At 42.9% G+C, this 72,089-nt stretch overlaps 1 protein-coding gene across 3 annotated transcripts; it reads right to left on the reverse strand.

Annotated features, from left to right (window-relative positions):
* Positions 1-22,933: 22,933 nt before the first annotated feature.
* On the reverse strand, positions 22,934-54,392 carry LOC128887249 (protein TIS11). 3 transcript variants are annotated; one of them, XM_054142938.1, is made up of 3 exons: positions 53,433-54,392; positions 39,019-39,084; positions 22,934-31,889 (listed from the first exon to the last, which is right to left on the reverse strand). In XM_054142938.1, the coding sequence occupies exons 1-3, from the start codon at positions 53,487-53,489 to the stop codon at positions 30,738-30,740; spliced, it is 1,275 nt and encodes a 424-aa protein (XP_053998913.1). In that variant the 5' UTR covers positions 53,490-54,392; the 3' UTR covers positions 22,934-30,737. The 3 variants fall into 3 exon arrangements, with proteins under 3 accessions (XP_053998913.1, XP_053998915.1, XP_053998914.1); XM_054142940.1 differs by lacking the exon at positions 53,433-54,392 and adding an exon at positions 48,934-49,390; XM_054142939.1 differs by lacking the exon at positions 39,019-39,084 and having other exon boundaries at positions 53,433-54,383.
* Positions 54,393-72,089: the final 17,697 nt, after the last annotated feature.

The raw sequence follows: 72,089 nt of genomic DNA on the forward strand, positions 1-72,089 counted from the left end.
AAAAACAGACGGAGTAAGTTTAAGCGATGGGTTCTTAAATTTAAAATAGAAACTTTTTAGATTCCGCGTGATGTTTTCATTCTGAAGAACAAAACTTGTAAAAGTGAAGCACTCTTCAAATATTCGGACACGCGCACCTCGAGGCAAGAGGATGTATTCGATTCGATGGTAAACACGTATTTTCGAAAGAAGAAATTTTTGATTATAGCCGCGATAGGATTATTATTTTGTACCTTGCACGAAATACGATCTCGCCGGGGGTCGTGTGCTTACTGGAATTAGCGCCATGAAATTCTCCGCATCGCGTAGGTAATCCAGCACGCATACGGTGTGCTGCTGTTGTTTGCCCACGCATGTTACGTCTTTTTCTGCCGTGACGTCAGGCTGCACCATAATTCTCGCCCTGCCTGCACAAAGGGCTCTTTAGTAATTACTACGAGTCATACTTATAAAATGAAACACGAGCCAGACTCGACGGCTATCGCGTGTGAAGCACTATATCGAAAAGTGTCGTCTGCTGTCTTGTATCAAATCCCAATCGAATCATCGAACCTTCTCGAACCTTTTCTCCATTTCCTACAAATCTAACCGTGCGGACACGTCCTGCTAGCACGATGGCCTATAATTTAAAATAAACAGACGCGTTCCTCGAGACCTACGTTGCTTTCTGACGGACGATACGCTCGTGCTGTAAAAAAAAAAAAAAAAAAAAAAACAAAAAAAAAAAAAACGCCGTTAAATAAATTAATTTAAGTAAGTTTAATTTCTTTCGCCGACTCTTTCGCTGGAGCTGTTGAATCGAGAAGTATTCGTGGAATTCCTTTTCCATCCGCGGCCAGCCACGGTCTCTGCTTTTAGTGGCACATTACCAGTAACGACGACCCGTTTTATGCTGCAATCAAGTAAACACGAGTAGCCATCCTGTCGTCGACATAAACGTCGCTTGACTTTCGCGAACAACAAACGTGTCTTCTGCTGCACGAGCGAGATTACATTGAAAGTCGCTTCGTAAGCGGTAAGTGGCCACTTTCAATTGTAACGGCAGAAATCTCGTGCAACTTTCCATTTCGATCCGGCATATTGTTTGGAAGGAGCTTCTTGCGCGCCTCCCCGCTCGTCCTCGCATAACAACACCGTGCCTCAGTGGTTCCCAAATTACCGACGGTTCGAAAGGGGTCACGATTATCGTAATGGTACCATTAGCGCTTTTTTAAAGCGAAAGGCACCGTTTTCAACGTGCCGATATAAAAAAATGCAGAGATTCTAATAACATCATTCAACGCACAGGCTTATCCGAAATGTCGCAATTAACAGAAGAGGCATCGGCGCGAATCAGTGCGAAACCGAGACAGTAGTCGATTTTCCAACAAACGCAACGATAATGTTCACCATTTAGAAGAAGTGGTAGCCGTTGCTTGTAATTGCTTAATTACCTCCTCGTTACTACGCTTTTGCTTCTTCCGACTGTCCAATTAAACTCTATTCCGAACTTTAATCGTCCTGATGCCGGACAGCGTGCGCAGACCCTGGAGAACGCGTACTCTAAAAAACTGGCAACCATCTAGTTAAGCTTGTAAACGTTCGCGACAACAGTTGAACTGAACAGCGCCGAGAAACACGAGGTTTCCGTTTCGATGGACGACCTTAATTGTTCCTCATAGTCGGTTGCTGAATTTAATGGTTTAATTATTTCGTCTGTAGGGACACAGTAGACTGTTGAAGCGCAGTTCGACCTCTGTTCTCTTCGTTTCAGAAGAGTTAGTTCCTTCCATCCACTAACCAAAGGCGTGCAATTGAACCGTACAATGTACATTACTTTTTTAAATTCCCTTTATAATATGTTTGGTTGTTTGGAAAGTCCGTGTCGATTTTTTGTAGGTGTTACAGGTCTAAATATATCGGAATGGTTGAAAACAAATAACATGTATACATTCCTTAAAAGCTGGAAAGGTTGTGGAACAAAATGGTACCTATGTAATTCGATAAATAAATATTAACATTTAAATACGAATCTAAATCGCACAACGAAAACGTTAGCCCGCATCGAAACAAGTGCAACCACGAATAAAAGATAAATGTTGAGTCAACGACCCAAGACTCGCGGACTGGTAGCGCGCGTTCAATGGCGCTAATGCGGCTGGTGACCGTCAAACCCCGGTTAATTTAAACTCCAATAAATGTCGTAGACCCTATGACGTCAAACGAAATCGTTAGTTAAAGTAATACGAAAGGAGAACGCGATTCGAAGCAATTTGCTATATCGACAAATTCGTTTGGTCGGGCAAGAGGTTGACGCGAGGCTCGGGCAATGGGCACATTTGAAAATAGAACCGAGTGCTCGAAACTCCTCAAGGCCTCGGGCAGGAGGCCGAGAAGAGACCGACGGATTTTCGTGGCCAGAGCTACGGCATCCGGCATCCGGTTGCTCAATGTTTTTATCGCGCGAGAACCGAACGTACAGGGTGTTCTCAAAACTCTTGGCCATACGCAGTCGACGCATCTCAAAAAAGAACCATGGCTGTTCGAGCGTACCACCATGGAAGCGGATGATAGTCTTCGAAGAAAGGTTCGGCGAGGAGTGTACTGGCCAAGGACAAATTTCGTAGCTCGATGGGGTTGGGAAATAATGCAACTGCTGTTGCAACGCGCCGTGCGAACGCCAAGCATCCTCGCGCGAAAGTGTGGGTCCATGTCTATTAGTCAATGCAGGTCAGTTTTGGAACACTTTCAACTTGTCAACAATTTGAATGGTACTACTTGACCCGAGTTTAAAAAAGAATAATGATTCATGCCTTCCACGGACCATTGTGCGGTCACCAGAACCTTCTTGGGTCGCAATGATCGTATTGGAAGCTTCGCCAACCTCCAACCGTTGCACGGATCGCTGCTGTTTGCTGGCCTCCGAACTGCTCCTAGAAACTGTTCGTAGAGACGATTAGAAAAGTACGCTGGCAAAATTTGATACCGCTAAAAACACGTTAGGAACACCTTGTATATACGTAGAAGCAGCGAGGACTTTCGCTTTCGAAAGCTGTGCCACTTATCGATTGACTTTCTTCTCTTCCGCCATCGTTCATTTTCTGTCCAGTTCTGTCTCAGACCATACCCCACGGATGTTTACTGCATTTCACTTTTATAACGACAGATTACGACACACTGCGCCTCTCTTTTTTTCGAGGATACGAAACTGCTTTCCTTCGACATGCTTTTCGAAATAACTGCGCGCGATGCTTCATCGAAAGGACGAATACTCGTGGGATACTTTCTTAGGGAAAAGGGGTTGTATAGATTTACAAAGATAATGTCTTCTCGTTACATTTTGAAAATAGTGAAGCGCTCGCTAACCGAGACGATCGTCGACTACACGGAACGCCACGACGAGGAGAGTCAACAACGAAAAACCGACGCATTCCCGAAGTCATGGCCGTAAACGTGAATCCCATCGCAAATTCATTTTCTTAATTACGCACTCCATCCACGAGCAAGCTTCTTGCGACGTCCTAGGGCCCGTTCGTTTCGTTCGCCTTCTCTCAACGTTTTCCACCTCGAGCGCGTCGCTTCCTGACGGAATCGCGAGGAGGCATCCAGCGCTGCACGATCCTGCTTTCGCAGAGAAAACAGCGCGTCTCGAGATAAATCATGGATGGCGTGGCCGATTCGTAATAATGAAATGTTATAGAGAGCTAGCGGGAAATGGTGGAGTACTCGAAGAAGCGAGAAGGTTGGATGAAATACGGCCGAACCGTCCACCATTTAGACTCCCAACACGACGTTAGCTACCAGCCAACCGCGCAGCACAATGTCTACTTGACTCTTTGACGTTTCAGACAGATTACATGGTAATTCCACTTTATTTTCAATGACTTTTCGAGTTCACGGCCAGCCGCGACCAGATATTACCAGATTCCGACCGTCCGAGCCCCCGCTCGCGAAGGTTTAACTCGTTCTGGTGTCAAACGCTGTAGGTCAATCGGCTTTAGGATCGAATTTCTAAATTTCCAGGCTAGCTGATCCGAGATTCGCGACTCGAGCATTTTCGATACGTTCTTTTGTCTCGGGAAGGAATAAAAGCCTTCAAGGTTTACGATCTCTTCGTGTTTCGCGAGGGATATCTAACAATCAGTTACAGCGAGAAAGAAACTTATAACACGATAAAACGGAAGGAACAATTAACGTTATCAGCTTATCAAAATGGAACTATCGTCAATATAATTAGCAAATTGATAAAAGATGTCATTGGAATTATAAAGAATGGCATACTTTGTTCCCGGCAATAAATTTGATACGCTAGCTAGCAAATATCCACGCATGCGTCAAGATTGTAACGCAATAACCGCTCAGCCTGTAAATTTCGCATTTTTCTTACCGTGATCGTTGCTAATACAAAGCAAAGATAAACTACGCTCGGAAAAGATAAACCGCGCTCGGAGCAATGTAACGTAATGTAATGATTTTAAAAAGTGAAAAAAACGACCTTATTAGAAGAACAAGAAAATGGTAGATGCACTCCGATGTGTTAAACCATAGACTCAGTCAATGCTCAGCAGACGTCATTGCTACTTTCAACAAGAACCATTATTGTACTTTTTCCTGTTCGAGGCATTCAAATAAACAGATTCGAAAAACAAACCCGAACCTAGGGATCCATGTTGTATCTTCTTGCTCCATCTACGCAGTCGCGGTGCAACACGCGGCTCCGTGAAGGTCCTTTTACTGCCGCTTTTAAACCTCCGTTATGGCAAACGTTTCTGTCCGTCACAGGCGCCCCGACATCAAATCGGTCTTAAAAAAGGCCCCACGTGTCGTACTTGCTGGAACTGCAATTTTTAAACCAACGCGATGCTGGCAGCTGCAGTTCTGCCCCCGAAGCTGCGCCCGTCCGCATGTAAACTCTCCATCGGTTATTAAATGGCTGGTTTATAGCGCAGCCCTCCAAGCAATCGAGCACTACCGTTGAAACAAAGACGCTCGAAAATAATCTTAACCCTTTCAGACCTGGCGTCCACAATCGAGGACACAACATTTAAGAATTACCGACCAGTTCTCCTCGAAAACTGCACTATTTTTATTTTTTCCACACTAATTCTACTCCAAGTTAACCGTAAAAATTAAATTACATCGGGACGAGAAAGATCGTCGTTTTTTAATCGCGATTCGCTTCCCAAAAACCAAGATGAATACTTTTGAGACGAACTGTAGACGTGTAGTAGCTGTTGTTTCACAATGTCTGCTCGTCGATTACCTGTCAAATACACAGCCGTCCACACCTGCGACGCGTCGAGCATATTTTTCTGGCTTTTACATCCTTCGCGGCGCAGGTGAAAGAACTAATTGAAACGCGCGGGTGTAGGTGCGTACAGGTGTAGCCGTTAATTCGGTTGAAACGCGAGAAAGTGAACCGCGACAGCTTTTGAAACCGAGAGTTTGGATGAGACCGACGTTACTTCACCTTAACGATATCGATAAATATTTCACTTTAGGAGCTTCCACCGAATCGTGACTTTCGCTGAGAAAAAAAAAAAACAAGCATTTTCCATTTACTTCTAAACCCATCGACCGAGGTCATGTGCAACAAAGCGACGAAAAGGGTTGGATAGAAGATAGGCGAATCGTTTTTATCGGTTCTTAACTTCGTTTTACGATGCAAAAATGAAGGAAGAGCGACGACTTGGAAAAATTCTCTCGCGCACAGAGAAACGTGGCGGAGCAGCAGCCGGGGAGTGGCGAGACGTCCTCTTTGTGTCTCGTTTCATATACCTCGGTTCTTGCTCGTTAATTTACATACAACAAAAGTGAAGTACCGAACGAGTCCTTGGGGGGTCAATGAAAGCCACGGTTGAAGGTGGGGCGTCGTATTTTGAGCGCGATGCCGTGTCTGATTCAACCGTGTTTTCCGCTCACATCAGGCCTGACTTAATTCTATAATTGCACCGGTTGATTTATTTCGGGAGTCTTTGTGCTACAGCGTGGTGCGCGGCTGTGCTAACATTGTCTTGCGAGATATCGATATCGCGGCAATTACGCGACACGCGAATAGGGAAAAATATGGACGAATGTGTTACATCGGAAATCGTTTGGTTTTCAACCTTTGACGCAGTCCTGACTAAACCAAGCTCGGTATTTCAATATTCAGTTTCAGTTTCCATCGTTAGCGTCCGCGTTCAGCGCGTCGATTCCCTATTGTGGGTACAGGTAATCGACTCACACCGCGGCCAGCTTGTGCAACGATAGGTCGCCAATATTTTATCATTGACTGCTCGACTACGTTTTCAGGACGATGAATTTTTCCCCGTTAATTAACTCGACTACGTTTCCAGGTCGAAAAATCGTGGAAAGAGAAAAAGGATACGGCGTGAGTCGACCAGAGAAGAATGACGCCTGCCGTAGGAAAGAAACTTCATCGTGGCTCGAATCGGTCTGCCAAGGACTATGTTCTGCTAGAGTTGCACATAAATTGCACGCGTGCGCGTGTACGTGTACGATCAGGGACGAATCTACCGAATCCTCGAGCCCCTCGTTGATGAACGTTTTACTGTAATTACTGTAATTTACTGTACTGCAATATAAATGTATTAGATCTGGGTGGCATGAACTTTTAGGACGATCTAATTTTTAATAACGATAACAACGTTTACCATCCACGAAACGTTCCAAAACAAAAAAGACCTGGCTAGCTCCAGTCTTTGACAAGTCTAGATCCGCCACTGATCACGTAATCCGCTAGCAAGGAAGGTTTCGCGCGTGTGATCCAAGCAAAATGTGCGAATCGTGCTGACACGGTGCGTCCTTGTCGGATTTCGCACGTTTTTGCATCGCACCTAACCGGAGACGAGCCTGGCATAGCGCGTCGAACGAGCAAGAGGCCGAACAACAAACTTTTCGTCGTTTGCAGCCGACAATGAGTAAACTTGAAATGAAATATACGTCTCCGTGCGATCGGGGCGTTTAATATTAATGCAGAATTTGCACACAGAGCGTAGGTGGTTCTTTGTATGTTGGCAAGGTTCATTGTTGGCGATACCTATTCGTAATACTTTTGTCTGCGATAGTGGCATGATTTTTGAACCGATGAATCACTTGGTCGAGTCAGGCGACCCGCGTAACTCTACTGCTTTCTGCACTTTTTATCGTAACGAGTAACGCGTTATCGCACGACGTGCCATATATGTCGCGTACCGGTTCTTTGCTTCATTTTCTAACCTCGAGAGATCTTTGCAGTTTAGGGATCGCGAAAGGGAAAGGTTTCTTTCACTTTTTTAATATACAGAGAGAGGGCTAGCTTCAATGGATCAGGGATGCGAGACGACTACGACGTGCCAAGTTGATTGCTAGCTTCTTAAAATTACCTGAACGATTCGTAAATCGTTCTCGCGTAACCAGCAACAATTATTATTATTACGCGCAATACGAACAAGAAGTCTAACGAAAGAGATACTTGAAACTTTCACGGAATTCTTGCAGCTGATACTTTTCCAGGCTTCCGGGTACAAGTTGCGTCCTTTTGGGAAAAATGTTGCAACGTTTTGCCACCGTTGCAATTGATAGCGAAGGTCCGATAACGCGGTGATTACAGGATACGCGGAAGAGTCTTAATATCAACCGTGAGAAATCTGATCCTTGTCTATCACGGGACAAGCTTTTGGAAGGAACCGTCACTCGACCCTGACTGTGAGTAACTCTCGTTACAATGGGCATTCTTCGAGGAACCTCTTCTTGTACGAGACAATGCTTGTACTTCCTAACAGAAACCTGGTGTCAAAAGATATTCTAACGAATTTTACGCTGCTGATCGTGTCGAATGTTGAGAGTTCAGAGCAAGGAACAAGCGTAACTAATACAATTTTCGAATTTACCATGTTGTTAACCATTCCAGGCATGAATTTGTTTTTCTCGTACTGATGTCCCTTCATTTTTACGGTTAACATTTGCCCTAAACGACAGTGTCGGTAATTTTTAAATTTCGCAGCCTCGATTATGGACGTCAGGTCTGAGAGGGTTAATTTGTGGGCGCTTTCTCCATGGGTTCTGAATTTTTACAACGCATGTTCAGCCCGAGCGTCGTACCAGTGTAGAAGCGAGGGCAGCGGGGATCCCCGAGGAACATTTTACGCGCATGTGTTTCATTAACAGAGTTTATGAAAACACGCGCCTTGTCCTTGTCGAGTGCGTCGCACCCACTTCTGGCTACGTCCTCGTTGCGCTCGCTTCGTCAGCTTTGTTTTTTTTTCTAAAAGAATGCACACGCTTCAATGTTACACACAGGAGTGAATTACGGCAGCCGTAAAAAGATGTTGCTCGTCCTACGATTAATTTTAATAAATTCATACGTTCCCCGCTTGTTCCAAGAGACGCACGCAACGATAATATGAAGTAATTCGCGTGACCTTGTCGATTCATCGAATCGTAAGAGCTTTTGTCCATCGTGTATCGCAAATCGTTCGTCATTCTCTTGATTTTTATAAACTACACGAGAGAAGAAAACGCATCGAGCAACGATACGGATTAATTAGCTTGCTGTGATGTTGCAAGATCGTACTTGCATGCATGTTAACAAAGTAAGTAAGAAAGTATGATTAATTAACGTACAGGAATATATTAACGTCGACGATATTCCAAGACGAAAGCAAGTTCGGTGTCTGCCGCTGCGATGGAAAATGCTAACCGATGAAGAAGTAACGATTATCACGCAATGATTATCTCTAGTACTTCGTGAAAACTTGCCCGCTCATCGAATCGTAAAAGCTTTTAGTCGTTTTCAATTTAATAAATCATTCGTTACTTTCTTCGACTTCATAGACTTCTTCGAAGAAGTTAAATATTAAAATTTGACTCGAAGTAAACCACATTTGATCCCGTCTTTTTTGGTTCCTCTTATAAACACCGTTGGATCGGGGAATGTTATCAAATGTTCGCTTGTTGATACTTTGATATAAAACATACTGCACAAATATTGATAAAAAACATAATGTGTTTTTCTTAAAATGTCTATCCAGAGCACGTCCTTACTCCGTGATTCCCCTCAAATTTTATTTGCAGAGATTACCCAGTGAATTTTATAGCCGGTTCAAACTTCAAAACCGAGGACAAGATATCGTTAGCAGGTGACTACTATGTATAGAGAACAGCATGTCGTTTTTAAAATCAGATTGAAAACAAACAAATATCGAATAAATAAATCCACTCGAGTATCTTTATCTGCTTAACTTGACGTGTTATTATTCGCGAAATTTTGTACCAGTTGTAAACTTTATGGGACAAACAAAACACGAAAACATACGTGTAGCTGTTATATAAACAGAGTTATCAAAATCTTTTAACACGAATAAACTTTTCGATACCTAAATACACGTCTCGCGTCGGCAATTGATCTTGAAAAAAAATAGCGCCAAGTTTTCCGATCGATCGAAAGAGATTTTTGCTCTACGAAGAAGTTTTTCATCTCGAAAATATCGAGTTTGTTTTCGAATGTCATGCGGGATTTTTACAAACAAAGTGAAACGGAGCCACTTCGAAAAAAAAAATGTTAAATATAGTTTTCTGAGATCATTCGAGGAACGCTTTGCGCTTTGTGTCAACAAATCAACACCGATGCGTGTTCCATCGGCAGCAGTTTAAACGAATGCGCAATCTTGCATTTGCTTTCGCGATAAAGAAACTCGCTCGAGATGAAAATTTCGTTATCCTGGAACACAGAGGTATTCATATGATAACTTTTGTACGTATGTATTAGAAAGAGGCATTACAAAAAGAATTAATTTCGCGTATTACCACGTGACTCAACGTGCATTTATTTTAATCGAATTATTTATCGTACGATAATTGCACAATGTGACACAAGCCAATGTGACGTTCAATCGATACCCTGCAACAAAGCTCATTATCAGCGTTCGTGGGTTATCAGAGTCATATGCAAAACGCAACTCTATCGGAGTGGCTCGTATTATACGCACAAACCAGCCGTTTAACCGTCGTCGTTACCGCGGCATGAATTTTCCAGCCATCTTGCTTCCTTCGCGTTCGTTTGTATTGGAATCTTAATAACTTTTAGCGTTCAGGATTTATTGTCTAGCTCGAGTAAACTCCGTTGCATCGATTGTTTTGATCCTCTATTCCTGGAAGATTGCTCGAGCACTTTGCACGTCGACCGCAGCTCGTAAAATTAACAATTCTTCACTATCAGCGAATGCTAATTAGCCAGGAGTCGCTATGCGAGCTAGGCTAGGCAAAATAGTCTACGAAACAGAACACGGTAATACATAATTACGCAAGATATTTCTCCAATCGTGAGTGAGTGAAAGAAACAAAAGCACGTAAGTATCATCGAAATACAGGCGACTCCGCATCCTCAGCCACTGCTGAGAACAGTCTCCAACGCGTCAACGACACCGCGATATTGTTTTTGGAAGCACACCAAGGGACGGCCATTCTGGTATCGGAAACGAAAACGTTTTTCGTGTCTCGCTACGCGAGGCTGCTGATAAACCGCATTTATCGACACGAATCCACGGTATGTTCAAGTTTTACGTATACGCGACACGAAAGGTTCACCTTCTCTTTCTGTTACCCCCTCCCCCTCCCCCCTCCCCTCTTCCTATCTTCTCTAATCTGTCACTTTCTATTTTACCTTTCGTCTCCTTTTCCCGTTTCCCCTTTTATAAAATGAATGTATTTAAATACATTTGAAATACTCTTTTCTTGATTTCTTCCTCTTTCATCCTCCCATATCCTTTCGTTTCTTCCTGCTACTTTCATTTCTATTTTCTCTCGTCCAATCCCCCACGATCCTTGATTCTCCCACTCGACTTTCGTCGTTCTTTTTTCCTTGCCTCGTTCACCCTTTTCGTCTCTTCCTTTTATTTCCTCTCGTTTTTCTCCTTCTTGATCATCTCGTTATCCCACCCCTCCCTTTTTCGCCATTCTTCTCGTTTACCCTCATCCTCCGTTTTGCGTCCTCGCTCCTTTTCCCGTTTATCTCCCGTCAATGGAACCGACTCTCCGTAGTTCCTTTCCTCGCGAACAAGAAGACCCAGGACGTAGAAATTCCGTAGAATAATTGAAAAAAACTCCGAAAATTCGACAGGATCGACGCAAGCATGGACGTTCATCTCCGTTCTATCAGGCTTCCTCCCTTGCTCTTCGACTTCGTCGCTTCTTCAATCAACCTCCTGGCATGTGCTCTTTTTACAGCGTGCCACCATCATCCACCTTGATTTTTCTTCTTTCTCCTCGCCTCTCCTGCACCCTATCCCGTCATGCGTCGCACCCGGCTCGCGTGTTCCATGCACATGTACGGAGGCAACGTATACGCGCGCGTAAAATCCACGTGGGTGTAACTCGACGTACCGGTCTACACGTGTGGACGTCGCAGTTTATGGGTACGTTTTCCATACAGGAGATAGAGTCCGCCTACCGTAACCTTGCACCGGGGAGTCAAGTGTTGCCAACCACAGTAACTTACCCCGTAACCTAGAGCGATGAAAAATATCGCGCAGAGAGATCGGGGGCCCCGTGGTTCGCAGGTATATCTTATTTTGAGAACGAGAGGGAACCAGCTCGTGGAAGGTTTCCGCCAGAAAACGGGTCCGGGATCTCTCTCGAGAAGGACGCGCGAGGATACGTAACAGAGTTGAACAATAAAATGCCCATTAACTCCCGCGGCATCGAAGAGGGATACCCTCGCGTTCCCCGTATAATATAATAGTTGCGCGCTTAATATCGTATGATAATGAAATATTGTCGGTAACGTCCGATGCGTTTCTGTGGAGAATGTAACGCTACGATTGAATTCTGGCACGGTGTGGTTCGTGTTGCTCCAGCGAACGACCGCATTAATATGTCCAGTGAGTCTGCGACTCGGAGATAACTTTTAATTGGACGCGCGTGCGAATACGAGCTGGACCAGTATGCACGGATTTTATTTTATCTCTCGTCGAAAAAACTACACGATTTTATTTTTTTGTTTAAATTGCCATAAATACGAATCCCATCGGAAACAGGATACCTAATTATCTCTTTCATTTTTCACGGTAGGAAAAATGTACAAAACGTAATTCACCATGTCATTCTCTATCGTATGTGTTCACTGTGCGGCAAATAATTTTTTTGTTAATTCTGTTCAAGGTTTCAAGGTTGTGCAGATGCTTCGACCGTGGTTTCTTCGTGATTGGCGAGATAGGCTGGTCCTCTGGTCCCCAATGACGAAAGGGAGCTGCAGATTACATTCTTTTTGCGCGCAGACAGTGGATACCGCATGGATGGTCGTTGGCATTTTATAATTTCTTCACTATTCGAGCCCAGAGACGGAGTTTCACGCGAAACACTCGAATCCATCGCTACTTTCATTGAATGCTGCTGAACTCTGGGCATCCAAGCCATCGGCCGAGGCAGCAAGAAGGGGAAGACTGCCCCTCCAGATAGTGACTGGTGGGAGGTCTGCCAAGACGATTCTTTCGTCGACTCTACCGTAGAATTACAGTCCGGTCGAAGAAAGAATCGACTTAATTGGTGGGGGAAGTTTCTCGAACGAGAGCTCCCACTCTTCGCCTTGCTCCTGCTGTCCCCAACTCTTCTAGCGAGATATTCGAAACGGTTTACCATTTTCCTCGACAATATTTATCACCAATCTTATTAATAATATTATTAATATTATAGAATTTTGTATAGGGAACGTGTGTAATATCCTTAAAAAAAAAAAAATTAAAAGATACAAATCTGAAATAATCGTAGCCCAACATTTACTCGAATCGAAGACTTTCGATTGACAGCTACAAACGAAAATGAATGCTGCTCAATTCTACTGCACGATTATGTAATCGTGCTTACGCGGTCGCGTAATTCGATAAAATTACTCAGCAGAAACGAGGTCAAAGAAGAGGCGATAAAAATTGGACGTGTCCAGTGTGAAAAAAATACGTCACGTGTGTTGGTAAACGTCAGATTAGAAATAACTGGTCGATCGACGATTAAAAATTTGACCCCGCGCGAACTATCGTTGCAACTCAATTACTGAAACTGCGTTCGTTCGTTTTATAATAACAATCTTTATCTGTCGCAACGCGACGAAAGTCACAATAATCTCGCGGAACAGCGGCGTGGAAAACGTCTCTGGTGCAAGTGCGATCGAGTGATGCAAACGTCAAGACACGTTTTATTATATCACGCGTTCATTCACCCTACTCAATCTCCTTATCTCGCTTATCCTAACTTCGTCGTTCCCGCTCTTGCCAGTGATCTTCACGCCAAACCAAACCGGACGTGGGCAAAATTTTGATCCATAGATGAAACATCCAGTGACGATTGAAAAAGGTGTCATCGTTGCATTGATAATGGAAATTCGAATTACCGAGGGACGCGTCTCACGGCGAAGAAACGAAGACATAGAAAATTTCGTAAATTCGATTATAAAATCTGCCGGAACGTTATCCTTCAACCGTGTCGAATAAAACGTCCGTCTCTGATTCAAAGCAAACGTCTTTCGCGCGCAACCGGATGCGTTATCTGAAAACATATAATAGTGGCGTAACATTGTCGGATGACATTTTCAATCACGAATATGTGTGTCGCGTCATTTAATGCAACGCGTTTAAGCGCACATAATGGCATTCGTATAAAATAGAACGTCGGATCGGAAAATAATCAGTGGTTACAGCGGGGTAATATTAGGAGAGAAATCGCTCTCATTTTCTAAACATTCTCATCTAGATACGAATTCGGAGTAGAGAAGAAAAATGATGGACCGTGGAGGATTCTGTGTTGACCATGATTTTGCGAGGTGCCTGCGCGAAGAAAAAGAAGAAATAAGAGGCGGAGGAAGGAGTAATAAAACGAAGAAGAGAACTGGATAGAACGAGTGCGTTTGAAAATGTTGCTGACTTGCGAGAGTCGAGGTTGAGATCCGTTGGTGAAGAACCGAGAGAAACAGAAGAAACATGATGAAAGAGGAAGACGAGGAGGAGAAGAGCTCGAAGATAAAGGAACAGAGAGAAGCGTTGGTGGAAGAAGGAGACGAGATGCATTGTGGTGGAAAAAGAAACGAAAGTAACAGAGAGGATAAGAGCCGGAGAAAATGGAAGGAGAAGAGGTTATGCATTATATGCACCCAAGCGAATAGAAAAAGATAGACGGTGCTCCGAAAGAAAGAGAAATTGCTTATTGTACATTTCGCGGGCGGAAGAGCGAGATGGAAGAATCGGAGCGGGAATGGAGTCCCTTTTCTCTCTTCGGCTCCGAAGAAACGGGCATTATAAGAAGAAAGGCTATTCCGATTACATTTCGTAAACGGAAGAAAGAAAAAGCAAAGATAACGCGGAGACCGGTTTAGGCGTTTATCTCTGATTGCGCTTCCGTTTACGAAACGTGCTTCGATATCTTCTTCGGAGATTCATTCTATGGAAAAGAGCGGAAATCCAGACGTTCCATTTTTTCAAAATGTTTACCTGCGTCTCGACAGATAAGGAAAGATCTTTTTGAGTGAAAAAAGAAAGATAGGAAGAAAAATAAAAGAGAGATATGGACGAAACAGAAGTAAACGCGAAAGGGGGAAGAGAGGATGGTGTGCGAGAGTGAAAAATTATTAACTATATGCTCCGTAGCGGTGAGAGAAAACGGAAAAGCGAGACGGAGAAGGAGGGGAAGAGATAGAGAAAACGAGAGAGAGAGAGACGAGACGGTCGAAAGAGAGAAAGAAGAAACAGGAGGGAGGCAGAGGCGAAGGCAAGTCAAATGTTAGCGAGTGCATGGCGATGGAACGTCTTTAAGACCAAGGAGGGACTTATATAAGAAAGCAAGATGGCAACCGGTTGTCCCTGAGCCACGACCGGCGTTTATTTGCACATTTTTATCTATTTTTCGAGTCGACCAAAAAACGCGCAACCAGTTCGCCCGATGGCGCACATGGGTCGTGGCTCGCACCGCCAAGATTTTTCTTTTCCATGGACGGATACGTTTTTATTGTTAGCAAGGGTGTCACATCGTGCCCTGTGTAATATTCTTGGTTACACGGTAGGTCTTGTTACTTCTCCCACCGAACGATATTCCTTATTTTCTCTGTAACGATACGCCATGGGATTGAATGACGCACAGGGCAGCATTATACCTCTAGACAAAAAAGCCATTTGCCTAGGGCCACGAGCGAAGGGTTACCCGAATCAATGTTTCAACGATTCATCGTCGTTACACGTATACGACACACGTGGACAAAGTCTCGGCTATAAAATACCGAGAACGAACCTCTTTAGTCGAGAAACCGATAGTTTCGTAACGATTACATTTATGGAAGCTCATCGTTAAGGAAAATCATGAGTCAATGACGCGAAACTTTCATCACGAAAGTTCCATGCCATTGGAAACTCAACGTTCCGAGGCGTCGCGCGATCGCGAAAACCATAAATTTCAAGAGCAACGAGTGCTAAAGTGAGTCGATTAAATACGTCAGCATATCGTATCATTAAATTCTCCCCATCATACGCTGAATGAGTCCGCGTCCGCTTTGAAAGAAATAAAATTCAATTAACAAAGTAGCGAACCGGTACTCGAGGTAAGCCCAGTCCCTCGGAAGATAAGGTAAACCGATGGAATTTATAACGCACGCTTCCAAGTTCTAAAGTCATTCGTATGAATTCAAATAAACGCTAAAGGGTCTAAAAAAGTTTTCAAAAATGTTCGTTCTCGATTTACAGGGAGAGGAGGGTACGGATCGGACGACGTTAATTCACTTTCGACAGATGTCCATCGGTATCATTTGCCTGGGCATCTGTGAAAGTATCGAATGCCGTGGCGTAATTTTCATTCAAATAGAAATCACTCCTGGACTCGTGTGTCGTATTATCGAAATAAGCAGCTCGCCCCCTCCCACGTTTATCTTTTTCACCGTTTATACACATCGAGGACCATACGCCAGATCATTTGCTCCTCTTATTTGCTCACATGTGACCACGCCGTCGAGCGATACGTTTGCAACGACGTGCATCGGGCGTGCATAAAGTAATAAAGAAACGCCAGCTGAAGCGACTCGATGTCGATTGGCGACGTAACGAGCGCGTACATGCGTTTCTCGATCATCGTTAAATTTCCAAATATCTCGAGAGCACTCCGATAAATCGCGGCTAAGGTTACTAACCGTACTCCTAATATTCTCATTTTCATGAATACCGAAGCACAGACATCGAATTTAATTATTACGTGTATCACGGCTCGAACATCAAGCTCAAGCATAAACGAACCAGGCTCTCGAATATAATATTATCTTGGCGAAATTTCTCGTCGTATCGATAATCAGAGAATTAATTGCGCGTGTCGCGTTTCTATTTCCATTTGGAAGTGTCAGAAAGGCAACGTATCAAAATATTATTACGTTTGTTTTGCGTCACATGTTGCGATACCTCGTTAATTACTCTCGCTCCGATCCTCCAGATTAAACAAAGCGAACACGTTCCTACTTCTCCACGTCGAATGGAGCACTTCGAAGATCCCGCAGTAAGATACTGTCTCGTTTGCTTATCCGCAAAGTTACGCCAAGTGGCAAAAAGTCCAAACGGAGCAACGCAGGATCGGCCCGCGGCCGTGTACGCGTTTCCTTTTAATTTTTCTTTTTCGGATCGCATAAATCAAGTGCCTCCGAAACTTTTACCGCTGCAAATTATTTTCAACGGGCAAAAAAGTTAATCGACTTTGCTCCCAAAAGAAGAAAAGAAGTCTGACCAACGGAACGAAACTAACGAGTATAGAGCGTTAAATTGGTGACAGAATGTAAACAGTGATGATCGCACGCGAATAAAAATGTTAAAGAAGTTCAGGCGCGACAAAAATAAATCGAAATAAATAGGAAAGGAAAGCTTAGTCCTTAGGAACGGTTCATGCTGTCGGGACTTACAATTTTAACGCTCCTCGAAGCGAACACTCGGATGAATGAAGTCTAGTATACTGTTAACAGATGGGTTTACCAATGCACTATAAATGGACTTCGCGGAAGGCAGCGGATGACGAGCTACGTTATGAGAGACACTGGCATAAATAAAACGAAACAAATACTTCGACTCGGGCTCATCGGAGGAAACATGTGTCTATGAATAGGCTTACCATACGTTCGGATTTCAAAAGCACTCGTAACGAACCTCTCGACAGGCCGATGAATTTGTCTCTCTGCGCGTAATTTTCTTTCTCGGTGCTTGTCTTGCTTTCTTCCCGATAGGAACTTTACAATATCATTGGATTTAATATTAAGCCTCGCGCACGTGAAGTCGACGCGTATCCACGCATGCTCGCGAGTACATCTTCCGCACGCACTCCTCCTCGACTCTTCAATTATTCTGCCACTTGTTGAACCCTCCTAAGTGTTCGCAACTATCGTTCAGCAGACGATATTATATCAAATGGCTTTTTCGCCAACTATTATTCATGAAGACGTCCACGTGATCCCCTCGTGGATATCAAAGTTTAAACGAATTTTGTTAACAGAATAAGTATCGGGGCTGTGGAGCGCTGATGCGAAAATGAACAGAGCTCGTGTTTCTAGCAGTTGCTCGAACAATCGACTAGCAAACTACTTAGTCAATTCTGAACATTTTTTCAATAAAGAGCCACTCGCTTACCTTTCGTTTTATCGGAACGCAGTCACGATTTTTACCTATTCAAACACTAAGCAGGATATCTCGTTGCCTGATAATTCGATTCTGCAGTATTATGTAAGCGACGCAGCCGAACACTTAGGTTGACTAGTTTCCTTCAATCCATTTTCCATGGAATTGTTACGTTGTATCGTCAGCGAACGCATGAAATTATCATTCCACGCAAATAACTCGATATCAAACTCGCAATTTCTGTTGGATTAAGATTCTTGCGTTTGCGTAACCGCGCCAACGAATCCTTTCGATTCTCTAATTTAACATAACAAATCAAAGTGACGTAACGTTCGTCAGCAGAGATACAATCATTTTTCTCGAACGAACAGATTCCTGAATCGAAATTCTTTCTACCTTTTACTTGTAACGTGTTGCGTTAGTCTTTGTCAGCTTCGATCGTTCATTGGTCCTTACATCTTCGAATGACAAAACTCTTTTGCAATTTTTAACGTTCAAAGCCAGAATCCTCTCCGAATCGTTAATTGCCAAACGAAAATAAAACCGTTCAAGCCGAAGCTCTTTCCATTGGCTGTCCAGAGCCATGGTTCGTCGAGTTGACTCGTTTGGCGCTATAAAACATGGTACAGAGCCCAAAGGGTTAACGAGCGTCTCTTTGATCGTCCCTCGTCGAAAGGGGGCGGCAATAATAGCAGAAGGGAGGGGGAAACGTCGCGAAAAGGTGGCGCGGCAGCTTAGTTTCGCCGAGATCCAGCGGAGGAACCGGAGGTCCTTTTTCCCTGGCACCTTGGTAACCGAGTAACCAAGTAACCAAGCGACCAAGTAACCACGTCAGCGACCCAAGGAACCGTGAGATACGTATACGTGGGGAGGAACGCGAGGCAGGCGCCATAGTAGCGATCTCTACCAGGAAAGAAAGAGGAGCCGAGCTAGATGAACGAGGAGGCTCGAGAACCGGAGGAGGTGGTAGAGGCAGAAGAAGAAGAAGAAGAAGAAACGGAATGGAAGAGGTTAATGGTCTCTGACACAGTGGTGATAAAGAGCCAAAACAGCAGAGACGAAACCGCGGAGAATTCTGTTGAACAAGAGACGAGCAGAAAGTTGGGAAGAGGAGATGACGAGCAGCCAGGAAGACGGGGATATATTCTGACGCTAAGAAACAATTACTACATTTTTCGACAGGAATGCTTCGATTCGACAACCCGAGCGACTCTTAACCACCGTGCCACGACTGAGGTTGCCAATCTTCTGTTTTTGGGGGAACGATCATTCTTTTCTCAGCTCTGTCTGTACTTGTTCGTTCTTGGGATTGGAAACGATGCTGTATCTTCTTACGCTAGAACAAAGAATGCGAAAGTGTTCGCGTTTTTTAGGATCATCGTTGTGGTCTTAGACTAAACGAGAATCGATGGAGGGCAGCCAGGCAGTCGCAAACTTTGTGGCCTATAATTTCGCGAACGAACCAAGGGGATCGGAATTTAGAGGAAAACTAGTTTCTGGAAGCTGCCAATAAATGCCACGGACTCGTGAGAAATGGAAAAACACGAGGAGCCAGCCGGAATGGTTCCCGTGGTTTGGGATCGAGTCGATCGTCGTTGCCAAATTTCTTTACGCCATATACTCCCTCGCTAATTTTAGGTGCCTCCCTGAATGATGCTCGAAGGTATACATACGTAGCCGACGTGACGAGGTGGAAGGAGACGCCGCGACCAAGGTGAGAAAAGGAGAGAGCGGATAGAGGAGAGAAAAGCTCGCTCGTCTCTACCGTTGGCTCTCGCCCTCGCCAATCTTGCCTGCTGCCTTTTCGAATGTCCACAATCGGCCTCTGCAGCCAGGTCGGCGACCTCGCCGCGATGCACGCGAGAGGAGGGACACATGGGAAATGATAGGAAAACGGCATCCCACTCGTCAACGGAGCCTCGAATGTTGGAAAAGTGACCTTTACACGACGGAACTCTCCATGCTTCCTTTCACGCTCCATCGCGCCACAACGGGAATCGTTGTTTCGCATTCTGTTGGGTTTTGGACAAAGTCTCGTCACAGAATTCATTCCACGATTCCACAGTAATTTAGAATATTTATTTTCTATTCTTCACTCCTTGAGTTGCCAGAGGAAATTTTCATTCACATCCGAGAAATGCCAGACATCTGCCATCTAGTAAGAGCGTTCGAGTTGATGGATTGATTAATCGCTTTGCAACAAAGTGCAACGATATATCAATTCGTTGTCGCGTGTCTCATTATTAACACACGCCGACGGTACACCGCCGATATCCGCCAATCATTAATTCAAATCCTATAAATAGAAACGAACACCGTCGATCAGGGAGCAGGCGAGCAACAACGGCAAATCTCGCGATAGCGATACAAAAAAATCGATCGAGAGCGAAGAAGTTATGGCTGAAAGATTGGTGCAGCTAGTATTCGGTAGGTTTTGATCACCCTGAATAGAAACGAACCGCGGATCAAACCGCACTCTAATTCGTTCTACACCGGTGCGTTGCCCGTCCTGTCGGCTACTGCGCCCACGTTCGCTGGCAACCGGATGTGTAAAGAGCACCGGGCAGCCGTGGAACGTGACTTGTTCGCGACATGTCAGAAACTCCGTGAGCGCCGATTTAAAGTACCTTTTCCTTTGGCGTCCTCGTCGTCGCAATCGTCGCTCGCGAGACCTAGCAGGAAACTAGCCTCGGCCGTAATTACGGATTTGTCTTCCCAACCAGGCGTGATTTTTGCCAGTTGAAGTACAGTTCCTCGCAAAATCACACAAGCTATCCCGAGGGCGTTTTCACGCTTCAATGAGATTCGAGGAAACACACCGCTGGACAAATGGCAACGTTCCTGACACGTAGTCTTTTTAATTCCGCATATTGCAACACAGCCGAATTATTTTGCACGTGGTTTATTTAAATCCCATGCTGTGGGATTTTTATCACGTGTACTTAAAATAAGAAACTCGGCAAGAAATGAGATAGGTACGCCTTTTTGGCTTTGGTTGACGGTACAGGAAGTGGAGTAAAAGTAGCACCGCGCTGGATCAGGACTGTAAGAGGGATGGTCAACAACTGTTAAGTCTGAATTCTTTAAAAATTCCATTGTTCCATGCGAAATGTGTGTGGGTGCATTGTCGTGGTCAAGATGCCACGTGTTGAGTCTCGAGTGCAGATGCGGTTCCGTACCTTCTCCATGATTCCAGGCGAGCATGTTTGCGCGTACCAAACCGCTCGTTAGCAGTTATCCTTTCGAGGATACGAAAGAAATATTTCAACCGAAGCAGTGATCGATAGAGGACTTAAATAATACGTGGATGCAACTCTGAAAGAATCGAAGTTATGCCTATAGCGACATCTGACAATCGACGATATCAACTCTTGCGGTCGGACATTTTGGAGAACGTTCTCAACGGGATTAATCTATCTAGAAATTATTATATGTATTTTTCACTCGTTATTTCGTCATTCGCAACATGCGTGAATAAAACCTGTGCATTGGCTTGCCATTCAAAGTATATATTTGTTTTCCTCAACTGCTCGCACCATTTCCTGAATATTTATAAAGGTACGGATTACTGATCACCCTGAAAGGAAACCTGCGCGATCGCACGATAAGCCCACGAATTAGATTGTCCTCCGCATAATCGTCACTAGGAGGAACAACGAGACCGGAACGGTCAGGGACGGTGAACAAGGACTTGATACAATCGAGGATAACCCGTTGCTGCTTCGAACCATTGACATAATAACTCGTTAAAAATGTATCGTTACACGTGTGACAATAATTTGTCTTAAACCTTGTCAAATGATTCGGATGAAAATGTTTCTTGCAAAAATAAACGCATAAATAGATAAGAGTGGTAGACGTAGTGGGGAATACACGAACGAAGGGGAAAAGAGGTTCGTGACAACGACACTTGAAACGTAGTCCGAGATGGACGTCGTTGCAAAGGTGTAGGATATATCAGCGAAACGGAGCCGTTGCTGTCGTTCAAATTCCGTTTCTCTGGCAATCTTATCGATCCGCGAGATGTTGGTTCGGTCGGTCGATGAATAGTCTTCGATGACCACGCACGACATCGTTAACCGTTAATTGCCATTCGTGTGTTTTTTGCAAAGCGTTCGTTTTTGCTCCCCTTTGTGTGGTGGCCTGCCGTTACGACCGATTAAACTCGCCTGTGCGTGACGATACAAAACTGAGCCTTTTTGATATCCTTGGGCGCTAATTGACGACACCGTGCATCCTTGTTGAAGCTGTAGCGCGCGAATCCTTGTATACGCTTAGAACATCGATTTCATTCGAATTCAACGGGGGAGCCTGTGAAGTAAAAAGTAAGACACCTGGTGTATTTTTGTCAGGGAAATGATGCAAGTACAAATATTTGTTCGAGGCTCTGCAGCAATGTAAAAAGAAACGCACAAATGTTTTTTCCGCTTCGTGAAAACATGTTCTGCAACCACGGTACGCGTTTCCACGAAGGTAAAGTCTCAACAAATATTCGCTCGATTCTTACAATTGCACCGCGTCTTCGTTCGAGCCACGAGCTATCTCAATGCCAGCCGCGACATTATCTAAGCTGCGACAATTTTATTTCTCGACGGCACACGAGATACCTGTAAAATTTTGCAGACGCGGCCTTGCAGCAGTTTCCTACTTTGTGACGTTTATAAACGTTGCACGGTAGATTTCCTGGTAGACAATGTCGTTACACGTGGTGCATTTTACAACAAACTATGCTCCTCGAGACAATCGAGCGACCTTTTCCTTCCTATTCAGCAAGATGAATCAGTACTCCGAGGTAAAAGGAAGTATCCAAGCGTGTTTCGTGCAATTGACGCTACGGAACAAATAATTTTTATTTATTTCATTTGGTAAATTCAACGATAAATGTATTTTACATGGAACAATAAATGCAGAGAGCAAAAACGAAGACCACATTCGCAAGAAACACTGTGCAGTTCTACGTACGCAACTGAGCGACGCCATAAGGATCATTTTACACGCGCAAATGTAAATATTTGACAAACGCGAGCAAAACCGTACCTATGGTTTTCTGAAATATTTGAAGAAGATTGTGTTTCGTATTAACGCGGCCTGCGTGTCAATTTACAGCTTGCGGTCAATCGAATTATCGACTGGCATTAAAAGCGTGTTCCGGTGTTAATTAATCGCGCGTATTAACGCTGCTTCGATATTCACATGTATCCGAATAATGATAGAATAATAAAAAATACTTACCGTTCACAATTCTCGCGATCGAAAATACTCGTACGTATCTAAGGCTGGCGTAATTCCAACAACATGACGGGAAGCTAGGAAAAGGAGTTGGACGGCAAAAAATGAAATCAATCGAACAAACTCCATTATTTTGTAATAATAAAATGTATTATAAATATATAGTGTATTGTTGGCAATACTTATCAAACTATAATTTTTTCATTCGTGGTACATGAGACTTGCGTGTATGTGTGTTCCTTCGGTAAATGAAAGTCGCCGCGAAGGGAGGAGATTCGTTCGGCTCGCAACGAGAACAGCATTCGCCCCGCGCGGCTAAAAACAAACAGAATCGAACCAAAAACTTTGACAATTTTTTCTCTCTCATCGGCAAAAGAAAAATTCCTGTGAAAATTTTAAATAAAATTCTGCTCTCGCCAGCGATCGAACCGAATCCGCCGCTCTTTCGCGGCGCGCATATCGTTTTTTCTTTTTTCATCGAGGCTCGCCATTCCTCAGATTCACGAAACTCTGTATCCATTTATCACCGTTGTGGTCCCATTGTGGATTGGACCGAAATCGTTCGAGCCTCTGCCCTCGTTTATTCCACCAACAAAATAAAAGAACAATTCGCGCGCCCGGTCGCTCGTAAAATTTTCGATAAACTCTGACGCTTTCCTTTCCGGACCGACGGTTCAAAGAGTCACCGTTAAAAGTAGTCCTAAAATATAAATCGTCAACCGGAAGGAAAACGAATATAGAACCGAAAAGTTCGATCGCGCTCGCGACCACTGCCTCTGTGCAAATCAATTCGTTCTTGTCAAAGTAACGATTTCCTCTAGTGCTCGAGAAACGCTCGCGTCGAATACAAGGCACGGTTAAGCACGAGCTTAGATTTGAACAATGTTGCAATATTTTCTATCGAGCGCAAGCATCACTCAAGCACTAATGGAAAGCAATCACGTGCCCACGATTACCCGGGTGATCAAAGTCGTACATTTTTCATATTTTATAGACATTGAATGCAAATAAGTAATAAATTTGTCCAGATTGACCAACGCTTTCCCTTAGGTACCATTGGGAAGCTACTTTTCTACCATTTTCGTAATTACTGACACGAATAGTACGCTACGAGGCAACGTGGTCGCGTCTCGAGAAAAACTTCCGAACGACGAGTGCGTGTGTCCGAGTTCGAACGACTTCCGTCAACCTATCAATTGGCTCCCAAATCGCGACTTCGCATTTTTCATTCTCTTAGTACGTATCGCTACTGTCACTCACACACGCATACAAAACACACAAACGCGGGGGCGCGCGCGCGTACACGCGCACACTCTCTTTCTCTCTCTTATTTTCGTCGAGCATGATCTCCCGCGCAAAAAATCTTTCTCGAACGACCGTCGCGGTCGCGTATCACAAGGAGAAATTAAGTATACACACTTTTATTTTTGACGTTTTGATGGGAAATCGCCGCGCGGCGCGCCGATGGTGTCCCATCGGTCCTCCGCGGGGCGAGTAAAGGGGAAGAGAAAATGATATTCGGGTTGTGGCTGGTCTCGAAGAAACGGAAGAAAAAATACAAAAAAGAAAAAAAAATATATTATCAGGGGGGATTGGTGTTTGCGAGGGTTGCTAGAATGATCGGTTTCCTCTGAGAGCCAAGAGATCGACCTGCCGCGTTACGGTGGCGTCCCGTAATTACGGCGCCATTTTACGTTATAGCGTGTATCTGTGAAGAACGTTTGTATAAAATATTGTATAAATATATAAATACTTGATTGAAAAAATAAATATATTAAATTAAAAAAGAGACGTAACGTAAAGTATATTATTTTATTATTAATATTATATTTATATGTATAAGTTGTCAAGTCTATAACACGAGGGTACGAATTCTGCGTCGTTCAGTGCTGCGACCGAGTATCCCCCGCGCGTTTTCGATCGGGGAGCTTTAGCTACTAGTAGTTTCAGCTACTACGTTCTTTTGCGGAAGTGTGAACCGTGCCCGACAACCGCGGGGACTCGCGGAAATGGTTCGACAAACATTTCGTTGGCTTCCTTCGCCGATCGCGCGAAGAATCGCGCACGCTTCTTTGATCGATGGCAGAAAAAAAAAAATTGAGAAAACTGAGAAACATGCATGCTTCCTGACACTGCTAAAAAAAAAAATGATTCGAATAAATATGTAGAAATTAAATTAATTGCACTAATCAACTAAAACTCTCTCGCAATCTCGCTCTGCTTTTCGCGCTAAACGTACAAAAATTAAATATTCTACAAGCCCAAAGAAGCGTGCCGTATAGCGAAATTGAAGTGTACAAGGAGTCCATGTGGCGCTCCACTCGCGAGCAAATTTCTGCTAAGGCAAAACGCTCTTTAAATATGAAAAAAATTAATCTGTCCGCTAGAGTTGTGACTCTACAAAACTTGAGAGCATTTCAAACTTTCAATCGTGAAAAACCATAGATACACCGCAGCCACGAAAGCCAAGAAAACCTTCCTCGAACTCGTCTCATCCCCCTTCGTCGGATGGGGAGAAAGAAAACGGAGAAGAGAAGAAAGACCCGTGGGACTCGAGAATGCAGAAACATGGTAAGAGCGGCAAGCATAACGAAGGGACCCGGTGCGGCAGTCATCGCGAGACACTTTCGAAACGGTGTGTGCCGTTCGTTGGTACGATTTAGTCGCGAGTCGAGAGATCGGTCTCTTACCAGTTTCACTTTAACCGCGACACGGGCGAGAAGCGTACCCAGCGGCGTCGTTTTGGAGAATGCGCGCCGTGCAATTCCCTTCCATATTCCATCAGGGCCGAATTAAGTCTTTGGACTTCAGGCGCTACAATCCGGGGAAAGATTGTAGGTTTTACTACGGCTTTAAAACCGCAACTGGTAAATATTGATAATACGTTTAAAACAGATATCGAAACCGAAGGAAATGTGTATGTGAATTCAATGTCACACGAAATTATTGTATATTACGAAGAGTGATAGAAATTTAACCGAAGGCAACAAGTTTTTAAATACACCGATTATTTGTACTTTCAAGACTATCCAATGCTTTTGTTTTCTCTTTGAAAAATATAACTGTGTACTTCTGCTGTGCCTGTATCTACGAAACCTTAATCCCAAGACTGTCTCCCTCGCCCTCTGTACGCCCTGCCCACTGTGCCCACGCATCTTTTTATTTCTCTACCAACCGAGAAGAAACTCTCTGGGACTTTCACTCTCTGCGCCCGGGTAAACGCGCTCTTCTCTATCTTTGTCTGTCTTTCTGTCCCTGCCTTGTGCGACTGGTATGTGGGTCCGTCTCGTTTCGAATGACCCTCCCGGGAGATTTTCTAATCTGCGCGCGCAACCCGTGCCAACCTACGCTGACGCGCGAGTTTACGTTTCGCGATGATTATGTTTTATTTTACATTTTTGTCAAGGTCAAAATAAATTACGCGTTAACCCGATCATTGTGAGTCTAAGAATTCATTTCAGAATTAAAATATTGGGGTACTGTCGTTTTCTCGAAACAGTCATACCTAGCAAAGGGCTTTCGATGCCTGCGCATCTACCTCGCGCACGAACGACATTTGTTTTTCCGTTGGTTATGCCAATCTCTCACCGAGGTATTATTCCCGTCGCTACGATGACCGTTCTTCGATAAACCATCGACGAATAGACGAGCAGTTATTGCAAAAAAAAAAAAAAAAAATATCAGTAAAATAATTTAAGGACAGACAACGATGTCTCCCACAGTTCATCGAACGCTGCGGTTACGAAATCTGCGTGGAATAAAATTTTCCCCGCTCATGTCGAGACAAATCACGACGGGAATATTACATTCGTCGTAAAGATGAGCACAAAAGGAAAATGGAAGCCCGTATCTAACACGGCGCGGAGGCACGAGAGAAATGGAAATGCTTACGAAATAGCGGAGAAGAAAATTAAATAGTGTTCGTTAAATAATGGGGATGATGTACAAAGATGGAAAACGCAACGCGACGAACCCAGCATGAGAGGGGGTAGACGGGTACTTTTTCTCGACACGGAATCACGATAATAAACGATGAGAATATGATCAATGACAACGATCCGTGGAAATATGCTAGGCTAGCACTAAATGAATAGTAATAGTAGTAGCGGTGGGGTGCTAGTGATAGTAGTAGTATAAAGTAGCAGTAGTAGTTATAGCAGCAGTAATAGTAATAGCAATAGTGAATAACATTAATAATAATTAGCGTAATATAATATATATACTTTCGGTGCTCTATATGCGTATACATATAGAGGGACAAAAAGTACCGACGATACTAGATAAAACGCGGGACTAATTGACCTTAGTTTGGAGTTTTGAACGACGATTGTCGTTGCAACCGACCACGTGTATGTGAGCACTCGCAAATAATTTTATCGTTACAAGCAGGAGGAAACAAAAACGGAAAAAAAAAATATTAAGAAAAAAAAAAGAAACGATTGACCAGATAAATAATAATGGAGACAATATTAAATGGATGCCGTGCTGTTCGTTGAAGTAGAAGAAGCTTTCTACTTCGTATACGACTGAGGCGTACAGCGTTGCGAATACGATAGTAATAATAATAATAATAATAATAATAATAATAAAAATAATAGTTAATAATTAATAATAAAATAATTATATTAATAATATTATAATAATATTAATAAACTAAAACTATAATAACATTTGCTTTCAAGTATAAATTAAACGAAAACATTTTTTTTGTTTACCATAAGGAGTGTGTTGTGTGCATATGTACAAAATGTATTCGATTTTTCAGAAACCACGTCATTTAGGCACTTTCGTTTTACTTTGTTCTCTCTCTCTCTCTCTCTTTATTCTCTTTCAAAATTCTCATCGAGGCGATGCTTGGCGGAAGTGAACCTTTTTCGAAACGAATAATCGCTCGAATGGATCTTGAAATTTCACGCTCTACTTATTTTTTTCGAAACATCTCTTCGAATTTCTCCAAGCACGAAAAATGATTACTTCCGCGAGACCGGAAGCGCTCTCGAATTAACGCCGCCTCGCTCTTGTTCACTCTCGCTTTCGCTCGATTCGACTCTCTACCTCTTTTTCCCCTCTCTGTCGCTCGCTCATACACTCTCTCCCTTTCGCTCCCTATAATAGAATATTTTTTAATAATAGTTTATATTTCTATTGCAATAGTTACATATCACATTTATTTTTTTTTTTTCAACAGGAGAGAACAATGTATATCTTTATATGTACTACGATAATGACGATATCTCCTTCTTTCTCTCCCTCTCAATCTCACGTTTGTCACGCACACATTCGTACCGTATATTCACTTATTTCATAATTCAAGGCCTGCTTTAAGGCACTGCGAGGAAGCCACATCGTTATATCCCTAAACGTACTATTCCAGTTTTCTGTTGAAGCATTCGCCAAGATACTTTCGGAGTAAAAAATAATTACCGTCCTCCCGTACGTTAAAATCGATGAAGTCAACATCCGCCCCTTGCTAGTTCCCTCCTTTCACGCATCGAACGATACAACGTAAGAAAGATATTGTAAAAAAAAAAAAAAAATCAAATAGCAGCAAAAAATGAAAATGTTCGAAAACAAACTAAACGTCACCGAGCATTTCTTCGGTTCGAAAGAAGCAAAAGAAAAATGAATGTCACGAGATATCTTGGAATCAAAAACTGCTAAAAATATCTTGAAAAGGGTAACAACCTAAAAAAAGCTGATGGCAAAATTTTTGTACCTTCGACTCCCCTCGTAAAAATCATCTCGAAAACGATTGTCATTCTCGAAACCAAAAAGAAAAGAAACGAATAAGAAAGAAGCGTGAAAAATCCGTTGGTTAGTCAAGGAAAACGTGTTACGTCTTCGAATAGATCGTTGGAAGCCCTAGCGACTCCTCTGCCTTATAAAATACCTAACGCAAATTTTTGTGTAACGTACCTACATACGAATCATACATCCATTCACTCGGAGGACACGCTGTTTTCCCATACGTAATGCTACACACAGGCACACATGCGAACGCACCACTTTCTCTTATTATCCCCCTTTTGCTCGCCGCCATGGCGCTTGTGCTCTCACCGCAGCGCCATCGCTATCGCTATCTTCCTTCTCGCGCCTGGTACGCACGCACACAAACACACTTTCACTCGCTCTAACATTGGAAGACAATCGGAGTTCTTAAGCCACTTAATTTGCATAGCATGATTTGATTGTTGATCTGTTGGCGCGCTTCGTCACACCGTCCCGATACCCGACCAAAGATGAGCAACGATTAACTTCAAATGATAACCCTGTATCGCGTGACGTGTCCAACAGGGAACCCGATAAAAAAAAAGAACGTTTCCTGTAAAGTTCCCCGAAGAAATGTTACAGGAACTGCACGTGAAAACAACAGGTTCGATCACTTATCGTTTAGCGTTAACTGAACGTACAAAGAACCGATAATTTCCATTTTAAAAGATAAAAGAGTCACAATGATCGTCTACTATGTAACGTCGAACGAATGTTCTATCTTCGCATTTCTTTTAAATAAAAAAATATTCATGCGACTAAGGGTTAACAAATAAACGATCGTTATTTATCGTTCAAATTCAGGTAAAAAAAATTATACCCATCTCTGGCACCGACAGAACGCGCCACGCTCTCTCCTTCTCTATTTCTCTGTCCCGCCACTCGTCATCGTCTGTCGCGCGCATGCGCGTGGCTCGCTACTCTCGCCTCCCTTTCACTCTCGACGCAACTTTCCCTTCCCTTCCTCGCGGACGAAGGGACTTCGAAAAAAATTAAAAGAAAAGAAACGTAACGTACCTAAGTGTTTTGGAATATTGCAACGTTTCACCTGCCCCGGATCGATCTTGACGCCCGATCCCTGCGAGCTTCCTCGCGAACGAAGGAAAGAAACTCGCGACGAGCGTGGACACCCTCCACCGAGCCGAAGGAACGAGAAGAAGCATCGTACCGAGTCCAAGAGAGATCAAAGAACAACTTGCACGAGGAAAGTCACGATTCGGAAGAAACTTGGGCTCGTCTCTCTCGTTCCAGCGGCTCCCGTTTTTCTCTCGTCTCCTTCTCTGCGCGTCCAACGACTCGGTACAAACCTAGAAGCCGAGCCAACCGAAGGCACATGCGCTCGAACCTTGGCGCGAACGGGAGATCTATTAGCGCGTGCGCCCTCGGTCGTGTTGGCTCTGGTTGGCGCACACGGTTTGAACGACTGTCTAAACCTTACTTCTAACCTCGTTTATCCGTTTCGTTCCTTCGTCCAAGGATTCTCACGAGCGGGTCGAGAACATCCGGGCTGATTACGATCTCGAGTTTCGATTAAATGAACCGTAAACCTAAATTAAAGAAAAAAAGAGAAGAAAACGGCCCTGGTGGTCGGAGTCAGAAAGTGAACTGACGCTACTAATGCAGTTTTAAGAGTAATGACGATATTCAGTATTCGATAGTGATATTACTGACAACGTTATTAATAATATTAATTATAGCGATGATAATAATAATAATAATAATATAATATATAATATAATATAATAATAATCATGACGATTATGATAAAAAGGAAGAGACGATCGTTTAAAGAACGAGAGAATAATATGTCTAACGCGTCCTACGAACAGAAAAGAAACGCTTAAATAAGAAGCCGAGTACGACGGAGAGGAAGATCCGTCACACGCGAGAAATGCAGCTCAGATATTTAAAAAAAAAAAAAATTTTCCTCCTCGAGTCGTTGCGGGAGAGCTCGCCCACTCTCCCCCACATTCTCCTGTCTTTTCGATAGATAAATTAGAGTCTCGGGGTCCAACGCTCTTTCGGTTACCTTCGAACGTACGTCATTCGTGAACCACATATATCTTCTCTACGCAACCTGTGTATCCTCGTGAAATAAATGTCGAGAGAAAATAAAAATGATGATATACCAAAGAGTCGAAGGACCCAGGAAAATCTCCCTCTTTAGATCTTCAAGTCGCCGAGAGTGCTGCTGATCCTGTTGAAAACAGGCAGCCTGTACTCGGCGTTCGGCGACAACGGGGACGGAGTTCTTGGCGTTAGCTCGTCCGAGCCCAATGGACTGCAGACGCTGTTCGTCCGTGGACTCGGGCTCTGTCTCGTCGCCAACAGACCGAAATCCTGACCGAAGCTGAACGCCGTGGTGGGAAGACTCGTCACGGACGGTTGTTGGACGCAGTCGTCGCTGAAGAAACTCGCCATCGAGTTGGTAGGCGACTGACTGAGACTGGACGACGGCGAAATAGAATCCCCGGTGCTCCCGAGAGAGAACGTCGGGCTCAGATTCAACGGTTTCGGCCTGGTGGCACCGATCACCGAGCTGACCGTTGTGGAACCAGTCTGATGATGATGGTGATGATGGTGATGCGAGTGGTGATGATGGTGCTGCTGGCTGGTAGTCAAGCTCAAGGAATTCGTTCTGAGCAACGGTGGCGGGTTGTAGGTGTTGCTGCCGCTGCAGAGGCTCAACGAGTTGGTTCTCATGAGGCTCGGTGTGGCCGCGGCTGCCGCAGCCGCGACTTGCGGAGATGCCGCGATCTGCTCGAGCAAAGCGACGCTATTTACGGTTTGGTTGACGTTGGAGTTGCAACTGTTACCACCGGCGGCCGCAGCCGCTGCGGCTGCTGCAGCGGCGCTCAACAGCGGATTCAGACCCATGATGTTCGGCTGCGTGGATCCTAGTTGCGCGCTGACCTTCTGATTGTGGATTCGCGCCTCCTCGAAGTTGTGAATGAAATGGCAACGGGGCCCGTACGGGCAGAAACCGATCGTGTGGAAGGTGCGGCACAGCTCGGTTTTGTATTTCGGATGGCGGGTAAGATTGCGCAGTTCACTGTAACCGTGCGCGAACTGACACTTGTCGCCGTATTTGCAGGTGCCGCTTTCCTCGAACGGCCGGCACAACTCGGTTTTGTAGCGGGACGTTGGTTCGCTCGCGCTGCGATCCAGTTTGCGGTGCTGCTCGATCAGGGTGTTCATCAGTGACGTGTAGCTTCGACGAAGGGGCGCGTGTCCGCCATTGTTACCGGATGTTCCGTTGCTCGACGCGTTCGCAGACGTCGAGGCTGCTTCCTTCGCTTTCGCGGAAGCTGCGTTCTGCAACGAAAAAGAAACGAGAATTAGAGGCTAGATTCTGGTATAGAATTTGAAAGAATCAAAGTTCTCGAGGTAGGTAATTAGAATGACAAGAGCCACTACTTTTCGAATAACGGAGATTTAATGTTAACGACGGTATCACCGTTCTTAAGACACGAGTCCAAGGTACATTATAGTTGATTGCTGGCATGATCGTGGTAACTCCGAAGGATGCTCGAACAATGCGTCGTTTACCCGAAAACGCAAGTCTCCGGGGATATTACGACATCGGAAGGCTTTATGTAATCGGATAATACGCAGATGGAAATCGTTGGCCAATAGCGATGATTTATATCTAATAGACTCTAATCAAGGATACAGGAAGCGTGTAAAATTGCTTTATCCGCATGGAGTCCCGATCACGCGGTATACGCAAAGGAGACATTCGTTCGTCATTTCATATTACCGTGAAAAATATTTTACATAATTTTATATGCACGCAGAGCCGGAAGGTAGAAACGAACTATTGGAAAATTGTACCGCGGAGTTTGTAATTATATTATTTTTATTAATTATTTGAGAATTATATACACGAACGTTGCTTCTGTATTTATCATCGCGTGCAATCTATATTACTGCCGAGCGAATTCAACATTGACAACCTGTTTGATCGGTATTTCTTATCGAATCCAAGTTAAACTTGCTACCAGATGCACAACTTGCTATTGAACTAAATGCGCTGTTTTCAATGTTACGAATACCTGCTAACTGAAAGGATTATACAGTTCTGCGCCATGAATTATGACTCATTCGAAAAAGAGCGCTTCCGATTTCTCTACTGTTCGAACGACCTAATGATATACGTTTTACTTAACGATCCTTCTCTTGCCGATAATTGCCCAACGATTTCCCAGCAAAGGTTATCGTAGATCGCTTTTAAATCGCGTGGAAGGGCCAAATTCATGATGCCTAGTCGAAAATTATGGTGTTCAGGTATATGAGAATAGGACAAAGGTTCGACGTCCTAACTGTGAATAGAAAGGCGAAAAATTCGTAGAAGAAGAAACTACCTGAAACATGGGAATACACGACGCCCTTTTGAAACAACCCAATCGCGTGGTACCTGAAGCAGGCCAAAAAATCCGGGTAGGCGGGGAGAACCCAAAGGACCAACCTTTCCATCCTTTCCGAACCCTCGTATTTTATAAACAGCATTTGCGAGAGCCTTTGTTTCATTAAACTCCACTCCGAAACACTCTGTATTTCTGTATTTCTTTTCGCATATTAAATTAGAAAGTAGTTGCGTGCTTGTATGGTATGGAAACTATTCTACATATATAATTCTCTATATAAAATTGAACAAGACCGAGGAAAATATCACTCACATATTTTCCCCGAGTATTCGATTGTTAACCTACTTGTAACCGTTCGAAACGTGACAATCCTAATCGAACCAGTCTTCCAAACGTTCTCCTATCCCGATCGTAAACGTACGATCCACCCACCAATGCTTTCTCGTTTTCATGAATCGCGTGCTGTCCGATCGAAACTCGAGCGCAGTTTCACATACGCTTGGAAATTTCCACGAGCTCGTGTATTTACCATAGAGACGAGTGTCTCGGCGTACGACACACCAACGTGAATACGAATACGGTCGTTCTCGCAATTAGCCTGGCAGAGTCTAGGTATTAATGCAACGAGAGACACACGGACGACGTCGCGAGTGTTGGTTATCCAGCAGTCATCATCATCGCGCGATGGCTATTTATCGTTACTAGTACGAACGTGTACGCGAACACGTACATCCTTGCTACCACGTTCCTTATCAGGCGGACTTGGTAGCAGATGCAATCACGTGCGAACGGTCAACGGGACGTTTTCACGTTTCATTTTCCCGCGCCTAGTTATGTTGCGTCTACTTGAGTGTTAATCTTTATTATTCGGGAAACTTATTACAGATATAAAAAGTTATGGCTACACAAAGTGCTTCGGCATTTAAATTTCAGATTTTTCAAAAAGTGGAGTTGATCGATTTGTGCAGCAAACGGCTCAATTGTAACTAAAATTGCAATTGAAATCGCGATACGTTTTATTCGTCCTTGGTGTCCGAGAAGGGGACTTCCCCAATAGGTTGATATTTAAATGCTGATGATGATATACGGTTTTATCTGCTTCCGGTTAATAGTTCAGAACACCGATCGCCAACTCCATCGTTCGCAAACGACTGGTAGCACACAGAAATGAATTTAACGACGAGTAATATGTAACTCGGAGCTAATTCTATCTATTTAATCGATCATTAATCACGGAGGACTTGGAAGTTATAATAATGGATTACATTCGGAGCAATACCGATAGAAACCGAGCGAATCCAGAGTGAAAAGCTCGGCGGGAGAGAAAGTTACGAGGCCTGACACACACGCGCGCGTGTAACTATTGCCACGAACACGAGTCGATTCGTTGAAACGACGCTCGCGGGAATTGTGTTTATCCACGGGAAAATGAATCAAGCGAAAGTCTCCGAAGAAGCTGGAGTCGCTGGCAACAATTGAACGAGCAAATCTATAAAAATGGAATTCTCCGATGCGTAATTCTTCGATCTGATACTTCGAAACGAAAACTACTCCAAAAAAAGCGTGCGAATGGAAGCCACCTTTTCGATTTATTTTTGCACGTGGAACAGTCGGTTTCTCGGTTATACCATTTCGATGCAGGATACCCTGCTACGTCATCGAGTTCGATGAAAATAGAAGAAGAAACCGAGAAAAAGGTGATAAATTCAAACGTTCTCTCAACCTTCCGAGAAACCTCGACGACGTTCTCGAGCCTTCTCTCCGCCGAGATTGCGATCGGTCTTTCGCGAACTCTCGGATACAAACTCCTTCGCGTATCGAGAGAAAAAAACCAATCTCTTGCGTCATGCTGACCGCATGAGAACACGATGCGTGTACGTAAAAGAGCAATGCATCGATTGCGAGAAGACTTGTCGCGAGAACGCCATGAAAATAGCATTTTTAACGCGGATACGCAATCGAGCGTCGACTATTTCAGTCGTTTGGAGTAAATTTGGAATATTCAAATGCCTCGATGCGAAGTCGAATAGTTGCCGACATCCAATGCGATTGCTGAACACACAAAGGTTGGATAACGAGTACAAGTCTTGCTTGTAAGCTGGAGGTCGACGCCTCTCGCTGCAAGCGTCGGTGTTTTCGTCTCATCATCGGTGATTCACCGAACTTCACCGGTCCCTGCAACAGCGGGTGAAAAGCTGTTCTTGAAACGCCGTCGTAACATGTGATGGCCGGTAGTTTGCATTTATCATACCACGAATGGGCGATTCTAGCGACTCGTGGTGGTTTCCAGGAAAAGTGATGAAAATAAGCGGCTTCTTCGAGTTGGCTCGAACGTTGGTTCGAACGTCGGCACCAACGACAAATGTACGCGATAGTTAGTCGGCGTGCTCCCAGTGTTTAATGCACTCGTCTGGGTTGACACGTCGTACAGTAGCTACATTTCATGTTGAACGAGCTTCGTTTGGATGACAGCAATCGTCGAAATTATCGCATTCCGAGCCTAAAAGATATTCACGTAATCGGAGAGGGAAAAGTAACGACAATTTTGTTCCCTCTTTTAACGCGTTCATTGCCTGGATAAATTCGCAGTACGATAAGAAAAATAAAAGATATTACCCATTTATTTCAACGATTAGCGTACCGAATGATGGATCGATCAATCTTGATTATTTAGAGCAGGGAACAATATGAATAATGGAGGGCGTCGTTATTGTGCAAATAAGTGTTTCACAAACGGCTGCAAACAAAGATTTCTCGTGTATGCAAATAACAATTTTTCATATGTGCAAATCAAGATTTCGCATATGTGCAAATAAGGAATTGTAACAAATTTGTTTTGCAAATCTGCTGAGATCTTTTGAACCTAACGCTTCGTAACATGTAATAAAAATGATAATTTAATCATTTATTAGCGATGTTATCGGCAATTATTTGTATCTGAAATTGAATTATACGCGGTCTAACAGTAACGTTTGTTAGATGAAGTAACCTTCCTGGGTGATTGCAAAAGACGCTACTTTTGATAAGCTTCATGGGAAAAGCCATTTCCGACTCGTTGTTATTTCGTAACGTTCTCCTTAGTCTGGCACATTTTCCAAAAATATAATGTTAAAAGATTCTCGTTCGCGAGCGATAACTTAAACATGCGACTCGCTGCCTTTATCTGGGCAAAACTGTTTTCCATTCCAAGCACGTGGAAAAATTTCACCAGACACAGCCAGATAAGGTAATGCGACGGATAAACAGTGTAATGACGTAGCGATTATTACTCTTGCGATACACTTACTTCCAACACCATCAGAAACTGAACACATTCCGTGTGTAATTAAATTACTTGCTCCAATTATTTCTAAAAGATCCCGCATGAAATTCTTTTACACGAGCAAAATAATGTTAAGAATCGAATTTTACGATTAAAATGAAAACGAAATAGCGACGGGAGACTAATCGTATCAATTTTATAATAATCATGAAGTGAAATTAGCGAAAGAAATGTAAGGACTGAAAACATGGTCCATTTACGTTTATCCATGTTACGAAAACTCAATGCCAAGATTTTTGACGAATAAAAAATCGATTTCACGTGAATTACAATCATAGCTACATCGAAAGGTTATTAGATGCGATCGTGCGCGATAGCAAAATGGAAATCTAATTTGCACACAGTTCCTTGTTTACACAGTTATCTTGTTTACACGTAAGCAGTCATACAACTATCTCCGTTGTAAACATCATTCCCGCTCTCGTTCCGAGAAACCGAGGTTTCACGGCTTCGACGCTATATTGAACGCGTTCAACGCGGCCCAGACAGATCATAGATTCCGAAGGTCAAAGGTGAAAGTAAACAGGCGAGAGGGTTGACCTACGAAGTCAAGAACGAAGAAGCAGCTCGACGCCAGTTGAATGGAAACTGGCGCTTCACGCACTGATTCTTACGTAACCGAGGCATTGCCGGGACTCGAACTAACTATCCTAATTATCCGGTTGTCCAGCGTGGAAGCAATTCAACGGTAGTCGTGGGCTTCGCTCGAGTGTCAGCTGTCTTCTTGCCCGACGCGATTTCTCCAATTTAGACCAGCAAAAATTCGAATCCCCTTTGTTAAACCTCGATGACAGTTCTGCACACGGAAACCAATGCTTGGTTTATATGCGACGCGGCGTTTTGCTTTTGTCTTGATAGGTTTCCTCGACCGCTTCAGAGCTGTCGCGTATCGTAACAGGGGACGTGTCCCTAACGAGGCGTTTCAATGAAACGTTAGCTGTCAAACTTTTTCTTAAAATGGAGGAATACGTCGCGAGCAACTATTCGATAACATCGGGCTGCATCGATTCTTCTTTCTTCTGGTGTGAAACAAATCATAAGATTCGAGTTGAGCGAGCCACTCACGAGAACAAATGGCACGTGATCTCTTGTTAACCTCATTGCTTGAATTTGCAGTACACCACTTTTCGTAACGATAAACTGCTCGGAATTGACCTGTGCAACGGACTCGCTACGTAATGCCCGATGTTTTACAATTGCTCGGTACGGACATGCCGTGATATCGTGACATCGCGAGTGTCACGCGGAGGCGATAAACCGACGAGATAGCATTGTGAGCTCGATGCAACGAAATACGTCAAGATAACTCGGAGACGTTCCGTGGATCATTTTTCTAGGCGATCGAGAATAATCTGCTATTGTTGAAAACACGGACAGAAGACTGAACACAATGATAAGACGAACGGAAAATTTATATCAACAACCCAGAGAGCACCTCTGAAGCTTTCGAGATCAGATTCTTTAACCCTGGTGTACTTGTGCGAGTAACTAAATTAATTTATCTTTATACCTATCATTCTAGCTTTAACAAAGGTTCGACAGTACCCTATATATGTACTCGCAACGAAAGTAAAATGACTTAGCTACCAACTTTGGACATGACTGCGCAAACGAAGGAGAGCCTCGTGTTCCGAGAACGAACCAACCGGAACCACTATTCCGCGACGATTCTTCGAGATGATCAAGAATGCGGGATATATTCAACCAGTTGCGTGGGTTCTGGCGATAGATCGTGAGATCGAAGGATCGGGGATTGATTGCGGGAACCGCGTGTAGCTGTGGCCGCCAGATACGTTCAACAATGTTTCCAAGCCACGGACTCCGACCGGAGGACTGACAAAAGAAGCGGCCATAAGGAGAATCCAACGAACGCTTCGCTTTCCGGCGCAGAAGACCGTGTCGCCCCTTTCGAGACTCGGCGCGCTGGTTTTTCCCTTCCGCGACGTGACCGCCGTGCGTGTGCACGGGATACGACTGATTGTAAAACGCGATGACTAAGAACAACGTATGATTCAGTCTTGATAGCGAGTAGGAAAGATGGCGACCGACCGTGTAAAAACCGGATTCGAACTTTCAGAATCGATTCGCCGCACTTGTTTCTCTTTCTTTGCTTCCTGAAGCCTGCTGGTGGTGGCCCAATGGCACTTTTTGCGTTGCGCGCTCCAAGCCTCTCCAACGAGTTCCTCGATTCAAGGATTCGAACCGACGAGCCTCGCGATGAGCAGATTCTAGGGCAGTGGTCGTCAATCTTGTACTCTGCAGGAGATTCCAAAGGTATCCTGACATTTTTACCGGACTACTTGATGAAATCTTCGATGGATGAGTTCTGTTCTATGTCGTGAATCGAGGATTTAAAAAATGTACTCTTCGTAAGACGATCTTCTCGCATTTAAAAAAAAAACAAACGTATCGTTAGATTGCCCGTAAACGGCGTTGCAACGAGAACGAAGTAACCGACGAGCAAACTTTGTATTCGAACGGGTGCTGCTTCCATCATTGAGAAGTAGCGAGAGAGAACCATGAATGACTGAATAAATACAGACGACCGACGTTTGCTTAACCCATTTAGACCTACCGTACCACTCACTGTACTGACCACTCGACAAAAAATTACTCAATTATCCTACCTTAACGAAAAGCACGAATTCACGAAAGGTATTTCAAATCTCCTTGCGCATATTTACGGATTAATCGATGTTCGAGGTAAGGAATAAGTGGCTGGTTTAATACTGCTTTGAATAATTATGATAAATACCTTCGACGACAAGTTTCTTAGGAAATTAGCTGTGGTATTCGTCCGCGTCAAATTTGTGTGACTCACCTGAAACAAAAAGGTCAAATCGAGTTAGCGAGAGGGTACAATTTTTCAGTCGGTTGGGATATATTTTAGTTTATTCGTGTATTTCTGCTAAACTTCAATTAACGAACAAAATTTTATGTCCCTATGGAGTAAGAATTCATAGTTTACTTCTTAAAAAATTACAATTTTAACACGTTCTCTATCCGCTACGTATATTTACGTAGTTGGCGTTCAACTGGGAGTGCCATTCGCGTATATTTACGTAGCTGGCGTACAGATGGAAATGCCACTACGTATATGCTGAGCAGCTAGAGACCCCTGAATGAAACGCAATAAAATCAGTAATCTCGGTAATCGAGAAAAACAATAGATTTGCGAAATTGACAGGAAAACGCGGTTGGGCTGTGTGGTTTTTAGCTCCGGATTTCCCTTCGACGTTGGGTAAGTCTGTCGGAATCGCTGTTCGTTTATATTAACGCGGTTCTTTAGGGATATGTATCGACACCGTAATCGAACAAATTAACAAAAGAATTTCGCAATCGCTCAGGAGAGAGAAGCAAATTTTTATTGGAATAATAGATAACGAATGAAACCACCTCGTGGTCAATTTATTTGTCATGCTCTTTCGATCAAACGATCGATTTATTAATTGTTCATTGTGAAATATTTCATTCGCATACCCGTTTACTGTTACGTTATTCGCGTCGCGAACCATTTTACCACTTATGACTCATCGCACGATCGAACTAACGATTGTTTACGTTTCTCTTTCGCTTTTATTTATTTTTAATTGACTCGTAACGTATTAATTTATACGTTTCTCTTTCCTATTACTATTAGAATAGTCAAACTATTTCAACTCGGTTTGTTTGATTTGCTCGATTCGTTAGGTATAAATAATTGAAAGAATACAGTATAATTAACTTTCCGCGAGGAATACAACTTGTTGAAATTCCTTCTACAGCCTGTACTAGTCCGTCGACGGTGTGGCAAATAACAGCTTCTAATCTCGAAAAATCTATACGAAGGAAGAAAAAAAAAAAAAGGAACATGTCAACTACTCCACGCCTCGTTTACTGTCAGCGTGAAAAAGATACGGCGAGTAGCGAATCACGTGCAATGTCCGACACGCTATGACGCATCGCGAGGATGCACGGCATCTCCTCGTCTTATCGTTTGTTGTATTCGCTTTACGGGGAAAGAAACGAGGTCTCGCGGCGAGTCGTTAGACCTAGAGGGATTTTGCTGTTGCGCCATTCCGTCTAACGGAAGAAATAAAATAGAAAAAATGCGCTCCGGTGGTGCTTTGACGGCATGAAAAATGGTAATTTTTCCGATTGCCGAGAAAACTGTTCTCGCGCGCATTATTCAGCGTCTATCGAGGGCAAGTCACGGTTCAGTCGTTCCCTCGTTGCGTACCAGACACGATTTACGTGGCAACATGCGAGTCAAGCTTAATCCACTCGGGAAACATGTTAGCCCGCAATCAATGTACCATTCTGACTCGTAACGATAATTCATCGGGAAACAAAGCAAAAAAGCTGCCAGGCTGCAGCACCGGTATAACGAGCGTGCGTCCATTTGGTGTCGAAATAGAACCGAGATAACCAAAAACAACAATTCAATTAAAAGGACAATACAAAGCGCGAAACACGTGAGTGAACGGTTACGATCGTTTGCATATGCAACACGTTAGGACTGGACGTGAATTATCGCGAGCACGATTCACGAACGCACACATCTTAAAACTATTTGTTACATTATGTAACATTATTGTGGTATCTCTTAACGAGTTCTTTAGTTAACACCTAGTTTCCCTTCTTTTTATATAACGCACTGTTTCGTTTCGCATATTTCCGAGTACAAAAAAAAAGGTGAACAACGAACATTGAATTGTTAACGATGCAACCTTTGCACCGTGAGAAAAATATTTACCTAATGCGCGAAAATTCCGATAGCATCCGCGGCGTCGATTAGCAAAAATACTGATCTTTTTCTTATCGAAAAGCAAATTGCACGTCTGCCGACGATCTACGAGATGAAGGCATTTGGCTCGCGTGTTTCGATGGCGCGCCTCAAAGTTGGCCGTGTAATTAAAACCCAGGAAATCCACGGTCGACCATTTTTACCACAATTACCCAACGGTCAACAATCTTAAAGGGTCGAGGGTCAATTAGTCGCGCCTTTTTCTAGCCGGTCTCGTTGCATTCCAGCTGTGCGCAAACGCGAGATTTCATTGCTTATCAAACGGTTGCTGTAATTGTAAATGCGCGCGTATACGAGAAACCAACGTGTGCATTGCCCGATTAAAGACAATATTCCATACGGCATGGCATGTAATCTGTTCGCGCTGAATCGAAGGTTTTCGAATTCTTCAAAATTGAATAATCCGCGTTGAAAATTGTTTACCGCTATAATTGTTTTTTTTCCCATTATCGTACCACGCGGCGAATAGTCTGGAAATACAACACTCGAGGCAACGACTTTATGTTAATCGATGCGTTATTTACTAACTATTTATCACCGACTCCCGCACATTTTGAAACCGTATTTTATTCTCTTAGAAAATTCCACTATGAAACGTGAAAAACAAGCAGTGGCATGTACGCGAGGAAAAACACGAATCGTACCATCGACCACGTATTTCCATTAAACCTATTAAGTACGCATGCTAATATCGCGCTAATAGGAGATCGTCTGTGATTTTACTCTACAATAAAATGGAACTGACGCGGTCAGCGAACATTCGAGTGATTTCCCTCAATTGGAAATCACGTACGCGATACTAATTACGCGTACCATTGTATTGTATTTTTCTTTTCCTCTCATTACCGAAGGCAATTTTATGCGGCGCGCTCGCATTGTGCAAAGGACTTATGCAACGCGACATATAAATGTGCATTCATGTTGCATCGGAACAATACGCGTGCTACATTTGAATTAGAGATTACAAAGTAACGGAGCAGCCTTGACTGTGCAATGTAAACACGATTACTTTATAATAAATTGACCGAATTAATACCGAAGGGGTTCGAATTCAAACAAAATTCGAATCACTGTTTAAATCCATCCCAAGACGTAACCAACAGTTTCGAATATCAGAGCTTGATGGCCTCACGAGAGACACGAGAAAAATGTCGCGAGTGGAAATTGCGCGCACGACATTCGACTAATTGAACGCATTACGTATTCATCGACGAATACAAAAGGTAGCAAAACGTTTTAGTTGCTCGCTACACTTTATAATGTGCAAGTGTGAAATAAAAAACTGCAAGTTGTATTCATCTTCATTTGCAAGTACAATTACGGGAATAAATACGCTGCCACTTCTATGAAAACTGATAGAGTGTCTATCCTCGTCACGCCTTCTAAGCACGGCATAAACGTGAGAAAAAGCGTATCACCTTCGCGCCAAGCCCTAGCATAGTGCTGTTTAACGTAACATAAACGATCCAAGGCGTTTCCTATGAAATAAGTTGGCCAGATACCACTCGCCTTCCGTGGTTTGTTTACATTCATTAACAGCGTTAAAAAGCCGTTCATCCGGATCGCGGATGACCTACCGTCGTCCTAGGTCGCAGCAGCGCGGTTACAGTAAACACGGAACAAAGTAAATCGGCGTACGCGTATACATATAACACGAAGGGAATACGTTGAACTTCGCACGCGAACGAAACTCGTTTCCATGTGGAACAAAGAGAAACTACGTGCATCCGTGGCAGACGAAAATGCAGAGTTATGCAGAAGCTGGAGTCGAGTGCTCATAAAACACGGTGCACCGAGTGCAACGCCGTGCAATTCAAGGGTCGCTGCATGGGCACGAAAACTTTCCTGTGCGTGAACAAACTGGACGCACGTTTACGTCGAAAGAGCAAGTGTGCGCCTCGACGTGCACATCCAACAACTCGTGTGGGTAGACAACGCTGCGAACACTTTTCATTCTCGCTGCTGGTTCGTTGTGTTTCGCTACCGACCATCGCTCGACGAGAAAACGACACGCTTCGGTTGGCAGCAATTAAGAAATTGATCGATTTCATTTTTATTTCGTGCATCGTCTCGTCGTCGTTTTGCGATACGTTTTAAATTTGCCAGTCCTGGGAACACCGACTAACCGCGGACGTTTTTAAACGAGCCTACTGCGCAGATCTAAGAAAAGAAAACGAAAACCCATCTGGGCAAAGAAACCACATGTGCGTTTCGTTCGTGTTAGGTAAAAAAGCACGCATTCTGTGTACACATGGATGAACAAAAAGGGCAGGCCGTTTCCATGCTGGCTTTGCGTTAGCTTTCTTCTAGTTTCCTCGCCCGTTTTGTTCTTTCATCCTTGTTTCCTTTTTCCGCGCTAACCTCCGGCAATTTTTCACGCAAAGGATGAGAGGGAGAGCGCGCGACGCGGCGAGAATTGACCACATACTTCCCGGTTTATTCTCGGTGTCCGAACTAATTCCTTTCTTTGACTCGAATCAATTGCTCTACGTTCTCATTTCGAAACGAACGCAACAGAAAAAAAAAAACTCACGTCGACGAAATGTTTGCGCAAACGCCAGCAGCAGGATTATTCGCAAACTGTGGGCAATTTCAATTATTTCCCAAGGTTCCGTTCGGAGCGACGCGCGCGCACGGTATTATTCACATGCGCGCTGTGGTCGCGAAAAAAATTAACAACCATCGTCTTCCGATTACGACGGTGTTGTCGCAAGGACCACGCTTCGAACATGACGAATTAATGGACGAAAAGAAAAATCCTCGGCAGATGAATCGCCTATGTTCTTTCTCTATTGCGGTCTGTATAGATTTTTAAAACGAAGAATAAATAAAATAACGAGTATACTAATAGCGTATTTTAACGAACAAGATAAGCGCGCTCGCACAACACAAGATATAAATATAATATATTCATCGCTATTCCAAAACAGTGACTCGATACGAAATATTTTTATGCGAATTCACGACAATTTATATGCGTACGGGTATCTCGGTAATGGTTAGCGAGAAAGGCGAATCATGGCCAAAAACAGCCACGCAGCGAGGTTTGCGTGCGGAATATCTTATCGATAGCTCGTTAACAACGTTGCACATCCTGGGTCTCCGTTTCCGACCAACCTACCCCGTCCTTAATGAATTCTATAACGGGGATGCTTCGCTTATCTCTCTATTGTATCATAATCGCAATAATTGCAGATTTACGGGTCGCGGGTACGAATCCGCCTCTATCGGCGATGCAACATCATGCAAATGCATGGTTTGGTAGAAAGGTCCGAATTGAGTTAATGGTACCCTCTGTAATTATGTGCAACGGACTACCATAATTTCCCTCCTCATAGTCATTCGTTAGAAACGAGTGGAACTGACGATTCTAGAGTTATTATTAGTCTTTCTTAAAGCAAAACAAATAGCTCGTGTGTATGAAATGCATATGTACGCGATTAATTAAAATTTTCTGCAGTTTTAGAGCCAGTATCGTTAACTATCAATAATTGCTTACTCGTTCGCTTGTAAAGTGAAACTATGCGAATGTAAATCTACGCGAAACTAAGAGTATACACGATCTTTTTTGCTGATAAACAGAAATTGTGAACTAATCGATGAAATGCATTTAAACCCATATAGATGATAACGAAACCAACCCCGATTGCTTTCGATGTTTTCCGTTATCTAGTTCGGAATAGACGACCGACTTGTCGCGAAAACAAAAATATGTTTAGCTATCCGGATAACGATAGAAAGGCGAAGGTAGCCGAGCAACGATCAGGGTGAATTGGGATAAATTACACCGGAAGCGTATAACGTTGTTGAGAAGATAAAGGAAGATACTTTACTTAATGCAAGGAACGAATTCAGCCGAGCAGAAAGCACCACTCCAGCGAATCACCAAAGCCAAACGAAAGCTGACGACTTGCATCTGAAAACTGCTTTTGTACTCCGTTGATTTTATACACGTGTTTTTACGCAGCGAACTATTCAAACGAAATATTTCTTTCGAAGTACACTCGGCACGGTATAAATTACAGAGAATAAAATGGAGCGATGAAAATATTGTATCAATAAAAGTCACGTCCACTTTGTTACTAAAATCTTGAATTATTCCCAATGGCAACTCCCAAGCATTAGATCACGTAAATTCTGTCTTCCTGTCCGCTTCGAAGCCCGATGGAACTACACTCGAGAAAATTGCTAAAACGGTCACGTCGGAGTGCGTCCGTAAGGGTGTTCTACGTTAAAAAATTACGAAAAATCCGAATCACACGGACGGGAAGTCGATTCCTCGATTTACGACTTTCTTTCGACGACCTATTTTACTTCCACGCGTTACGTCGATGGCAGCCAACTTTCACACCTTATTTTCGTTCTTCGAGTCGCGGTTACATTATCGCGCCGGGTTTTCCTTTCATCGTTAACGATTAATTAACCGCCGGTGGAAAAAATAACAAGTCGTTAACGATGGGATTCATTATTCCGGTCACGCGGTGGAACACAACAGAATATCTCATTCGAAATAGCTACCCGATACACGCGGAATACTTATGCACTCTGCCCGCTAATCATTATTCCTACCTTTCTCAACAAGCTTCGTGTTCCGAGTATAATGTTTTAGTAATTCAACGCCTGCACGCTCCACCGACACTCCTTTCTTCGAGTCTCACCTTTGATCGCTGTTACGAACCCCTCTAACCCACCCACCCAACCCCCCCCCCCTTTCCCTCGATATTCAATTATTAAGAATATCTATACTTGACACCGTTAGTCTGGACGAGCTGTAGGACGATAGCTCTACAGTCTCGAGCAAACTATTATTTGTTTAGCGCAAAACAAACACTCGATGGATTTATAAATGCGTCGATATCGATGCAAAAATCTGGGTTAATACGATTCTAATGGCGCTAGCCTTCCCCCCGTGGTAACGTTTTATTTGTAATGTAATATTCATTAAAAACACGGTTTTTCTCGCACTTTTTGTGCGGCGTTAAATACTTTGTACTTTATACGAGAAAAAACGGGATTTCCATAAAAATGCTTGTTACGTTGCGTTTTATGGCGCACGGCAATACCAGATCTATTTCAATTAAATAACAGTAAAATGTTTTTCTGTTGTTGACCCCTTCGATAGGTTGTGGGAGATTTGTGAGACTTCCGAGCCAACGTTTACGTTTCGCAAGAATAGCTGATTATGCAAAACAGAAGTATTGCCTTGAAAATCTATTTTAAACGCGCAACCAGTATGCATTATCATGGACTAAATATCCACGGTGGATGCAATCGATTGTATCGATTAAAATTATGTACGTGTATGTAGCGGCCAAGGTGCAGGCGCGATATTAAAGTGTACAAAATCGAACGGTTTCGATTACACGTGCTCCTTTTTGAAGACCGATCAAATTAAACGAATAGTTTGTCCAAGAACAGTACGATTCGCAAAATGACGAAGATTCTACAATTGTCAGCTCCTTCGCTATCTGAAAAAACGCTCGCCACAGGTTGTTTATCGAACCCCGCAGACACTTGGCCCGAATAATCTTTTCGCAGCTTAAGTAGCGTGGAAAGTCGAGTGGTTTTTTTTTAACTGGAAAGGTAGATCCTCGAGTAAATGAAGCGTGAAAGTGAAATCGAGAGGTGTCACGCTCGCGACAAGATGCACACGTGCACGCAAAAGAAAGAAAGAGAAGCTAGAAAAATATTCTCCGCGACACTCTCACTTGTTTACGCGTGGAAGAATCAAAAAAATATGTACACTCGTTCATTGTTATCGTACCCTACCAAATATTGATACTAAACATTCAGATAACAGTCATCTCGTTACAAAACAATAACACTAAAAACAAATCAAACGGTTTAGCAAAGTGCTATATAAATACAGCAGTTCGATTAAATCGCCATAATATTCTCGATTCGATAAAATCGATCGTGTGTGAGTACCTTTAAGCTCGCTTGGGAACAGAAACGAGTACGATACCGGTGTAACCGTTGTATGGTGTAACTCGTGTAACAGAAACTTGTACAGAAAGCAAGGTGCGCGTTGGTGCCGCCCTCTCCCTTCCACGCCTTCCGACGACGCTCTTTTGTGTATCCAGTTTCTTTTCAGGAATATGGGGAAACATTTTTCGAACAGCCCGCCCGAACACTTTTTGCGAAGGGAACCGCAAAAGGGAAACGAGCGAATCTCCGACTGATAAAAGAATAAAAAGAGGATTCCCTCCATCTGCTCGAGAAACGTGTATGGACCATTTTCAACGGCGAAATTCATTTCGAATATTCGGCTCGGTTCTCCCCGTATCGTACAGAAAATGCTTTGTGTGGAAATCAGAGGTGGCCGAGGTTTCAGTCTACTAATAGATAACGAATAAGACAAACTTTACACCCTGTTTATTCGATTCCCAAAGAGGTCATCTTCTTGCACGATTATTTATTGGAACAAAGGTGAGCAGATGTCCAAGGAAACCATAGCCCTAACTCTCCATGCGCTATCGGCTCCTTTTTCAGAAATATGGGAACATCGCTCGGGAAAGAAAAGAAGATTCCCGAAGACCTCGAAGTGTAATCGGTAAATCCGTTCTTATGAACGAGGAAAAAAGACGCGAACACCTGGCTAAGAAGCCAATCAGTGCAAGCCGGTAAGCGCGAGTAGTGGCGTGAAATTTCAAGTGTCGATGAGAGCTAGTCAACGACAACATTCTTCAACAGCTAATAGTTTCGTGAATTTAGCAAATCATCGAAGCAAATTTACCTCGATAAAATTTGTCTTGGCGAGCGGTGGTCGCTTCTTTTGCGGCACAGTAAGCAAGGTGCACGGAAACGACCATGAACCCCTACCTATTCGCCTCCCCGACCCTTTTGTTCGGCCAGTTTCTTTTCAGGAATATGAGAAATTCTTTCAGCGACGTTCCGCCACCGTAAAAACCACTCGACCATCGTCCCCTTCCTGTCCCCACGGTTAGTGTTACAGTTCGGTCAATTCGTCCATTTCACCTTACAAGTAGCAATTGGTTCAACTCGACTTCCTTAATTATCGACTCGAATCTCGAAGTCGGACGTTATCCTGATACCATCTGCGTTATCATTTCTCCACATTCTTCGCAGCTACAATAGCTTCGATGTCGCCAGCTTTTCCAACGATTCCGTAGATGCATTGATCTACTTTAATACAAGATCACACGGACTTTGAACCGGATAACAAATTACACGATGCTGCATAAAAACATGTTACATAAAAATAAACCGGTAAATGTAAATAGCGCGATAATATGTAAAATCGTGACGTGGCGAACGAAGTTTTTGCGCCACCGCAACTCCCTCGTGGTACGTTTACACGCTGCGCCAAATACGCAAAAAGTTTAACTGTACACGCGATTTCTCTGACACTGTGCCTACTTAGTCGATCGACTGGAGTGTATTCATCGATTCGACGGAAAATATACGAGAAGATAGAGTAGAACGGTGTACACGGGCAAAAGTTTTATTTGAATAATAGTTTGATTAAAATAAAGAAATTTAAAACGTATCTTGTATCGGAGAAATAACGGATCAATATGTGTCGTTATCTTTCGTTCGTTGCTTCACATTTGTTTGTAGGTAAAAACTTGTGCCCACGTTTGGCGCAGGCCAGTAACGAACTATGCAAAGCAGTCGACAGGAATTCTACTCGGAAGTTTGGCTAAAAGCAGGAGCAAGGTGGACGAACAACGACAGCAGCCCCTTCCTGTCTACCAGCTTTTTTTGTACGGCCAGTTTCTCTCAGAAATATGGGAAATTCATGGCAGTCTAAAGGGGACGGTATACAATAAGTGCAACCATGGCTATATTATGGCACTGGTTGGTACTAGAGCCTGCACGGAGACTGGACATAAAGAATCCTTTCTCTCTTTCTATGCTCACCTTCTGTCCTTCTTCTCTTTATATTCCATCTCCACAGGTATTCTCTACCAACGATCTCCGTTTAATTTTCTTCGGTTTATTTAATTTACAATAATTACCAATATTCTCTATCTGTTCCCTTTGAGATCACTCCGATCCATTATACCTCGCGCACGCTCTATTTCTATCCTGTACTAGCTACTGTCAGGTTTCCCGGTTCCCACCCTGTCACTCTCACTCTCTCCCTCAATCTTTTCCGCACTTGGCTCTCTTTCCATCCGAAAGCAAATCCGAAGCAACAGGTTCTAACGTCGCTCGTGTGTCTGTGCATTCGCTGAGCCGCTTTTTGTCGGCGATGGTGCGTGTTAGGACGTGGTGTACGTTCAGAGCGAGGGTTTCCACTTTTAAAAGAATCCAGACCGAACGATTCTATGGCGGGACAAACCCGATGACGCTTTGTCGGATCTGCCCTCGACGCAAACTAGGATGGACCTTTCGAACAACCTGTCCTCCCTACCTCCTCGCGAATAATCTCAGTGTATAGCACAGTATTTATACTAGAATAACAAGGTAAAAGACTGTTTCAAGAACTTTTAGTTCAGAAGCAGCCCCGCAAAGGCCCTCGAACTGATTATGGGAATACTGTCGCGTAAGAGGTTACTTTATTGGTAGTAGATAAACTTCATCTACGTCGGTGCTCAGGGGAGAAGTAGCTGAGAACGTGAAGGCAGCCTCGACAAGAGACTACGTATTCGAAACGATGGAAAGAAAAATGATCTACGACACGAAGTCCAAATTTCGAGTAGCACCTTAGATGGTCATCGACCACGAAAGTCGAAAGCCTTTCTCTATCGAACGAGTTTCGAAATCGCCGAGGAGAAATTGCCGAGGAAAGTTACGAGCTGGTGTAGCGGAGAAGGAAAGAGGGGAAAAAGTCACAATAAAACTTCAACGTCGTACATTTGCCGGATGCGGTCCGTAAACAATGACGAGTTCGTGTCCGCGGTGTTCCTTTCATTGCCACGGAATAATATCGTGCGACCCTCGCCAAGCCGTGTTTTCATTTTCGGATCGCGAACTAGTTTAGGTTCAAGTTTGTTCGTACAATGGGAAATACGATGTATTCTATAATCGATCTTATTAGTTCTTTTATCGGTAGTTTATTTTTTCCCGCCTGCAATTTGAAGCGAGCGAGTTTCCCGCGTCCGCGGTAACCATCATTTACTTGCACGAGCCAATCGCGACCGAAGCATGGTAGTTAAGTCCAGGCTTGGCTGCGACCAAATGAATGAAGACTCGATTCGCCAGGGAAACAATTTATAGAACGATCTAGATATTTTTACTCGCCGACGTGCGCCCACGTGTTTCTCGCTTTCCGTTTTATGTATCACTCGTGATTTCAGTCTATTTCGAAACTCCTCGTGACGTTTATACGATGTGGACATGCGCATTAAAGAAACAGAACAACACAGCTAATTTTAATAATAGATTACGCTTCATGTGCGATGAAAATTTTAAATGAAATTAGCGTGTAAAAATTGAAGTTATGATACGAAGAGCAACCCTTGAAACGGTCAAATTGCGTTTCATCGAACGTTCTCTTTTACGAACGATGAATTATAATTGTTAATTTCGTAGATATCGCTCGGCGAACGAAGTGTCATTCCCCGTTTACATACGTCAAAAATTATCTCAAGTATTGGCATAACAAGTGAATACCGCTACGTAACAATTGGAATGATAATGTATGCGAAAGAAACTGGTGAGCACAAGCGCGCGCGCGCGATTTTCTGGTTTTCTCGCGATACATAAGAAAGGGCATTTGTATTCAAATTGGAAAATACATATTCTAAAATATGATACCGTGTTTATAGCGACGTTGCCCTGGAGAAACCCACGGTCTACGAAATGAGAGACGAATTCCGTTCGCATCTGTATGAAACATGTTTACGTTAGACGGCGAAACGTACGAGAGTACGTATTAGCAATTGTATGCGAAACACGATTTGCGAAAACTAGTTAGATAAACACGAAAAACGGAATATTACGAGCGTGACAAAACTTCCGTGCTATGAACGAGACGTGAACTCGAACTGAACTTAGAATTTCGCAGAAAGATGAAGATCAACCGGTAAACTGAAATGAGGGCTAAATTATTGACATCTTGGATGTTAAACTAAGATTGCTATTAGTCGCTTGTAGTTGAAACAAGTAGATTAAAAAATACGTTGATATGTAATTTTCAACACCCAATTCACCCTATATTTGATAAAGTTAAAATTAGACTTGCGATACCGATAACGTGTTCCCTCTGGTAGTCGTGATATTTCCCCACTGGAAATTCGGAAAGGCGATACCGATTGCGATAATGTTAATAATAAATTCCCATAGGGGAACAGCGATCGAAGATTTCAACAGTCAATGCGAACGACTCGCAACGGAAAAATACAAAAACATGTCTGTGCGAGTTCAACGCGAAGCTAAACAGGTCACCGCAAGTTCGAGCGAATCGCCAACAGCGACCAGTACAATGTCGCCTGTTTAACAACTGACAATCGATTCGCCGTCCGCCAAATTAGGAACGTACACACTCGATCAAGATTGCGTATACTTCACTCTGCGAAACTAATACAAAATACAAACCCTGGAATGTGCCAATTCATTCAAGTACAAACAAAATATAACTCAAATTTTCATAAATGTGTTTTATGTGTTTTATCGTTTAAAAATAAATTCATACGTCCAAAACTGGTCGCGAGATAAAAATATTTTTAATCGGACTTTTAAGCCAGTGAATGAACATGGGCAAAAATAATGAACTCGAAAATATTTGAATCGCCGTCACCCAGATACGAGTCAAATTCTTATCTAGATAAAAGTCTCGATTAACGAATAAAACGTAATCAGTTTTGTACGAGAGTAGAATGACAATTTTTAAGAAATAAAACTTGTTCAATTTCTTAATCGCGAGACTCGTTGCCACAAAATTCTAGCCACACAGATTCTCTGCTACTACCACCCATTCCATTCCATATTTGTCGTCGAACAGGGCAATAGACCGTAGCAGTTGGAACAGAATACGTACCAACCAACACCGTTGCACAAATGTTTGCGCCACGGTACCACCGAGTACCAGCGAGTACTACAACCGCCACGAGAGATTTCAACGCCATCGACTACACTACACAATTTCTTAGTATTCGCGGTACCACGTGCTGAACAGCAGAAATGGCCAATACTCGTACAAATAAAGCATTTCGTAGAAGATAAACAACTTTCGAGCCGTTATCTCGTCAAAAATTACATGGCAAAAATTACCATCAGAATTACGCAATGAAACTTCACGTTCATCGAATAGAAATGTATCTGGATAAGGTTGGATCTAACGAACCGCCATTATTCTAATTCAAATAAAAATTTGCTCAACTTGCTGGTCAGCCATCTTGCTAGTTATCACGCGGAATTCTAGATTCTCTCAAATACCGAGGAACACTGTCGATAACGTAATCTTAAGTGAAAACGATCGCCAGAGATAGCAAGAAATTCCATCGACGAGCAAATGCGCTTGTCACGCATCACCTGATTCACAACGAACCTTGTATTGTTTTAATTTCATTCGGTTCAGAGTCCTTTATGTTAATACAGTCATGTTTGATTCTAGCCAGCAACGCTATAAAATTAGATAATTTCTAGATTTAACGTAGGACCTCTTCGGTAAACGTCTCATCGATGCGTATTAAAATAAACATGAAAGAAAAAATAAGCGATTCGAAATATGTTCACTGAAGTCAGCTTTTACCGCGATATAGAGGAACATGGCACTAAATTTTGTGTTATACGGCGTATAAATGAGGTCAGCCTATGACAACCACAATTATAAACCGATCTTACGGTTTCTAAAGATGGCAACATCTAACGATTGAAGAACTATCGTCGGCATTACTTCTAACAAGAAAATGGAAATTCTACAGTTAGCGATAGGTTACTTTACAAGTGTCGCTATTTCGATTTATCAATTTATTTTAAATGCGAATGTATTGCTAAAAGGAACGAAGTACTTTGGATTTTACCGCCACGTGGTCGTCATAGATCAGTCTGTATGCATCTTTGATATTTCATGGTTACAATACAAAATTAATCAAATGAAAATTAATTACACCAATACGAGAAATATGAATGACTATAACTCCATAATGAATATAAATACCGATCCCAAGAACTTTTGCGTTTGAAAATATTTTCAGGATCAAATACTGTTATGAATATACTCAACTGTCAGTTCGTATGTCCCTTGTCTCGAAACAAATATGGCGGAAAGCATTACGAAAACATTCTTTGTTCAAATTAAAACTGATACACCACGACGTATAGAGATTTCGAAAAAAAAACCGATAAATATCTTTGTCCCGAATAGTACATAGCGACATTGAATGTCTAGGAAAAAAAAAAAAACGTGGCCGCTACGAATACACAACGAGGACGAACTGGATCGTCCTACACGGTGAAGAAAAAATTCTTACCTTGAAAAGATGCTCGCTACACTCGAACATTGTTGTGCTCATGACGGCAGTCGACATGTTCTCTCAATTTCACACCAAAAAAAAAAAAAAAGAAAAAAACCACTGGACCTAGTCGTAATCTTTTCGCAATCCAGCCGTGGCTAGCCTTCGTTCCTCTTCCAGAACAGAACGACGGGTTCGCGTTGTTTCGTACGAAAAGCCAGTGAAAAATGAAAAACCGCAGTATATACGAACGACGAGAACACAAAAACTGTCACTCCGATAATATACGCTCGTAGATTTACATTGGAAGCACACCCGTTCGATTCTCTCGATCGTGCGAGGAGACCAACGTGAACGCGAGCCAGATTCACGATACCGATTCGAACGATCGACGAGCGTCTCTTCTTGCGTCGAACAACCACGCTCTTTTGCTTTCTGAGCTTCTTTCGCTGCTACGGTTGTCACGTGTCAAGAATCACCGTGAAAACGAAAGACGATTATTATATATATATATATATATGCGTGTGTGTATATATATATAGACCGGTGCGATAGAGTACGTGCGAGAGAAACTTGGCACTGTTTCGTATCGTAAATTCTTTGCGCGACTCCCTTGGAGGGGGGAAACTTGAAAGCTCCCGTTTGGATCTTTCCTTTCCGTCTCAAGGAGATGTAGCTCGCAGGGCTTCCGAATGCGAACTGAGGATGCGTTTACCGCGCGACGGTCCGCTGAGACTCGAAAGGCGGCTCCGCACGCTCCACCAATCAAACTGCGCGCCGCCGTAGAGTCATCCCCCACCACGTAGACACCAGTCTTTAGCGGACTTGGCAACCGCGCCAGGTCGTTGGGCCAATCGTACAAAACGTCTATATCTCCGTGGTTCTACCACTACCCCTTGGTCCACGGCGCAATTTTCGAATCGTTCCTCTTGCCTCTTCGTTTCGATCTCTCCCATTGGTGGAGATATTTTCGGGGTGGTTTAGGGGTGAATGGTAAGCATGGCTGTTTTTACGCTGTTTAACTGCTTGGAAAATCGTGGACTATGGAGGGGCAAAATCTTATACATAGTTGCTCGCGGTGTTACGAATTCGAGCTTTTTCATCTGAAATTGTTAACGAATAAAATGCAAGCTTTTTAAATCTTTTCATTAACGATGTATCGATGTTCAATGAAGTCACCTTCTACGTTTATAAAATGAATATTATGGTAAATAAAACCATGGAAATAAGAATGGTAAACTATGCATAGGAAAATTACTAACTAGATTGAAATTTGTTTATGAGATATTTGATGATGTAAGATAAATTTGAAGTGATCCCTTATTCGTTCCTTCTCAAATAGATTTATCGATAAATACTAGACTTGTTATTTAGTAAACGTATTGGTGTGCGCGTACCATTATTTGTAATGTAGTATAATCTATGCTGTTATCTCCCCGCACCCACTAGTGCTATCTTGTATTCAAGCGAATGACAGATAACGGTACTTAATTTTCTACGTAGTTCGAAATTCCCCCTGAAAAATATGTTTTATTTTTTTTTTTTTTTTTCAAATCTATCACCTAATATATGATTGCGTAAGATGAGTAGTAATCAACCGATACATAATTATAAAAAGAAATTGAAAACGCGTACATAGATCGCATAGATCAGCTTGATAGTTGCGGGGTGTCACCCATACACTCGTGTACAATCGATGTCACATTTTTTCAAAAACAAACTTCGATTTTGATGCTATGTACCGATGACGGCAACTGATAACGAAACGTTGCGTCAACGTTTAGAAGTCGACGTAACTATTTCAGTTGCGATATTCAATGCTCTGTGATCCGATAGCTCGAACGTGGCCGAGCGTTGGAATACCGAGAAGAGTCGCATGAATGAAATTGAGCGTCTATTCATGCCCGATGTAAGCCGCAGATTGTAAATAACCACCGTCTACGCATTGTTAGTATTCGATTATACGTCAATCTCGATGTTCCGTAACAATACAATACACCGATTAACGATAACACAAAAATCACGACCGGTGAAATACGAAATGGTCCGTATAAAATGTCTTTTTCACGCAGTCAATGTATGCATGTATACATTTTACGGAGCTCAAGAAATAATCGCGCAAGAAGAACACTCATGTTGACTCATAGAAACGAAACCTCGAGTCATCGTTCTCGTAGACCGGCGCTCGAGGCTTTGCGAGAATATTCGATCGTTTACCATCTACAGGTGAATAATTAGATAATTGCATACGAAATTACAATATCAAATGTCTGAATCTTCCTACTCTTCGTATAGCTACAATTTTTCAAATTACACAGCGAAGGTTTTCAAGATTCGCTAAACTTTCAATTTAAGTCGAGTTTCCTTCTATAACAAGAAAAAAGACATGCTTCATTCACAGATCGATACAGTGTTACGATTTACAATGGAAATGGAGATTTTAATTCGTTCATAGAGCACGCATGTCCCACAAAGAGCCCGCATGGCCCGGACTGATACGTATACACAGAGCTCGGCCACCATAACGAAAACTGACTCCCATTAGCCGTTATATATAGCTGCATGAGAATCTGGGGTTAAAAACATTAACCCTTCGTTCTATCGGGGTTCTGTACGCCCTCATCTGTCCGCATGCTATGGGAAAAATCGACACCCCCTAATTGCGAGAGGGTCTGACTGCCAGAACATTATAAAAAGGTGTTGATTATTGCACGATGGCCATCATTAAATATGGTATTCTCATATTTTATACTTTTTTTTGTATCCCAGAAAATCGTCCAAGTTCGATGTCGATGAATCATCGAGTGAAATTGTGATCCTTTGCATCGCGAAATGCGATAAGACTCTTTCTATCGAACGGTATTATTTTCCGTTTACTTATTTGCGTTAAGATTATGCACTGTTTCCGAAAACCGCGTAATATTCCAAGGAAATGAGCGTGGAATAAAATTCTTTTCAATCTGTGTATTTATAGATTGTACGAGTAATAGGAATATTAATTTTACTTTTACGATTCGAATCACAGAGTTCTGGGTAATCTATAGATTACGTGGACAATAATAACATTCCTTATAATCGCAAATAGAAGAGTAATTTCATTGGATATACTTACAATTAGAAGAACGTTCCCGGAAATTTCTAATAATTCAAGATAATGGCGATCTGAATTCGAATAGTAATCATAAATGGAAAATTGTTCGCTGAACTTATTTGGATTGTCCATTAATTTTGCCTGTGTATAGATTTGGTATGCGTCATTAATACAACCGCTATACCATCGGTATTATTGATCCTTTATTACCTGGCAAGGATTAAATGCCCTCTAATTGTACTTTGCCCGTAGTTTACTGTCGTCTATTTCCACCATAGAGCAGTATCGGTTAAACGTACTTTCCAGAACCTTATGAGTAAGGGATACAGGTACACGACCATTAATGGAAATTACCCTTAACCATTAATGGGAACGAAACGAAGTTTCTACCATTTCACAAGATTTTCACGTCAGGGTTTCACCAGTCTACACATCGTTATTCAAGTATGACGATTTTTCAATTAAATTATTCGCCTCGAATCTTTGGATAAATATTTAGATTTATCTTTGCCACGTCAAGGCGCGATACACGCACACGTTGCGCATCGAGAAATTTTGTAAGAGAGCGGGACCTTCACGGAGGTCCGACCTTTTCGTGGTACTTGACATTGCGCGCTTCATGAAATCGTTGACTCGCTTCCTACTCGCACGACCTCGCGCTCGAACTTCCGACTTTCCTTTTGCGGAATGTAACTTCCTCCTTCGATTGACACGTCACCGCAGCTGCCACTAATTTCGCAAAAATCGGTTCCTGTTCGTCTAAACACTGGATGGAAAGAGACAGCGTCTTGTAATTATCGAGCAAGCGCCTATCGAGGTTTCTCTTGAACAAGCAGTTTACAGACTTTTCGAAAGACGCTCCTCCTAAAATGAAAAGTAATTCAAAATGAATCTGTTCGTATCGATAGACCACCGTTCCTAAGAGTCTGGCTAGACAAAGTGAAATTAATTCGTGAATATCGTTTGCCGGACTTTGGTAGACGCAATAGAATATTAATTTCATATATTCGAGTAGGTATGCGTAAGCGCTTTTTACAATTAGAGTCATCAAGAATGAATCGAAGAACGTTGAAACATTACGCGGTGACGTTATAAATATTTATTACACTTGGAGCTCTCGAATTGGTATTTACGAGGCTAAACACTTTCCGTTCTGAATGCAAACTACGTAGAATCTAAGTATTTGCTTCAAAGGACTTCCCATTAGCAAAGGTCAACAACTTTATAGTTTATTCCGATTTTCCTTGTATTTTTTGCTAGCTGTTAGCTTCCAATTTGTACCGGAAATTGAATAAATATTAAACCGACGGATGTGTGATTTTTGTACCGGTGGAAGAAAATATTTTTTCGAAAAATGTTGGTTCTCGAAAAGCAAGTATATTTAAATATTGTTCGAATACGGCGTCGTTGCAGATATGATAACATTATCTTGGCTAATGTAATTTTCCGCGCAACGGAAAATTTAAAATAATGCTTCGTAAAACATGCAAGGAATGTTGCTCATTTCTCTTCGCAAACAAAATGTGTTGTACCGGTAGTAAAAGCTTTCGCAGGTCAAGAATGCAAAGTACAATTATGCACAAGTCAAATCACGTAATAAGAGATATTGACTAAAGTAATGCGGTTACGATGACAACGCAAAAACATAGAAATTATATGCTTTATATACTACATACAGCTTGAAAAAATATCAATGTCAAAAAGATTGCGTGCAGTGGAATTGAAATTGCTTTGTTTTTCGACGATCTCTTTGTCTCGAGACTCTTTCACAAATTCTGGATCCGTCGCGTTTTTCCATTTCACATAGCAGAAGCGTAGAAACGTTCAGAAACGAGTTTTAGCGTGACGTCACGTTGCTCAGCGTGTGACATTTTCAGGATGGCATTTTCTTATTAGCCGGCACACTCTCATCCCGTGGATCCTCCTCCACTTTTCTTAGTCGTTCTCATCTGAAAGGAACGCACACAGAGTGGAACAAAGGTGCTCGTGCTATACAGGGTGTCCTTGTAACTCGTGGCACAATTGAAATGGGGATGATTTCTCGTACAACGGTAAGACGTAAAATAAATAAATGACAGTAAAAATGCAGAATAAAGTTATCTCGTACGAGATTCTAGGGATTCTTTGAAATTCTTTCGAAATTTTTATCGTTCCGAATTATTCGTATTATATTTTTTCACCTTCGTTATATTTCGTTTCGTTACACTTATCGATTCTAATAGCTGTATTCCTCACAGTTCGTTACCGTGCAATTTTTGTCGATAACAAACCGTTCCTCATCCATAGTCACTGCCCGTTTAGTCGCATACAATGACGGCTGAATGATAACCCATAATATGTCTGTAACATAAGTCGTAAATCGAGCATACCAAGCAATGCAAAATATTACTTACAATCAAAGTGACATAAACCATAATGCAAGCTGATACGAAACAATATAAAATAATACAAATCCACCACTTAAATATCTAATTTGAGATGTCTCGACAAACGTTGAGCAAAGGAAAGTAATGCAAAGAACATTTTGCCAAATCAAGTTAAAAAACTAACCAACCAGTCGAATTTACATAACTGTTATTTCGCAATCTTGAACAGGTTACGAAATCCTTATTAATGTTAGTAACATATTACGCTTCACACGTCATTAGTAAATTTATATTTATCGATTCCACGCTGTATGTATAATTAATGAATAATATATACTATACGCGATACATAGTTATAATATTTTGTTTCGATAAACGACTAAATTAATCGCAATTCCGTTGAGAAATCGTTATCCTGAAGCTGCAACCCTCTCGCGAGAGTCGCAGATGTAGCTTCTCGAATCCGTGAGCCAACGTTTCATTTTCACCCTCCTGTAGCCCCCGGGTGAAACAAAAGCTCAACGTCGCCAGGAAGAAAGCATACTTTTTAGCTGGTAACGGTACTCGAACCGATGTACACGATTTGTTCTGTACTGTTTACCGTACACTGAAAAAGGAAGAATGCCAATGCCCCCGTGAAAGAAAAGGCCTGCCGGCCGACCGCGCGGGGTTCTGCTTAGCACGTGTACAACCGTGTCTTTCCTTCCGAGCGACAATAATAATGCGCGCATACGTACCGTCGTCTGTACATCTGCTGGACACTTGGCTAACTTTTCCCTTTTCTTCCTACCTCCCTTTGTTACCGTATCCTGTCTTTAATCGTGGTAACTAGACGTCTCTCTCGCCGCGGGGACGTCTCCACGGACACTTTCGAAACTTTCGACGCGTCGGATTTTGTTCCAGTTGCTCGTTTCTTGTTCCGCGTGGCGCGCGTATTGAAACGCTTTTATTTAACAGCCGATCGAAATGCTTGTCGTTATATACATGTACACGCGTGCTCCGCGAATGCATAAAGTGCAGAAAATCTAGCGATAGGCGATCCGTCGCACTCGAACGGGCACGATCGATCCCATTTTCGGATACGCGAAACATTGCTGGCCGAGCACCCGTTTCCTCGCGGCACAATGTAACATAAATCGTAACCGCTCCGAAAGATACCCGCGAGATTTCATTTTCCATTGGTCGGTCCAATCATCCCGGGTCTGGCATTGTTTACAAACGACAGCGGTGAGTTAGGGGGGGCAGGGCAACCAGCAATTCGCGAGAGCCCAGGCGAGCAGATAGCCGCGCGCGTATCGTCGAGGATCGGAGTAGGAATCGATAGATCGGAGCCGCAGATCGTTCCAGGAATCGTTAAAGGCCAAGGCAACGACATGCAGCCAGACGGGCATACAAGCGATACGGGTAAATGCACGCTCGGCAAACCGGACGGAGCGCAGAGCCAGCGTAACGTGCGCCACACGGTAGCTTCTCGTGCGAAAAACTTGCGCCGTTAACCACTACTCTTGCTCCTTTACGCCCTACACTCTACGGAAGTCCCACCGAAAAAACTAACCGAAACACCTTTTTTCAAGAATTTTCTTGAAAATATCAAGCAAATTTTATGGGAGCTTTCTTCGATGGAAACATCGAAGACAAGTTTCTCGATCGATTGCCTTCTTGAATACTGCTAATAAATCGTTTTTTATATTTTCCAGATACGTCCACGATTTATAAAAATTACTCCGAAACGAAAAATACATTGTAATCCAGTTTTTTCTTGAATATTTTGGTCGTTGCCGCGCAGGGAAGCTCGCGTGTTCGTTTCGGACGCAATGTGGCGGAACGATGCTATCGCTGGCGCTCGTATCTCCGGATGTCTAGCGATTTTGATGCTGGACGTGGCTCGGGAGGTCACACGAATGGAACATGAATGTAAAACTGAAACCGCTATTATCGTACGAACTTAACCGTATCGCGTACGCCACGACTCGGTTTGAGGAGTTTCGTCACGTAACCGCAGAGTTGGTGCATGTTCCAGTAAATATGATTAAGAAGTCATCTCTAACAGCGAAACTCTATATAAATTAAAACCGCTGAGATTAATTTTAGTATTATATCGCGCAACAGCTGCGATAGATCCGCTTTGCGATCTGTATTTTAATTTGATTAATTTATGCGGCTGACACGGTCCTCTATTTTCAGCTAATCGCCTAATTTCAATAACCATCTTGCATCTCGTAGTCTTTTATGTAACGAGGATATAGTGCGAAGAACTCGAAGACCTGTAGCCTTGCATTGTAATTCTGAATCTATTACGCATGGATGCATCGAATATGATAGAAGTAGAATTTTATAAAAGTTATTCGAAGTCTTGCCGCTGCTTATGTTTTTAATCGTTTTAAACATTAGCGATAAGTATGGTAAGAAGTTCCCGGAATTGTTGTTTACGATTTAAACGTGTTACATAAACTGACCTGAATGTGTCTTCTAAATTACGCAATATTCGCGCATTATTCGAATATTTGATAATTTAATTAATCTATCTCGCTCAACGACCTCATTTTTTATAAGCAGTTTCGCGGTACAATTAGAAGTCGACGTCTACGTGTGCCCACGTATTATGAGAAATCACTTTCTCATTCTGTCGGATTTTTAACGTCTGGCGCCACGTCGATTAAAACTTTCACGTGTCACCATTAATTTCGAATATCCGATAAATCCGTTCGTTACGTAACCTTTTGCTACTTCTTTCGACGTCTCTCTATTTCACGCGATCGGTAATCTCGAAACGGTTGCAACGAGTAGACGAGTCCAGCGTTCCCACCATTCGTGTATATTTCAATTAAGAACTGTTCACTTTTAATTTTCATAACCTGGTAATGTAATTTGCAAGCTATGCTGCAGCGTGTTTCGAGACATCGAAAGAAACTAGCACGCTGCTCTAATTCAATTGAAATTGTACTCTAAGGATTTGCTGTGACGTTAACAGGACACGTTGTACCTACGATAGATAGTATACGTGTATCTGAATATTTAGTCATACATAAATATGTATATTACAAATAATAACATACACAAATGGATAATACAAAGTACAGACTACTAGCGCATTAACGATATGCTAAGACATGGCGTCATCGCTATTACCGTTCAAGTAGGAATGACTCAGTTTAACATTTCATTGTTATTCGAGCAGAATATTTCACCGATTTGCTACCATTACTTGGACGAACTGTGTAAAGTTCGATGCAATTAGCGATGAAAACACGGTTCGATGTATTGGACGTTATGCCTTAGCAACGTTGTTCTGATAAAAGATACTTCAAGAAAGCTTTGATACTCGTTGAAATTAGCAGTCCAGTGTCGTCTAAGCAAACCATGTGCACGACTAATTGAAATTACCGTTAATTAAACTCAGTCATCGTGTGATTTCATAGCTCTTCCCTGTTCTAACAGGAATTTTCTTGCGTCGTTAACCATGGTAGGCGTCGAGAGTACCTGTTTCACAGTCGCTGAAACCTGCTCTCGCGATGCTAAATCAATGGGCTCCGCAGAACGGTATTCAACATTTTACAATTTACGTCTGCATCGTCTATATCCACGTTATATATTATTTCATCGTTTTACGACGCTTCCTTTTTTCTGTAACCTTTTTACCAGTCGAATGATCCATCGCGCGGTCGCCGATAGGACATCGGCGAGCGTAAACGAGTTTGCTGAAAGTTTACACAGCGCAACACGACGGCCAGGAGCAGCACCGAGAAACCATTATCGTCTATGGGGACGTATTCAAAGGGTCATGCACATACGCGAACGAATGCAATGACACTAACGTCTTCGACTCACCCGCCGTGTTCAAAGTACAATGACTTTCGTGAGTCGTGCATCGACGGCCATCCGCTGCAAATGCCGATGCGCAATATTACGCGAAAACATCTGGCAAGGAAACGAACGCTTCACTGCGACGTATTCACCGAGCTTTTAAGAACGTCGGAGATCATCCGCGAAAAAGAAAAAAACCGAAAGGATGGTCTGGTGGCGTGACATCGTTCCTGCGACATGTTTTCGTGCTTCAGCTCCACGGCTCAAAAAGATCCAAATACGTGCCTTCTAGCTTCTCTTTTTAAAATTGTGTAAACCCGAGAAAGTTCCACGTTTCTGTGTATTTTTCTCTAAAACAGATCACCGACATCGACTGTCGTAATACTCTATCTGATGAAATGTATTTACCATAGAAGGATACGTGATACCCAGAAAAAAATTGTCTTATCAAGTTCTATCGCGGTTAGCTCAGTTTGCTTTGAAACTTCTCGCGGTACCCGAGAAGAACTCACCGACGCGTACACCTATAGGAACTCAAATATTCACATAGACAGATATACAATCTCCAGGTTTGGGGTTAAGAATCGTTTGCTCGATCGGGATGGATCGTTTAAAAATTTCAGAAGGCGGAATACTGTTTCCATTCGAGGCAATACAAATTCGTTGTTTACCAGAAAAGAAGACATCAAATTCGAGCCGTTTAGGCATGTGCAACCACTTGAGCAGCAAACGTTTGGTTCCAAGGCGTTTGGCGGCTCTCGTGGCTTCGCTATCTCTTTGATGCTCAGCCCACATGCCCAGGACGCGCCGAACAAGCTTGAACGCTCCAGGGCGTCCTATTTTGTGATGTTAACTTTTCCAAAGTCTTCTTCAGAGTCTCAGTGTTGTATTGCAGCCTAGTGTTCGTAAGGATCTAGAAAAAATTTCGTCTACACGGCCCTCGAAATCGGTTAGGAAGTGTTTCCACGTGTGCACCGCATGGTGCAGGATATAATTGAGCCGATCATTGCACAAATCGATCAACTCCATAAGACAAAATGTTGTTGTATTAGGTAGACTGGAAAGCAATGTCGTTTTTGCAATTTTAAATCATTGTTTATCACTCAACAGCTTGATTTTTATCTTTTATTGAAAATTTGCACACTAGGTGGCTGTTGATAACGAGAAAGATTACATAATTGCTTAAAAATAGAAATTCATTAAAAATTTGTTTGAATTTAATGTAAAAGAAACGACGTTACTTTCTAGTCTACCTAATATTTACAATTAAAATTCCCTTTATAATACTTATAAAACTTGTTATATATATTTATTTAATGCATCAGCTCGTAAGCCGATCGATGAATAAAAAGTACTTGGTTTGGTAATCGTGATCGTGTTGCAAGCATAGACATATTAAGTGTATGGTTGTAAGAGACTCGATCGACAACGCGCTTAGTCGAGACAAGACGGAACAGAGACAAGATGGAGAAAGAGCAGTGCATAACGATGGTGACTTTAGCAAGGATTATGCTCTCGCTGTATAAAACCGTACGTGGGATAAACAGAGGCAAAACTATCCAGACGAGTGACTTTCACCCGATTGACTTTCCCTTTCTCTACCCGATACTCGCGCCTGTAATTCGATGTACCAGCATGCTGCCACGGAGATCAGGACTGTCTGGAACTGGTCCACTTCCGGTCTCCATCTTAGAGTCTGTCATTCATTTACCAGGCCACCAATAGTTTCGTGACTCACGCTGTTTCGTAGCGAAAATGATCCAACATTTTGGAGCAGTAACGTGCTGTCGTTTGCTCCAAAATTATGATGTGCCGAATCGTTGTATGACTAACGCTTAGGTTTACGTCAAGTGTGCACCGATACGTACGTAGCAGTTTTGCCCTTGATGACGAAATCGGTATCGACTCCACGGAATCGACTAATGACGTCAGTCCGCGGTGATGTCCAAGACGCTCGAGCGAGGAAGCATGCATTATGCTTCTGTACCATAGGAATACGTGATCGTGCGCTCGTTCAAATTCTTCGGCACATTTCACGGAAACTTATCTAATCCAAGGTTTACGTCAGAACTGTTGCTTACGAACGTTCGATCTCGCCTGACACGCACACCGCGAATAATAAAGAGTTTAAAAGACAATCGCGGATGAAACATAGAATCGACGAAATTGATTCTACTACCAACTCGTAGCGAAGAATACGTTGTAACTCGAGTTTGAGAAAAGAAGTTATCTAAATATTTATGATTATGGTTTGCCGATAGTCGCTACAGGACGAGAATAGAAAGCAATAGCTTATAAATGCAAACGACCACGTCTGTTTTATATGCGTAAACATTTCTGCCCAGAAACTTCCGCATTTTTCAAACGGACCTGATAACCGTCGGTATCATAAAATGAATTAGCATCGAAACAAACAGTTTCGAGTTTCATTGCGAACCATTTCACATTGTCTACCGAGTTCAAAATGGCGTTCAAAGAAAGTAAAATCTGACGAGCACGATTGTATTGCATCGTACGAAGAGTGAGTTGCGATACGCTTTACGAAAAATATAATATTTGTTTATTCTCGTTCTTTCGCATGATTTTCTGCGTGGGGTCAAACGAGGCACCTCGTCCCGTCAGTTATTCGTAAGCGTTCACGAATACTCTGACGTAAAAATTTTATGCTGAAACAACATCCTCGTCAATCTTTCTACAGTTTCTGGAATGTCTTCCTTTCCCCATTATAGTCACGAATCGCTACGGTCTTTTGTGGAACTTTCCACAGATATCGTTTACAGTGACGACGCTTATCACTGCAAGTGTATCTCTACGATGTTAAGCTCTGTTTACTGAAACATACACGGTAAGTAGTATGTAAATTGCTCTAGGACTCGACGCGATATCGGTTACAAATAATAGCAGCTCGTTTGCAGGGAAAATTGAGTAGATACGTATATTTAAATGGAACGTGAAGGAAAGACTGATTTCATTTTCGTAATTCGGAGTGCAAAGGGTTGAGCCCTAATTTTGAAAATTTAATGGCGTAGACAAACAACGAGGTGCAAGCTTAGTACGGTTAACTCGCGAGTGGTGGTCGAACTCGCGTACTGGTCGGAATTTCGGTGAAATAAAAACAGTTTTGTCCCGAAAGGGTGGATTTAGAGGTTGCGACGAGAATGAGGGCTGCGCAAGGGAGCTCGTCCCAGCAGCTTGCCGGCGGAGACGTGATAATTATTAACACAAAGCATTTAAGCCGAGTGTTATGGCGGCCTATTTTAATCCGGGAGGTCTGTTTTCACCGTTGCTTTTCGGCCACTTCCGGTCCTGAATTAGAAGCGCCAATAAACGGAGGCCTCCATAGAGATCTCGTTGTTTGACCAAGTGCACGCCAGACACTCTGTGAGCGGCCAACGAATATTGGAAACGACGTGAAAAGGCCAATAACTCGGGGTGCTACGTGTCAGTCGCGAAGGATAGGGAACACCGGTGAATATAATTATTATTGTTACCCAATTGTTACCGAACCGTATTCGCGCTTTCAGGAATATTCATTACGTTATTTCGGTGCTACAAAGAAATGTGTCGAATTTCTCTCAGGTTCCTCGGGATAGCGCGAACTTAATTTTATCCACGGTAAGTGTTTAGTTTTCGAGAATTCGTGGATGTGCCTTATCAGACTCACTGGAATGGACTTCGTGTTCTGACGTTAAGGCATGGTTCTGGTTTATTGGGTGATAAAATGAGTCATGTTCGGGACGGTACGTTTTAGAAACGAACCAACGCACGGAATTCAAATTTGACATCACGATGTAGCAATATTTGTACTTGTAAAAACTAAAGGTTATCGATTATGGAGGACCTTGAGCGGTAGCCTCCAAAACGTGATACCCGAATGTGATAAAAACGACGTCGAGAGCACTTTTAACGAGGAACAAAAACAACATACGTAATCTATGCGATCACGGTTATCGTCGGTACTAGATTTATCTAAGAGAATAAAAAAGGAAAATAAGACTGCTTTAAGAGGAACGAAACTTCAAGCTGGTCACGAGTTATAATGCGTGCAGTGCACACGTGTTTTCCAAACAACCACATTTTCCCATCGAAGCGACCGTGATTTACAACGTCGAGAGTTTGCACGTGTCGTTTACAATGTCGAATATTTTTCTACAGCCGAGGGTTTAGGTTAGCTTTGAGAAGCGATTGGTTTGGCTTGGGTCAAATAGAATCCCAAAAGATTCCAGCCATATGGAATTGCTCGAGTATCCCTTGGCCTTCCGTTACCTGAAACTCAATTTGGGGTAAATGTAGAAATTCTAAGGGCGATATCGAGTATCCATCTCTACGGCGTTTGCAAAGTTTAAAAAAAAAAAAGGAATGACTATTAAGGTAATTAATCGATGACGATCACTCCTTAATAATAACTGTGTAGGTACGCTACAATAATAAGTTTATTATACAGAGAAGAAGCTCGTGGCAAATAGGTAAAACCGATCTTGCTTCCCGTCACTTTTTTGCACATTGCATGCACTACGATACAAAGCGTTCAACATCGCTATGCCTATATTCTGAACGTGTACACGTTCCACGGTTATTTACTACAATATCGAAAGAATTTACTGTACGACGGAAAGCAAAAAAGTATTCAATCTCCAACGCGCACTTTATCGCAGGAAGTGTTCAGTGTAATGTACGGTGTACGCGCACACTTGAGACTTATTAACGTTAACCCAGGGACGTTGAAGATGAAAATTGCATGAAAAACATCGTTGCAGGGAGTGCTCGTTTCATCTAGAAAAAGTTGATTGGGATTCAGGAAGGGACTAAAAAGTACAGCTCGTTTAAGTTAAGCGACTTCAAACGACGTCCTCTGGTTTAGAAAATAAGCTTCTTCCTGAATTTTTTATTCGAACACTATCGATAATAGTCTTTACTTTTTTCGGTTATATGAACCCAATTAAAAAAATAATTATTTAATCAATGTCCACGTTGATTTTCCATTGACGTTGCAACGTGCACGCGATAGGAAGAAAATCGCGTCATGGAAATCCCCGTGGAGGCAACATTGACCTAAACTCGTAACGTTAATTATGTCATTTCATTTAACGATGCACGGCGAAATGGGAATTCTCCTTAACATAAATCGTTTCTCAGGCCTTTATGATTTTTATGACTTTACGAGTGACTCGATCCATCGGAAGATAGTAAATCGGACTCAATGGAAGATAGTAAAGGAACGTTTGAAAGTTTCGTAGGCGATGCCTTATTCTGTTTATGCCATTGGGAGCATAGCATCGAATTATAATAAAATTATTCTTGGCGCCTATATCGCGGCGCGCCGGCACTATTGAAAGCACCTTTTCAATCGGGGGTCAGAGAATCAAGCAGCGTGGACTTTCGCTGCTTAAAAAGTCAAATACGCATATCGAATTCGGTGTAACAAAAAAAGATCGTCGAATTTATACAAAGCTATGCACTCGTATGTGGGTTAACTCGTCGATACATATGTATGGGAGAATGTCGAATAAAGTGAAACACGTCAACGACATCGCGCTCTTGCATTCTCCCCGAGAAAAAAGGAAAATATTTTCCGTTCGTTGCATGGACAACGTATTTCGAACAATTATCGCGGACCCCGCTCGCTTTCGAAATGCTTATTTGTCTCGTTATCTGTTATTTTGACAATTCGCGAACATACAAATCAAATACACGAATCGATGCTCACGATGAACGTTTCTAAAGAACCTTCGATATAAATCATCGCGTTTATTTAATCGTTTAATTCAATTTTGCAAAGTCGATACGATCGCGCGACGGCATTAAAAACAAATCAAGCTTTCTTATTGATAAGACCGTTACAGAGACTTGCAATAAGGAAACGCTGAGAAGATTAAAACCTTCGCGTAGGTTGTACTGTTCGTGACGATGATCTGACCTGCTTCACCGCTAATTTCACACTCCCTTAACGAGATCTTTATCGAGGACCCATCATGAACATGCTATTATCTCGGTCCGATCGTTGCAATTAAGGATCATCGCTTTTTGTTCAGGAATTGGAGCCTGCGTCAAAAAATAAACGAAACTCTTCAACGAGCAATTTTGTAATGTAATTTCGTGATTATTTTCTCGATATCCAATTACGAACGCGAAATAAGTGGATCCCAATTAGTTAACGTTTACTAAAAATCATTTCACAGGTCTACCGTACCGATCAAAACGTAATTCATCGCGATTGCTTAATTTATTATCGAGCCAATTGCTTCTCTTATCGATTTTATGATTAATATGGCTACAATAACATGTTTCTCGAGTTTCGTCGCGTTTCGTAATCGTCTCTCGGATATTTTATTGAAATTAGGCAGGGATATTTGCTCCTTTTCGAAACGAGCTCGGCCAACAAAATGTGAAAATATATCCGCCCCTATCCCGAAGCAGAGAAATCGTCTCGTGTCTCTTTCAACGTTCCCTCTGGAAAATTTCACTCGTTCCCGAAACTCCCATTAAAGGAGGTATTCGAACACGGACTCGGTCGTTTTCAATTACGTCTAAGACCGTCACGCCTCATTTGCACACGCATCGGGGTCCCTCGAGGGACGCCAGCTTTTAAGCCCAAAAGGAAACGCAGCCAGGGATAAATATCGAGTCTAATTAGAGAAGCGAAAGTTTGTCGCCGAGCAGTTCCATAAGTCAGCCCAGCACGACGACCCGTGACCCCAATGGCGGGCCTTACGAGGGCCTTTTTTTTCGCGAGCCACATGTGAAAACAGACCTGCCCACCCCCGTAGACGTTGCAGGTCCTTCAACGGTCGCTTGGGGTTCGTTGTGGTCGTGGGAAAGACGCCCCAGCCTTGGAATCTTTTCAAAGGCATTACATCAATCCACGTCGACACGAAACCCTCCCCCCAAGCCTTCTTTTTATATCAGACCGTACTCCCCCTCGATGAAAGTATCGAAGTTCCAACGGAAAGCGAGCTTTCTTCGAAAATTCGATATTTCAAACGTTCCTGCGCGCCTTTAATCAATTTTAAGGGATGGGTGGGGATAGGAAAAGGTAGCGCGAAGAAGTTCCTGGCCAATTGTTATCCAAACACGTTGCCTGCATGTGCGTCGCATCCCCGAGCACCATGGTAATTTTCTGTTAGTCGCGAGGGCCTTTGGACACGGTATGCAAATCAGCAAGACACGCTTGGCGTTACTGGAACTGCAACGTAATATTGTTGATACTTTCATAGGTTGATACTCCATCGTTTAGATCCTTCGCATCGTCGTGGCGTAACTCGAGAAATGAAACAACGGGCATTTCGAAATTTGCATTTGTATGGAATTCAATTAATTTACACGCTGGCACGAGGAGAATAAAGGTATATGTCGTTTTATTTGTGCAATAAAAAGGGCAATTGAATTTTTTTTAACAGTTTATATTCGACAAGGACAAATTTCAGAAGCGGTACCATTTGGAATTTTAAATACTTTCCTATTCTCAGCAGTCGTTGCTAAAATTTCTAACCGTCTGCGAAACACGTTCATTTCGTTTCGAAATGCCTACGCCAATGCGCAGAGGTTCTCGCAAGGGGTTCGTAGGAGGCATCACCTGCGTCTTTCGTCTCTGGATTCGGTTCGGGTGGACGGGGGTGCGGTACAAAAAAAAGAAGAAGAAGGAAAACAGAAGGGGAAACTCCGACGGGAAAGAAGATAGGGCGATACACGCGCATGTGTCTAGCCTCTGTTCATGGTTGTCGGGGCCCTGAAAAGGGAGGGCCCCGTTCAGGGGGTTGGGCTCCAGAAGTCCCATTTTCAAGACGCACACGCATCGCCGATGACGCACGTAACATCCATTCCATAGCCTCCTGCCCTCTAAAAAGACACCTGTGTGCTCGACCTGTTCCTAGGTATACAGCCATTCGTGTATGTTTATTTATCCGAGAGAGGTGGGGTAAAGGCGTCCTGCATTATGAAATATATGAATGCTTTCACGACGGGGTTGAACGGGGGATGGGGCACCGGTTCAGACATAACGACTCGTGAACGCCTGGTGTCCCTGGCTTGTGGAAATCTCGACCTTTCGGGACTGTAATTCCACGCGATACGCATTTGTCAGAAGGAACTAAGTAATTAAGTCTCTGAAATACTAATCAATGGCTCGTAGCGTTAGGATGAAAGGCCATCGTCGATCATGTTGAACAAATGAACTAAACAATTCGTGTACGAGGAGTTAACTCGAATTTACGATGAAATCTCTCCTTCGCTGTCTTATGACGCACGCGTATATGTAAGTATACAAGATTTCATTTCGCAAAAACCGTAGTGTTCGAATATTGAAACGAGTAACTGTATATGTAACTGTACTACGTATCCGTTAGAATCATTCAACGAATTACCCTGCGTAATATTTATGTAATGTACGAAACCGTCGTTCCTTAATTCCACCGGACACCTGTGTACCTGAACAACCTGCATAGCCGAGAATGAACGTCGGTAGTTATTTATACGGAGGGTAGAAACTGCGGTCGATCGTCGTTACCGAGCGTTTCGTGAATGCTACCAGCGGGGGGAATAAAGGAAGACCGGATTCGAGCCTACAGATTTCGATGCATAGGGGTGTAAAGATCCGTCTCGATGACTCCTACCTGCACACGATTCCATCTTTTCCTATTTCTCTAGCGGGGTTTGTACCGTCTCTTAGATCCACCTTTTGAGAAACGCAGCGTGTATTTGTGTGGACATGTGTACTCATTTCGCTCGAATGGTTGAGACACGTCTGGTATTAAATTTCTTTCAGCATGTTAAGAAGCACAGAACGAATATTCTATTTAGTCTTGAAATTATTTCAAAAATGAATCAGAGAATCTTTCCTGGCGATTAACTCTTCGAGTCACACTCTTCAAGGACTATAAAAGAAAAATAAAGGAAAGCTAAGCAAAAGGTGGGATAGTTTTTGTCGACCCACCTAACTTCAAAGAGTTAAACTCCAACGAGACACTCGTTACCCCTACGCGACTTTAGGTTTTATCGCTAGCGTTGAAACAGCCGACGATAATTACATTGACGAATGCATCGAATGATAACAGCGTATCCAAGCGTGATTCCTCGCCCGTACCGAGGAACGGATCAACAAGCGTCGCGTAAAAACGCTCGGAAAAGATCAGAGCTGACACGGGCAACCGAAGAAAAAGTCACGGGAGAAAATCTTCCGACGCCTTCCCCGTGTCGATCTTTTTTATCTTGTTTAGCGAGTCGATTGTATCGGGGCATCGGAATATTTATAGATCGTTGCCCAACACGGACTAACGGACAAACGAACCTAAATCTCCACGACACGCAGGCCCGATTTTACGTGAAAGCTAAACGATAGGGGCAGTTCTTGTCATGACCGCCTACAGAATTAAAAAAAAAAAAATCGAAACGTTTGTAAAAAAAAGTACATTTACCATA

The sequence above is a fragment of the Hylaeus anthracinus genome, unplaced genomic scaffold, assembly GCF_026225885.1.
Source record: "Hylaeus anthracinus isolate JK02 unplaced genomic scaffold, UHH_iyHylAnth1.0_haploid 11985, whole genome shotgun sequence".
Classification (NCBI taxonomy): Eukaryota; Metazoa; Arthropoda; class Insecta; order Hymenoptera; family Colletidae; genus Hylaeus; species Hylaeus anthracinus.

Coding starts and splice junctions, on each gene's coding strand:
- LOC128887249 (XM_054142938.1), bottom strand. CDS start 53,489: ATGTCGACTGCCGTCATGAGCACAACAATGTTCGAGTGTAGCGAGCAT. Junction 39,085..53,432: donor GTAGCGAGCATCTTTTCAAG/GTAAGAATTTTT, acceptor TTTTTGTTTCAG/GTGAGTCACACAAATTTGAC. Junction 31,890..39,018: donor TAAGAAACTTGTCGTCGAAG/GTATTTATCATA, acceptor TTTTCGTTGCAG/AACGCAGCTTCCGCGAAAGC.